General features: G+C 36.5%; 4 protein-coding genes across 6 annotated transcripts in view; all 4 read left to right on the forward strand.

Annotated features, from left to right (window-relative positions):
- Positions 1–14005, forward strand: part of LOC140878304 (protein FAR1-RELATED SEQUENCE 5-like) — a 14643-nt gene extending 638 nt beyond the window's left edge. Inside the window, exons 3-5 of the mRNA XM_073281904.1 lie at positions 186–242; positions 11716–12701; positions 12833–14005. Coding sequence (XP_073138005.1) covers positions 186–242; positions 11716–12701; positions 12833–14005 — 2216 coding nt within the window. The remainder of the gene's footprint in view (positions 1–185; positions 243–11715; positions 12702–12832) is intronic.
- Positions 14006–23516: 9511 nt separating this feature from the next.
- Positions 23517–52139, forward strand: LOC140884098 (exocyst complex component SEC6-like). Of its 3 annotated transcripts, XM_073290765.1 has the most exons (26): positions 23517–23600; positions 23679–23847; positions 24478–24516; positions 24687–24775; positions 24926–25014; positions 25277–25368; positions 25478–25557; positions 31191–31283; positions 31675–31701; positions 31798–31905; positions 32881–32989; positions 33070–33114; positions 33483–33538; positions 35259–35367; positions 36851–36991; positions 37084–37263; positions 38164–38247; positions 38332–38418; positions 42041–42085; positions 42672–42750; positions 46360–46429; positions 46612–46699; positions 46787–46876; positions 51152–51268; positions 51406–51468; positions 51800–52139. In XM_073290765.1, exons 2-26 carry the CDS (start codon positions 23722–23724, stop codon positions 51929–51931), a joined length of 2238 nt encoding a protein of 745 aa, XP_073146866.1. In that variant the 5' UTR covers positions 23517–23600; positions 23679–23721; the 3' UTR covers positions 51932–52139. The 3 variants fall into 3 exon arrangements, with proteins under 3 accessions (XP_073146866.1, XP_073146867.1, XP_073146868.1); XM_073290766.1 differs by lacking the exons at positions 24687–24775; positions 24926–25014 and having other exon boundaries at positions 23529–23847; positions 25279–25368; XM_073290767.1 differs by lacking the exons at positions 23517–23600; positions 23679–23847; positions 24478–24516; positions 24926–25014 and having other exon boundaries at positions 25279–25368.
- A 14530-nt stretch (positions 52140–66669) lies between these two features.
- Positions 66670–70015, forward strand: LOC140878305 (uncharacterized). The gene is made up of 2 exons (XM_073281905.1): positions 66670–66726; positions 69248–70015. The coding sequence occupies exons 1-2, from the start codon at positions 66670–66672 to the stop codon at positions 70013–70015; spliced, it is 825 nt and encodes a 274-aa protein (XP_073138006.1).
- A 181-nt stretch (positions 70016–70196) lies between these two features.
- On the forward strand, positions 70197–70969 carry LOC140878306 (uncharacterized). Its single transcript, XM_073281906.1, has 2 exons — positions 70197–70478; positions 70709–70969. Exons 1-2 carry the CDS (start codon positions 70197–70199, stop codon positions 70967–70969), a joined length of 543 nt encoding a protein of 180 aa, XP_073138007.1.
- The last annotated feature ends 1120 nt before the right edge of the window (positions 70970–72089 follow it).

A 72089-nucleotide genomic window follows, 5' to 3' on the forward strand; every position in this document is an offset into this window, starting at 1 on the left:
GAGTTGGATAATATGCGGTGAGAGGAACTAGTTAACTTAGTCTTTATGTTGATTTCAACAAATATATAGATAGTAGGTAGTTGGTTTCATCAACATAAAAATCTGAAACAGTAAACGATACAAAAGATTTTCATTTTAGTTGTTTCTTGTAATAATATTTGACATATCTCCTGAATTTATTATAGATGAAGAAGTTGATCTGGCAGCTAATAGTGAACAAAATATGGTACCATCTAGTGAAGGTAACTGTTGAATCCGATATTTTGGTGATAACAAACAACAACTCATTGTATAGGAATGTGCTGCCAACCATTGTATTTCAGGAATCTACTACAACTTCTACCGGAAGCTTGTCAACCGCCTTTGCTCTCGACCGGCTGAAGTCACAAGCCTATCGACTGGCTATCAAAACCAGCAGAGGATAAATCCTTCTACCGGAAGCTTGTCAACCGCCTTTGCTCTCGACCGGCTGAAGTCACAAGCCTATCGACTGGCTATCAAAACCAGCAGAGGATAAATCTATCTACCGGAAGCTTGTCAACCGCCTTTGCTCTCGACCGGCTGAAGTCACAAGCCTATCGACTGGTTATTCAAACCAGCAGAGGACAAATATCTCTACAGGTAGAATGCCAATTGCTTATCAGGATATCTCAAGACAAGTACCTGTGACAAGATGTTCCTTGCAAAGATCTTTTTATCAGAAGATTTGTTGACTCCTGCAATCGAGACAACAGGTTGCACCAAAATGGCAAAAACACAGAATGACTACAGATAAAGCATTCGACCGTTTATTCCAGTTTTGGACCCTGGAAGTTGTCTGCAGTGTACGATCTTCATGCAGAATCATCAATGCATTTATGAGCATTAAATGTGCATTCAATGCAGCATCAGAACGTTCAAAATAAAGACGTTGATGATTGACCTATATAAAGGGAAGATTGCTCAAGAAACAAAAATGGACAACGGTGAGAGACAAGCAATTCAGAAAAAAATCTCAATCAACTCAATCACTTGAATAATATCAGAAGTCCTGATCTGATATACTTGAGCACACTTACAAGATCATTCATTTTTGCTGCTCAAATAAACCCTCGCCTACAGTTCACATATCTGATCGTCAAGGATCATCCTAGGGTTTCCAAGCCTATCGACCGCTCTGCAGTTTGAGAAGCTCAATTCAACTATACTCATTGTTGAAGAGACTTGAAGCTACTCTGAAAGCTTCCACCAGTCTGATAAGAACTGAGAATCTTATCTGTGTAAATCTAGGAGTTTTGGATTAGGCATTGGATAAGTCCTAAGTCTGAAGTGGGTGTATTGCAAGACGTTGTAATAACCAAAGTCTTCTAGTGAATTCCTTCCTAAGTGGAAGAAGGGGAGACGTAGAAGGATTAAGCCTTCGAACTTCCATAAATCGTGCCTTAGTCTTTACTGCTATTTATCTTAAATTCTGCTCATACATTGTATTATAAACTTTGCATCACTAAAACCTCTGAACTATTTCCGCAACTTTTTTTTTGTTGTTCAAACCGTTTTAGAAGTTGAGAAAACAGATTAAGTGAACTAAACTTCACTTGATCATTTTGTAAAAGAAGAAAATAAGTTTCAGAGTGTATTCACCCCCCCCTCTACCCTCTGAACCGATCCCAACAAGTGGTATCAGAGCGGGTTCCTTTCTCAACTGCTGATCTGAAGTTTTAAAATCATGACTTCTTTCAACAGAATTCCTATGTTTTCTAAAGAAGAGTATGATGATTGGAAAATTCGCATGCAGGCACATCTTGCAGCACAGGATGATGACATGCTATATGTCATAACAGACGGTCCTATCAAAATTATGAAGGTCAACCCAGCTCTAGCCGATGGTGCAGGACAAATGATTGAGAAACCAAGAGCTGAGTGGACCATTGAGGACAAAAAGAAGGCCAATCTTGACAATGTGGCACGGGACATCCTATACAAAACATTGGATAAGAATATGTTCAGCAAAATCAAGTCATGTTCCACAGCTAAGGAGATTTGGGAGAAGCTCACTCAGCTATGTGAAGGGAATGACCAGACAAAGGAAAACAAGCTCACTTTGGCCATTCAAAAATATGATAACGCCAAAATGAAGCCAGGGGAAACCATGGCTGAATTTGATGAACGGTTCAGTAGTATCATCTGTGATCTTATTGCTTTAGGTAAAACTTATACTAATCGTGAAATTACTGTGAAGGTTATGAGAGCTTTACCCAAAGAATGGGAGATCAAGACAGTGGCCATGAGAGAGTCAAAAGACTTAAGCAAGGTTGAACTGCATGATCTCTTTGCAGATCTCAAAGCCTACGAGTTCGAGCTCAACATGAGGATAGAAGATGAACCATCTACCTCTCAACCAACCAAGGCCTTAACCTCAACCGTGATATGTCCACCGGTCGAGGAAGCTCCAAAGAGATCAGCTGAGCAAATCAGCAATGAAGCCATGACACTCTTTGTCAAGAAATTTGGTAGATTTATGCGTAAAAACAATTCTAAATTTAAAAATTATCATAAATCGGACCATACAAAGGATGGTCCTACTTGTTTTAACTGTGGCAAGTCAGGCCACTTCATTGCAGAATGCACCAAGCCTAAGAGCAATGATCAGAAGCAATTCTCCGAAAGAAGAAGGGGTAAGGAGGATAAAAGGACGTTTAGAAAAGGAAGAGACCAAAGGGTTCTAGTAGCAGACGAAAGCAAAAGCAAGTGGGCTGAGTCTGACTCTGACAACTCCAATACCGGAAGCTCTTCAGATGACAGCGATGATGAAAAAGTGGAATGCCTTATGGCCGACATCGAAGAAGAAGCTGAGGAGGTATTTGACTTTGGCTCACCTGAATTTACTCACAGTGATTTAGTTACTGCTTTACACGAAATGGCTAATGAATACAAAGCATTATCCAAGGAGTTCGAGGAAGTAAAGGCAGAAAGAGCTGACCTAAAAGATAAGTCAAGCGAATCAAGCTGCATGCAGCAAAAAGAGCTTGATGGTCTTAAGGTCAAGCTAAGTCTGCTGGCTACTGAGAATGACACCTTGAAAAGAGTATTCCAAGCTACCTTGATTGAGAATAAAAAACTACTTGAAACCATTAAGGCTTGGAATAAATCTTCTGTAACCATTGACAAGATTCAAGAAATCCAAAGACCGGCACATGATAAAACCGGTCTAGGGTTTGGAACAAATGAACAGTCTATGGAATCCTGTATTCAGTCAAGCCTGGTCAAAGGCAATCTTAACAAAATAAGATTTGTCAGGTCCAGCACGATATATGAACACGATAAGTGCAGCTTTGACAAAAATCAGAAAGTATCTAACGAACGAAGCTCTAAGCATAGAGGGCTGGGATATGTGGATCCCCAGATCTCTAATCAAAGAGGAACTTGGATCAAACCAAAACCTAATGAAAGAAGAAAGGGAAACCAATCTAATTTCAAAAGGCCATGGAATGAGTCTAACTACTCTAAGAAAAGATGGTCAAAGGAGAAGCCTTACCAGTATTTTAATTGCAGGCCAGTTCAAAAGAGGTACAGGCTAACTGATGAAAATCAAAAAGGCAAGCAGCACACAACAACCTCACAAGCACACACATTTACTGCCTATCGACCGCACAGATTTCTGGACACACACACGGGCAAACCTGTAAGGGTGTTCCAGGTATGGGTCCCAAAAGGGCTAATCCGACCTGGACCCTACTAGATATGGGTACCAAAAGTTCTTCACTCTTTGCAGGTACTAAAAGTCCAAACGGGTGAGAAAACCACTTCTATCAAGGACACTACCTGGTATTTAGATAGCGGTTGCTCACGACACATGACAGGGAATCCAGAACTTCTAACAGAAGTGGTGTTGTGCAAAGGACCAAAGATCAGCTTTGGAGACAACTCCAAAGGTAAAACCGTGGGTAAGGGTAAGATTATCCATGGTAACATCATTATTAAAGATGTGTTACTTGTTGACAAACTATGCTATAATTTGATAAGTATTAGTCAACTATGTGACAATGATCATTCGGTCGAGTTTCACAAACACACTTGCCTCATAAAAAATGACAAAGGTGAGACTCTTATGACCGGTGTACGAGACCTAAACACCTACAAGGTAAACTGGTCTTGCTCATATATTTCTTCACCTACTTGTCTTACTGCTCATCATGATAAACATTGGTTGTGGCATAAGCGATTAAATCATCTAAATTTTAAGTCCATTTCTAACTTGAGGAAGCATGATTTGGTTTCTGGTCTGCCTGAAGGAGTTTTTATAAAAGATAAAGTTTGTCCTGCTTGTCAACTAGGAAAGCAGGTGAGAGCAACTTTTAAAAATAAAGGGTGTATGTCTTCTTCCAAATGCTTAGATTTACTTCACATGGACCTATTTGGCCCTATACCAGTAAGAAGCATAGGGGGAATGAGATATTCTCTTGTTATTATAGATGACTTTTCTCGATTTACTTGGGTCATCTTTCTCTCTTCAAAAGATCAAACTGCATCTCACTTGATTAAGCTTTTTAAACGATTGCAAAATGAACAATCTACTGTGATAGATAGAATCAGGAGTGATAGAGGGACTGAATTTTTAAACACCACTCTTATGACTTATCTAGATGATCAGGGAATCAAGCATGAGCTGTCAGCTGCTAGATCCCCACAGCAAAATGGGGTGGCTGAAAGAAGGAACCGTTCTTTAAAAGAAGCAGCCAGAACTATGATTGCTGATTCAAATGTTTCTCAAAGGCTTTGGGCAGAAGCAGTTAACACAGCTTGCTATACTCAAAACAGATCTATGATTAATAAACGATTTAACAAAACTCCATATGAGATCTGGAATGGCACAAAACCTGATATTTCATACTTCAAAATTTTTGGGTGCAAATGCTTTATCCACAACAATGGCAAAAACCATTTGACAGCCTTCGATGCTAAAGCAGACGAAGGAACTTTTATTGGTTACTCAGCCGTTAGCAGAGCTTATCGAGTGTTCAATCAAAGATCACTAACGGTCGAGGAAACCATTCATGTTGTTTTTGATAAATCTACTCTTTGTACAGAACAAACTCAAGGGAGCATAAATGATCTGAGTCATAGACTGGAAAACACAAATCTACAGGAAGAGAGTGACAGTGATCTATATCCTCCAAAGAAGGATGATCCAGTTCCCTCTACCGGGTGTGATCAAACAAGGCCAGAAGTGGATCCACCGGTTGATAACAATCCTCTAGCCAATGATGATCCAGTAAACGAGGACGTTCATCAACCAATTGATGACAACCCTTTAGGGAATTATTTTAGGTGGAACAAAGATCATCCACCTGGGTTGGTCATAGGTGACCCTTCTGCTCCTCGAAAAACACGTGGTCAAATGATTAATGAATTCTTGCACGCAGCTTTCATATCTCAGGTAGAGCCCAAGAAAATAGATGAAGCTCTATCAGATGCCAGCTGGATTGAAGCTATGCAAGAAGAGTTGAATCAATTCACCCACAACAATGTTTGGCATCTAGTTCCTCGACCGAAAAATCAAAATGTGATTGGAACTAGATGGGTGTTTCGTAACAAGCTCGATGAACATGGCACTGTTGTGCGTAACAAAGCTCGACTTGTTGCTCAAGGATTCAGACAAGAAGAAGGCATAGACTTTGAGGAATCCTTCGCGCCAGTTGCAAGACTAGAAGCAATCCGCATCTTTCTTGCTTATGCAGCCTTCAAGAATTTTAAAGTTTATCAAATGGATGTGAAGTCTGCATTCCTCAATGGTCTACTTAAAGAAGAGGTGTACGTTGAACAACCACCAGGTTTTGTCAATCCTACTCATCCTCAATATATCTATAAACTTGACAAAGCTCTCTATGGATTAAAACAAGCACCGCGTGCTTGGTATGACACATTACTAAAATTTTTACTGGAACATGATTTCCAAATTGGAACGGTCGATAAGACCCTGTTTAAATTTGTAAAAGGTGATCATGTGTTACTAGTACAAATTTATGTTGATGACATTATATTTGGGTCAACTAACCCCAAGTTGTGCTCAAAGTTCTCTAAGCTGATGCAGGAGAAGTTTGAAATGAGCATGATGGGCGAGCTAAACTTCTTTCTTGGACTTCAAGTGAAGCAACTTGAAACTGGAATATTCATCAATCAGTCCAAGTATGCCAAGGAATTGGTAAAGAAGTTTGGAATGGAACAATGCTCAACTGTATCTACCCCCATGAGTACATCAATTAAGCTTGATAAAGATGAAGGGGGAATTCCGGTCGAGGTAACCATGTATCGAGGCCTTATTGGCTCACTGCTCTATTTGACTGCCAGTCGACCGGATATCATGTATTCAGTTTGTTTATGTGCTAGATTTCAAGCTGCACCTAAGCAATCTCACTTCATTGCTACCAAACGAATACTTAAATATATTAAAGGAACTACTAATGTGGGTCTTTGGTATCCCAAAGATTCAAATCTCAATATTATTGGCTATTCAGATGCAGATTATGCAGGTTGTAGAATTGATCGCAAAAGTACAAGTGGCACATGTCAATTCCTTGGAGATAGACTAATCTCGTGGTCAAGTAAGAAGCAGACATCAATTGCTACCTCGACCGCCGAAGCAGAATACCTTGCTGCTGGCAGCTGTTGTGCTCAAATACTCTGGATTCAACAGCAGCTTAATGATTATGGAATCCGGTCGAGTGAAGCTCCAATCTACTGTGACAATACAAGTGCCATAGCCATCACTCACAATCCAGTGATGCACTCTAGGACAAAGCACATTGATGTCAGGCATCACTTTATCCGAGATCATGTCTTAAAGAAGGAAATCAGGCTGGAATACATCTCTACCGATCAGCAAGCAGCAGACATATTCACCAAGCCTCTACCGGACGCTAAGTTTTCATATTTTCGAAATATTCTTGGCGTAGTAGATCTGAGTTAGTATGCATGTTTTTAGGGGGAATGATTGCCATTATGCCATTAAAAGCTTAGCTATTACATTGCCATAAATATTGGCATATCATCCGCCTTTAACCAGTCTCTGACAGGCTTCGTACTAGCAGCCTTGTGCTTTGAACCAGATGATATTAATTGGGCGCGGTGATTATATTCTTCAAAACTTTTTGAATTTCAAAAATACTTTTCATGACGTCACCCTATGGCCCATAGATTCCTATATATACTGCTTTATACTCGTATATCAATCTTTCACCTTTGCTAAAAGCTTTCATATTGTATTAAACGTATCATCGAATTACTCTCTAGATTTTGCTTACTCTCTGCTCGAGTTCTTATCTACAGCTATCATGTCGATCCAGAAGACTTGCCTCGCAATCAACTTTGATTCCGTTGTTAAGGCAAACAACGCAGGAATATCTGAGGTCTTCACCATGCTTGAAGCCTCTGGACTGAAGAAATTTCTGGAATGCAGCGCCATCTGCGATTTGCCTGTTTTGAAGGAGTTCTTCGCAACCGCTCAAATCGAGCATGGGACTATCAAATGCTTGATCAAGACAGAGGCCTACTCCTTCAATCAGAAGTTCTTCGCCAGCACATTTGATCTGCCCTCCAGGGGTTTGACAAAATGCACGGATCTTCCAGATGGTAACTGCTCTTATTGGTTGAAGGAGTTCTCAACTACTGATGCTCCGATCAAACTGCCGGCCCAGAAGACATCTCTCAAAGCTCCATTCAGGCTACTGACTAATATCGTGGCCAAGAATCTTCTGGCCAAGGCTGGATCTTACGACAAAGTGACGCTGGAGAAATTTCAATACATGGCTTGTATTGCCTCCAAGATCAACATAAACTGGTCAGACATTCTGTTCAATATTCTATGTGAAATGATCAGGGGCAAAGGGCAATCCGAGGGATTTGCTTTGCAAATCTGCCATATCTTGGGCGTCCTTGGAGTGGACTTTTCCAAGACTGAGCCTCTGCATCCCACCAAATGGCTCAACAAGTCTACGATTCTCAAATTTCTGAACAAGAAAGAGACTGCGGTCGACACCTTGCCCTCGACCGCAAAGGTTATTGCTATCCCTCAACCGCTTTCAACGGTTCCGGTCGTGGCCAAACCAGTCTATACCAAGAAGTCTGCCAAGCGCCAACTGATCATCGAATCTGACTCTGAAGACGAATCACGTGAGAATGTTCCACTGATTCAAGCTTTCAGCAAGTCATCTCCTTCGGTCTCCAAAGCAGCTGTGTCATCCACGCCTGCAGGCGAGAAGAAGAGGCAGCACAAGAAGTTAAAGTCTCTTTCTGGACTTGCTCCTACCCTGCCAACGGTCGAGACTACTACCGCTGTTGCTTCTACTGCTCCTCAGGGTGTGATAATCCGAGAAGGTGCCTCATCAGCTCCTAAGGTCACTCTAGCTGATCCCAAAGACAAAGGGAAAGGTGTGATGATCTACACACCCAAGGCTCAACCAGCAGCTACGGTAGAACTCAATTTGATCATCTCTCACGTGCTCCGTACTGTCAAGCGTCATCTACAACGTTTTGACAGATGGCATCACTCCCGCACTCACTTGACACTCGCTCAAATATTTCCTAAATGGAAATCTCTAAACGTCATTGAGCAGAAGATGCTTCTATTTGCTGATACTGAAGATATCGTGGAGGCTCTGGGAAGAAGACAGCTCATAGACTTGAAGCTTCGAGGAAGCCTGCTATCTCTGCTAATTAATGAGCGTGTCAAGAATTTCAAATCCAAGAGTCCTACCGCTGCCGATGACTTTGTGATTTTGACTGGACTACAGGATAGTCTACGTCAAATCACTCAACTACTTCAGCACTTCCAAGCTCTCAACAATGTCAAAACACCAGCTTCAGCAGCCTGTTTACAAGCTTATGTGCTGGAAGCACAAGTGATGATGAAGACCTTTCTCACTCAAGATCAGGGTGAAGAAGACGTCTATGCTCTCCCTTCTTTAGATGGGATTCTGACCGATCTCATCACTGCTGACCTCTTTCAATCATCTGCTCTAAAATCGAGTGTGGCAGCATCTTCATCAGTCGACCCCTCCTCAACCGCAGTCCAAGCAGTCACTCAACCGGAAGCAGTTGTAATTGCTCACTCCTCTCCAGTGACGACCGCTCACACCTCTCCCAGTCGTCCACAAGATGTTTTAGAAATGGTAGCACAAGAGATACCTGTCACCTCTGTGACAGAGGCTCCTTGCAGTAGTGAAGCAATAGTGCCCCCAACGGAGATATCAAGCACTATTGTATCACCTGCATCTCCAGAACAGCAAGTGACTGATGCTGATCCAGCACTTCAACCGTCTCCATCTACTGAAAAGTTTATGGAAGATCTCATTATGGATAAACTAAGTGCTGATCCTGATACTCCACCGACCATATTGGCTGCAGTCGAAACTATTACATCTCCAACTGTACCATTATTGGAAGGTCCATCGGGTAGCTCTCCAGCCAGTTCACCCGCACCACATCATCGTGAGTCTAGCCCGGTTTCACCAAGAAATGACCCACAAGGGCAAATGCTTCAGACTGATGATTCTTTAATTGAAGCCATGGCCGCAGCTCTAGATCATACCTTGATAAATCGGCTTCATGAGCTCATGCAAACGGTTAGGTCCTTCTCTCAAGACATAACAAACTCATCCTTATCGGTCGATAATTCACGCCAGACGATGATTCGGCATTTCGAGACCGTATCTCGAGACCTTGCTCGTCTGTCCATAGAGATCACTAATCATCATCGCACTCAAATCAACACGCTCTCTACCGTCTCCGAACAAGTTATCCGATCCGAAAACCGCCTTCATAAGCAGTTGAATGATCGGATGGACACTATGCAAGCCACTCTACTTGCTCAAATCGATGCAAAAATAGACACTATGCAAGCCTGCCTTGGCACTCAACTCACTGAGGTCATCCTTCGACTCAACCAAGGTGATGCCAAAAAGGGGGAAGAAGAGCAACGTAGAGCAGCAGAGGCAAGAAGACGTGAAGAAGAGTCCAGAAGAAAAGAAGAAGCCGACAGAAGAAGAAGAGAAGGCGATAGGTCAGGAGGAGCCAGTTGGTTCAAAAGATGAACAACTTATCTCTTCTTTACTTATCGCAGCTGCATTTTTTTTTTTCTGTAGGTGTAATAAAAATGCCTATTGTACTTAATGAAATTCATTCTCTCAATGAAGTTCATTTTAATGCTCTCATATTGTTCTTGGAGCACTTAAGTTTTGTCATCACCAAAAAGGGGGAAATTGTTGAATCCGATATTTTGGTGATAACAAACAACAACTCATTGTATAGGAATGTGCTGCCAACCATTGTATTTCAGGAATCTACTACAACTTCTACCGGAAGCTTGTCAACCGCCTTTGCTCTCGACCGGCTGAAGTCACAAGCCTATCGACTGGCTATCAAAACCAGCAGAGGATAAATCCTTCTACCGGAAGCTTGTCAACCGCCTTTGCTCTCGACCGGCTGAAGTCACAAGCCTATCGACTGGCTATCAAAACCAGCAGAGGATAAATCTATCTACCGGAAGCTTGTCAACTGCCTTTGCTCTCGACCGGCTGAAGTCACAAGCCTATCGACTGGTTATTCAAACCAGCAGAGGACAAATATCTCTACAGGTAGAATGCCAATTGCTTATCAGGATATCTCAAGACAAGTACCTGTGACAAGATGTTCCTTGCAAAGATCTTTTTATCAGAAGATTTGTTGACTCCTGCAATCGAGACAACAGGTTGCACCAAAATGGCAAAAACACAGAATGACTACAGATAAAGCATTCGACCGTTTATTCCAGTTTTGGACCCTGGAAGTTGTCTGCAGTGTACGATCTTCATGCAGAATCATCAATGCATTTATGAGCATTAAATGTGCATTCAATGCAGCATCAGAACGTTCAAAATAAAGACGTTGATGATTGACCTATATAAAGGGAAGATTGCTCAAGAAACAAAAATGGACAACGGTGAGAGACAAGCAATTCAGAAAAAAATCTCAATCAACTCAATCACTTGAATAATATCAGAAGTCCTGATCTGATATACTTGAGCACACTTACAAGATCATTCATTTTTGCTGCTCAAATAAACCCTCGCCTACAGTTCACATATCTGATCGTCAAGGATCATCCTAGGGTTTCCAAGCCTCTCGACCGCTCTGCAGTTTGAGAAGCTCAATTCAACTATACTCATTGTTGAAGAGACTTGAAGCTACTCTGAAAGCTTCCACCAGTCTGATAAGAACTGAGAATCTTATCTGTGTAAATCTAGGAGTTTCGGATTAGGCATTGGATAAGTCCTAAGTCTGAAGTGGGTGTATTGCAAGACGTTGTAATAACCAAAGTCTTCTAGTGAATTCCTTCCTAAGTGGAAGAAGGGGAGACGTAGAAGGATTAAGCCTTCGAACTTCCATAAATCGTGCCTTAGTCTTTACTGCTATTTATCTTAAATTCTGCTCATACATTGTATTATAAACTTTGCATCACTAAAACCTCTGAACTATTTCCGCAACTTTTTTTTTGTTGTTCAAACCGTTTTAGAAGTTGAGAAAACAGATTAAGTGAACTAAACTTCACTTGATCATTTTGTAAAAGAAGAAAATAAGTTTCAGAGTGTATTCACCCCCCCCCCCCCTCTACCCTCTGAACCGATCCCAACAGTAACATTTATAAAACTAATGAGAAATATTTGGTTTTGTTGAAAACGTATTTTTTTTTATTTATGCTAGATATATTTTCTGAAATGATTACAGTTGACAACATATGTTCTGTTGACATAACCGGATCTCTGATTGGTTTGACGAGAAAAACAATTGATGATATGTATCAATTGTACTCTAACCATGCAAGGGCTATTGGTTTTAGTGTTCGCAAGTCAACTAGTAGGTACTCTAGCTATCCAGATGTTGTGGTAGAGAAATATTTTGTCTGTTCTTGTTCTGGATCGAAGAAAATAGAAACTTTAAATCCAGACTCAATTGGTGGATCAGTGGTAAAGAGAGGACAAAGATCTTGTTTGACACGAACAGAATGTAAAGCTTCATTGAGGGTTAAATTGAATGGCGTAGGCCTTTATGAAGTTGTGTCGCATGTGAATATACATAATCATGCATTAACTAGGAAAGAGTGGAGTCACCATCATCGTTCAGAGAGGAGAATTTCAAATGCGAAGGGTAAAGCAATTGAAGATATGCTGTCTTCTGGGATGAGAGCTACTGATTCTTATCGTTATATGGTACATGAAGTTGGGGGAGAGGAAAATGTTGGTCATACTTTGACGGATCACTTGAATTTTGTTAACCGTTGGAAAATGAATGCAATAGAAGGAGGGGATGCACAGAAAGTAATTGAAATGTTACAGCAAGAAGATGCTGAACAGAAAGACTTTTTTTTCAGAGTTAAATTAGATGATGATGGGAGATTGTGTAATCTATTTTGGAGGGACTCGATGATGAAGGAGGATTATGACATATTTGGTGATATCATGGTTTTTGACACAACTTATCGCACTAATAAGTACAATTTGATTTGTGCTCCTTTTGTGGGTGTCAATCATCATTGGAAAAATGTGATGTTTGGTTGTGCATTTTTAGCTGACGAGAAGGTTGAATCATTCCAATGGCTCTTTGAAGTTTTTAAGAAATCGATGGCAGGGAAATGCCCTGTCAGTTTGTTCACTGATCAAGATCAAGCAATTTCAAATGCAATAGAAAAGGTATACAAATTTTGAAATATATATATAATTGTTGAAGTGTATTTTTTTTTTCAATTTTCTTGTTTTCCAAGTATTCACTTTATAGATAACGACTTATGTTAATTTAATAAGTATTTCTTATTTTGATGTAGGTTTTCCCGGAAACAAGACATAGGCTATGCCTTTGGCACCTTTATCAAAATGCTGTCAGTAGGTTTGCAAAGTTGAAAAGTGAAAATTCTTTTAAAGATGCTTTTAAGAAATGCTTGTCAGGTTGTGTTGATGAAACTGAATTTGAAAGCTGTTGGAGATCTATGATTTCAGAGTATAAACTAGAGAATCATCCTTGGTTTAATCGTTTGTATGGATTAAAGGAAAAATGGTGTACTGGATTGAGCAAGGATTTTTTCTCTGCTGGAATTCTATCTTCCCAAAGAAGTGAAAGCACTAACCATGCCATTGGGTTCAGTGCAAAGAAAAACACAAGCTTGACTGAATTTTATGGTATTTTCAAGGAAACGTTAAAGCACTGGAGAAGCAAAGAACAAAAAGATGAATTCCAATGTTCAAGATCAATGCCTGAATCAGCCCTACCATTGACTGGGATTTTGAAGCATGCTTTTGAGGTATACACATTGACAATTTTTAGATATTTTGAGGCTGAATTTTTTAAATCAATCTCGAGTTCTTCTATTATTGTTCTACTTGAAGACAGAATGATGGTTTATGATGTTTCATCATACGACAATGCCGGGTTGTCTCATCGTGTCATATTTGATTGTTTTAGTAATCTAATCACGTGCTCTTGCAAGAAGTTCGAAGAGTGTGGCTTTTTGTGCTATCATTGCTTAAGGGTCCTTCATATAAATTCGATATTTACCATACCAGAGTATTATATTAAGAAAAGATGGACAAAGTTTGCTAAATCAGAAATTTGGGACAAGTTCAGTAGTACAACTGGGAGGTTAGAGAAGGTTGATGATTGCTTCCTTTGGCGTCATGAAATGACACGCAAGTTTTATAATTTGGTGTTGCAATGTCAAGAAAATGAGGAGGCACGGATGATTGTTGAAGAAGGATATAATAGAGATTCACAAGCTGTTAATACGTTGATTACTACATTGACTTCTACAGAGCAATCAGATACTTCCATTTATTTAAATTCTTCTCATATTGTTCAAGATCCTACTCGTTCTGTTACAAAAGGAAGAAGTCAAAGGATAAAAGGACACTTTCAAAAAAACAAGAAGAAGAAAACTGTTGCATCAAATTCAATTACAGCAAAGGAATTTGGTTCCAAGACTCCAAATATTCGTTTATTATAGTGAGATTTTTATTTTTTATTTACTTTCATAGATATTATGAATTTTTTTTTTGGATTGTGAATGTTAATTTTTCTTTATCAATATTGCAGGGAGTATGAGAAGTTCTTGAGATTTGTCAACTAAGAGGTGATTATTCCATTGATTTTTGCATGTGGACTCTTTATATATTCTGCTTTCTTTTGTCTAATGTTACAACACCTTTGGATGTTCTTGTAGTTGAAATGTCTTCTCTGGTTTTATCTTTATGTTTACAATAAATTGATATGATGCTTAAAATTTGGATCTTGTGCAAAAATTCAAATTTTTGATGTGTTCACCTTTTACTGGTGGTTCAACCCCCTGTTCTCTCAAAACCTGACTGCTCTCCATTACCAGATTTTTGAGGTTGATCAGCCTGCTCTTTGATATATAGCTCTGCTTCCCTTACATTGTAAGATATCGGTTTGTTAGAACCCAAATGATGGTTCAATTAAGAAAATTAATAGTTATATTTTTTGAATATTGAACTCTCATCTCTTCATGCATCTCATTTTTGTACATGAACTATAATTGGGTGCTTGGTGACTCTACCACTACATTCTTTGTATTTGTTTTTCACTATTTATTTCTTACAAGTTTCAGCACAAGAAACGCGCTAGTAAGAGTCCAAAAGTATGCAGTCCAAACAAGAGCCCCCATCAAGAGTCATAGCAGTACAAGCTAATATAATTGGTTCCAGAAGTGCAGCTAAATTGATACAGTGTATTCATTGGAGAACTAAATAGATAGATTATGTCAACTGATATATCATGTGGCAAATTGGAGTCTTCTTTCGAGTTTTTGCTAATGAGATCGTTTTAGCATTTAGTTAGACTGGATGAAGAAAGAAATATATTAAATCCCTTGACATATATTTTTGGCTATTTTCCGTGATTTTAAGGATTGTTTGTGTGCATATATATGGTCATTACTTAACTTCCACAAAATTATGTATTCCCAGAACTCTCTCTAGCATTTTTCTGTCAAACAATTAAAGGGAGAATTATAACTAAATAACTAATACATTTTATTTAAAAACTAATACTTTTGACTAAATAACTAATACTTTTTTTATATAAAAAATAAAAAATTTAAATAATTCTTAAGAGAACTTTACAATTTAAGAACTGGGACCATATTACAATGCAACATATAGTTTTGAATAAAATCGATACATGCATGTAAAATCACCCTTTGTCAAATTTGGTATGATATGTCAAAATCTCTCTTTAAAAAGGCAAACTAATACTTTTTTACTACTAACGTAATACATTTGGCAAGAAAAGTAATACTTGTTTGAATGAAAAGAAAAACACATTTGAATTAAAATCAAAGTTTGAGTACTAAAATACTTCAAACACAAGAATTGCATCAACCGCTTTGCGTTACACCAAGTCTTCGAGTTTAACATGGCAAATATTGGCGCCAACTCTTTCTAAAATAGGCTTCCCAAAGTTCATTAATACATTTAGACGATGATGATCAAAAGGCATAATGAGAAAATGTAACGATAATTTGATAAACATGATTTTCAAGTACCAAGTACGGTTTTTCAGAAATAACATAGCAAACAATAAGTTCAAAAAATAGAATTTAATTGGGCACTGAGCTCCGTAAAAAGATACTCGTTTTTTTCAAAAAATTTTAATCTCAAACATATGGTGTTTGGATAGAAACACGACATACTTTTCACTGTAACCTAAACTCTGAACAATAAAATTGGAAAGACAATTAGAAGATCAGGCTGTCATTACATAGCAACACTTGGAAAGAGTTGCTATACAAAGCTTACAAGATAGACTTAAATTAATTATCATTCGCTGTTAAATTCGACATAAATCTAAAGTTTTGGAAATGAAATCTGTTCCACAAGGAAGGAGCTTAATCAAAATATTCATGAAAACAAATAACTCCATTAATTCTAGAGGGAATTTTCTTTATATGGCTCCGGTTTATGGAAGAACAAACAACACTAGTACTAGTGCCTCCCAGTCCCAGATGATGAGTAGTAGCAGTAGCTTTCATCTTCAATCATACGATCTTGAATCCAAACACAATATTCCCAGTGTCAAAACTGAAGCTGCTGGAACTAATTTTCAAATAATTCATCCTCTAACAATATTTAACTATCCCTCCATCATCAATACACCTCTTCATCAACAAACTAATACTTCTGAGACTCATGAAGTTGATGCAATTAAATCCCAGATTATTGCTCATCCTCAGTATTCTAATCTTTTGGAAGCCTATATGGATTGTGGAAAGAAACAAACTAGTTCATTTCTTTTGTTTCTTCTTCCTCCTATTTTCTGCTTCATCTCTCTTCAATTCTGAAATTTTGGCTTTAAGTTCAGGCTTGTTTTTGTAAAAATCGAACACTTTGCTTAGCACCTCCAGCCTCAAATTATTCACTTTGCTAAGCACAATGGTTGCACATATTTCAGCTCTAATTACTCTTCTTACAGCAGCCTAGAGTCAATAAAACAAGAAACAATTAATTATAACTCAGGATTTATAAAGAGAAATTTATTATACAATCTCATTCAAAATTCCATACCTTTGACAAATCTGGAGATGAGTATACTATACCCTCAAAACACTTCATATGATGCATCAAGTATACACCACTATCAACGTCTCTCTTTCTTGTTTGCCAACTTAAGCCAACATTTTCAAACTCATATAGAAAAACTTCGTCAGCTTTCACATGATTTTTTTCTTTCAAAAACTTGGACATTTGATCATGCTACAAATTAGAAACATATAAGACAATGAAAATGTAAAAGAGATATTTTAGATTTATTACATTATATTAGATACTTTACCACTATTTGGGCAGCATGAAAGAAAGCATTTTTATCATCCTTGTACTTCCTGTTATCCAAATATTGAATTTTTCCTTTGTCCAAGTTGACAGCGACAACAGTAAAGTGATCATCTAAATGGATTGGCACAAAAATCTATGTTTCCAAAAAATAAGATAACTTACAATTAGTGAAACATTATTATTTAAATATAATAAATTTCAAATAAAATTTTATTCTTTTTACCATGTCCACAAAGCTCAAATCACCACCATGTTCATTCAACCACAAACTCCAAATATTTCTCATAGCAGCTTCATTGGTTTGCAAATCAGAATCATCATGGAGAAGCTTATGTAAATAAGTCTATTGGAAAGCAAAAAAAAACTATAAGATTAACAAATAAAATATTAAAATCAATAATCAAATTACAAATATTAAAAACTTACAGAATGTGCGAGGTTGAAACAAAAACGCATATGCTGCGTGTTTTTTCTTTTTTCTTCTTGATTGATTAAGAGACACCATGCATCAATGATAGAAACATATACGTTTGAAAGACTCAATGAAATGATGTCCTTCCTTCGAATAGGACACATAAGATGATGCTGAAACAAAATCTCCCTAATTGTAGCAGAAAAAAGAAAATCAAATCATCAAAAGGGAGACAAACTGAATTCAGATATAAAAATATAATATGAATTATGGTTCATAAACACTTACTCTTGATTCAAAGCTTCATCAACAAAGAAACAGTAATCGATGATCTCTTTGTGTTTTTGATCCATATCAAAGACAATGTCCTTGTTTGCCTTCATGAAGTCCGACACATATCCCATTTCTTCATCAAGCTGCCAATACTCATTTGATAAAATAGCTTCACTTACTTCATGCTTAGACAAGTCATGATTAGACCTCTCTTCATTATTTTCTGCAAGGACATTTCTTTGTTCCGGTGTCAAAAGATCAAAAGAAGGAAACTCTTCAGCCAACTTTTTCATAACCAAAAAGTTATCAACCACATCATCTATATACTTCTGAATTTTAGGCTCACAAAAGAACTTCTGACTCTCCGATAAATCAGGAGAAGATGCAGCACGTTTCTCTTCCATTTTTTTCTTCATTTTCAACAAACTTTTCATGTGATGATTGGACACTACTGAGATGTCCCTCTTAAACAACAACAATGTTTCATGTACATCCTAAAATTATGAGATAAATTAAAAAAATATAATGATTAGTGACTTGACACATGGTAAAAATAAATACTATTGAAGAATATAGACATAGTAACTTACATCTTCTGCCGTCTTCTGTATATCTGAATCAGTAAGTTCGCTATCAGGCAGCCTATATTTAATAAACCTTGAAGATTCATGCACTGCATCAAAACTTACTTCATTATTTTCTACACTTTGATTTTCTTCTTCTTCATATTTTTCTCCCACCCTTGTCCTATCATTCAAGCCAACTGGATAGATCCCGACAACCCATTCCCCTTGTCCATAATCCCCAGCTTCTGTCTCTTCTCTAATTCTTGTTCGGATCCTCTCAGATGTCCAATGTTGAATCAAAGGTGGCATACATGGTTCAGCAATGCCATGCCACTTCAGCCTATGAAAGTATATAATTTGCAACAACAACACACACCCACTAACATTCTTCACCTTTAAATTGGAATTATATTTTTTCACAGCTTTACAAAGCTTGTTTAAGACATAACTACACCAATCATACTTTGATATTTTATCAACTTCAACTAACGATTTTAAAGTACTAAGATCAATCAAACGATTTGAAGTTGGAGTTAAAAATGATGACAAACTATAAATAACAAATAGTATTTTGAAATCATTTCCTCCATCTATCAACTTTGTGAGAAAAAGTTCCTTCAAAGAACCCAATGTTGACTTGTAGTCAATATCATAGTCATTTTTTAGTTTTTTCAACAAACAAAGAGTAGTTTCATCACATACCAACTTTAACTCATTCCCATCATTTCTTGGCAGTAGAAACACATCCCTGACATCATCTGAAGTTATGACAAAGCTTTTGTTGTTGTTAACTGTAAACATTTGACTTGCTCCATTGAAGTTTTTCACCAACCATCTCAACATCGTATTTGGTAAAGATGTAACACGCAGATGGAGCAAGCCACCAAAACCAATGCTTCTAACTGCCTGCTTTTGTTGTTCATTCAATTGTTCCACAAGTCTACACAGACCTTGTGGTCTACATTGGGTAACGAATCCTCTAACTTCACTACAAAAAATAAAATATATATGTATATATGAAATAACGCCAAAATTAAATTTAATTGCATGTTACATTAACATCAAAAAAAAAAATTAAAACATGATGATTTAATCTAAACACTCATTTGCAGCAGCATGGGCATATACTTGGGGATCAGGGCTTCTGCATTGGATTCAATTCACAAAGCTTAACAGAATAACAATCAAAGGTCAAGGTATTATAGATGGACAGGACTCTGTCTGGTGGCACAGTGGCCAATCGAGGTCAAGGTATTTTAATTAAAATGCAGAACACAGGGAGAATGCCAAGCACCAGACCAACAGTAACTAATACTTTTGATCACAAAAGTAACACTTTTCACAGAAAAAATAATACGAAATTATATACGAAAAGACTAAGCACGTAATACATTTTGTAAATAACTAATAATTTCCACAACACAACTAAATACTTTTCATGGGAAAAGTAATACATTTGATAAGAAAAGTAATATTTTTTTTTGTCGAATTAGCACACTTTAGAAAAAAAAAATTTTAACAGAAAAAACTAATACTTTTGATCACAAAAGTAACACTTTTCATAGAAAAATTAATACGAAATTATATAAGAAAATACTAAGCACGTAATACATTTTCACATTTTGTAAAAATAACTATTTTCCACAACACAACTAAATATTTTTCATTGAAAATGTAATACTTTTCATGGGAAAAGTAATACCTTTGATAAGAAAAGTAATAATTTTTTTTTTCTTTCAAATTAGCACACTTTAGAAAAAATAATTTTTAACAGAAACAACTAATACTTTTGATCACAAAAGTAACACTTTTCACAGAAAAAATAATACGAAATTATATAAGAAAAGACTAAGCACGTTATAGATTTTGTCAAAATAACTAATACTATCCACAACACAACTTATACTTTTCATTGAAAATGTAATACTTTTCATGGGAAAAGTAATACCTTTGATAAGAAAAGTAATACTTTTTTTTGTCGAATTAGCACACTTAAAAAGAAAGAATTTTAAACAGAAAACACTAATACTTTTGATCACAAAAGTAACACATTTAACAGAAAAACTAATACAAAATTATATAAGAAAAAACTAACCATATTTCCTTGTTCGTCTCTTTTTCTGCTTCAACATTGTAAATATGTTTTTCTATATGTTTCTCCTTTCCCTTCTTAAATTTTTCAGCAGCCTTCCCAGAAGTTCTCTCAATAATCTGTGGGGAAATAGCCCTTTTCTTTCGAGCAGAAAAACTACACCTGACAAATAATGCATTTTTCAAATTGTTTCCAGGATAACAGCAAACAATTTTTATCCAATTATTCAATTAACTGAAAAAGATACAAATTATTTATTCCAAATATCATCACAAAACATTTATCCATCCCAAAGAACTTGTTATTCATTTTCATCATGCATAGGGATCATGGCAATACAAACATATCGCCATTCAAAAAATGAATTATGAGGATCCAATCTGCAGTAGCTAATACTTTTCAAAAAAATTATAATACTTTTGAAAGGGAAACAAATACTTTTTTTGTCAAATTAGCACACTTTAGTAAAAAGAGTGTTTAACAGAAAAAACTAATACTTTTAATCACAAAAGTAACACACTTCACAGAAAAACTAATATGAAATTATATAAGAAAAGACTAACCATATTTCCTTGTTCGTCTCTTTTTCTGCTTCAACATTGTCAAGCTGTTCTTCTATATGTTTCTCCTTTCCCTTCTTAATTTTTTCAGCAGGCTTGCCAGAAGTTCCGTCAATAATCTGCAGCGAAATAGCCCTCTGCTTTTGAGCTTTCTTTTTCTCTCTCATACTTGCAGCAGCCTAGGAAATTTTCAATCATTTTTAACAGTAAAAAAAAGAATAATAATAATGACCAGCCAAAAAGAATAGAGGATTTAAAGTATCTGACTATGACATATCTAAACACTAGGAAGTGCTACTACCTTCATAATCATAGAAGGAAATAAGGAATTGAATATCGAAATTGATTTTTGAGTTCGCTGACACATTAAAAAATCAAATTTAAAATTCTAAACACTTCAACAAAATGTGAAGATTTCAATGTAAAGAACTACTCCAAGAGTGGCATTGAACGAACCACTTCAATCTTTATGCTCAACTTCAATCTTTAAAATTCTAAACACTTCACGGATTAGATCCGTGAAACAGTTGCACAGGAGTGTTACTCCCTCAAACTAAGATACCTTAGAAGGATGAGGTTGGTGATTTGTTCGGGAAATTCAGTAAGAGGGGCACCTTGCAAGTCTAAGACTCGTAGCAACTCGCAATCTCGAAAATTGTTACCAAGGTGAACGGCCGGTATGGTACCACACCTGAACAAAAACATGAGAAGTGGGTGTTAGAAATCGTTTCCATTATCATATATCGTCCGCAACAATAAAGGGAGAATGTTAAAACACCTGAACAAGAAAATGAACAGATAGGCGTCTGATGACGTGAGTTTCTTCGTCTACACTCGTATTTTCTCGTGGGAAAATCGATGCAAAGACCTCTTCTTTGCACTTGTGAACGATAAATGTCAGCACGAGGCTTAGCACACGACAGTTTCTAGGCCGACCATCGAAATCCCAGTTGGAAACATGAACCAAGTTCCTGTGAATCAGTTGGCGGAGATAATCCTCTGCCACCTCCTCTGCAGTGCTGCTATCTGTTCCTGTCACGAATCGTTCGGCCACCCAAAGGCGTATGAGCCTACCACGTTCAACGGACTAATCCTCTGGGAAAAGTCCCAAGTACAAGAAACAACTCTTAACATCGCTAGAGAGTTCTAAATAATTGAGGATTGATGTCATGAAAACACATACCTCGACTTTGAATCAGTGGATCTGAGAGGCTTTCGAGTCCCAAGTCCTCAATGTCGAATTTTAAAATTAAGAACCCTAATTTTGTACGAAAATTAGTGATGAAACTAGAAATCTTGCGCGTGGAAGATTTAAACATGATAGTGAAGAAAAATTGAAATGAAAGAGAGATTAAGTTGCGAGAGGAAAAAAATTGAGAACGAAGATTACCTTTCTTCTCTTCAAGCAAGGCGGCGGAATTCGGGAAGTGACGCGGAGTGAAAATCCCTAATATTCTGAAGATCCGAATAGACTTACGGGTTATTTGAATTATAAATGGACTGACCCGTTTCACGGATTAGATCCGTGAAACAGTTGCACAGGAGTGTTACCCTTGAAAGAGATTCTAAGAAACACTTATCATCTTTTTCTTAACAAAATTTTAAAAATTTAGAAGCTCTTCCAAACACTACCTTATTCTCATGATCTCATACACAAATATATATGGATAATTTCATCGTACATTTAGCTTACGAACATTACACCAATGATGTATTTTTGATGAAGATTTATTAATACATGTGGGGTTCACTGAAAAAATAATAGACTCCACATGTATTAATAAATTTCAATCCTTAAATCTGCATGGAGGCTGTTCGATAGGATCTCACCTACCATACATATTTTTTTATATAAGAAAAATAATTAAAAGGTATTATTTTCTACTATATTTGTAAATAAAAAGATATTTTGATTTTCGGAAGTAAAGAGTGCGTTTGCAAGAAGCTAAAAGAGAAAAAAAAAAATTTTTTTTTTTTTGTTTTTGTATATATAAAAAGTGCTTTTATTGTTTCAAATGTGGTTGGATAAATGTACAGTGCTTTTTTAAAAACATATATTTAAGCCAAAATAAGTGTTTTTTTTTTAAAATCCATATTTATATCTTTTCAATTTTTTTTATAACTCAATTAAAAAAAGTAATTTCAATTTATTTATCCAAACACAAAATTATTAAAGCTTTTACTACGGGTGTTTAAACTTTGGATAAAAAAAGGAAATCCAAACACCAAACCAAACCGAAACCGAAATTTAAAATTAAGATATAAATGTTTAACCACAATTTATTTGATTCGATTTCGGATTATATATCTCAAAACCGAACCGACAGAAAAAACCAAAATTTTATTAAATTAATAATTTTATTTATATGCTTATTTATAATATATATTTTATGAGAAGTTATCTAGTGAATAAAGAATAATTTTTAATAATTTTTAGTTGATTGTTGTTTATTTAAATCATTTAAACTTTAAATTTAAAGGTTTCAAAAAAAAATCGTTTAAAAGATAACATATTTATTTCAAAATATATTTATAATATTAATTAAAATAATTATATCATAACCTAAATAACCGACAGAAATATCAAAATCGTTCTGGTAGAAAATCGAAGCAAACCAAAAAAAAGTTCGAATATCGGATTATATATTTTTATAACCGAAAAAAACAAAATAAAAAACTTAAAACCGAATAGAACCGAACTTGGAAAAATAATTTTAAATGCCAACTTATACACTTTTAAAGCAAAATGCTTCTATTACCAAACGGAGCCACAAAAATGATGAAAAATTAATCGTTTCATTTGGGGCAAATTCGAGTAAAATTATAAGTTTATAATTACGATCAATGGTAACTGTTTAGCAAAACAATTTCTCTTATGCAAAGTGAATTTATTGGTTTATGCTTCGATCTATTGCAATATATCAGTTAATAATCGACAAAATTGAAGCGGAGCACTGCAGAGAGTGTAATGGCGGATGATCTAGGAGTGGAAGCGAAGGATGCGGCTGTGAGGGAGGTGGTCAGGCTTATGCCGCTGCCGGAGCACTTGCACTCCATTGCATCCATTAAAGCTGATTACATTGCTTGTCAACAGGTTATTTCCACAAAGCCCCCCGCACCACCCCCCACACACCCACACACACATTTTTTTTTTAATAAAAAAAATAGGTTCTTAATTGAAATTCGTTTTCCTCTTTTCGCCTAGAATTTGTAGTTTATTTTACCTGTAGTTCTGCCCGATTAATCTTGAGGCGATGCTGGTTACTGGTCATTTTGACAATATATTTTATTTGATCAATCATCAAGAGGTTCATCTAATAGTAAAGACGCTGAAAAAACTGTTTAAGGATTATTAACGATTCTCATATGTAAATAGAGTACTATATGTTTGATTTCTTATTAGATTGATATGAACGTCATCGTTGTGTTGGTGGAGACACAGCTTTCTGTGTGTGACATGGTCTTAAATTTTCTTTTTCCTTTTGACTTCCAAAACTGCGTCCAGCACATTCTGCACCTGTTCCCTAAGGGTGCTGAATACTTAAATTGTCTCAGGTTTATCTATACTTTTTCTGTTGCTTTATTGAATTTGGAATATATTTTCATCTCTTATTTTTCAATATTTCTCCACTGAATTTTTCTTCTGAGTATACTGGGTTTTACTGTTTAAACATGTATGGCATAGTTCTACTGTTATCAACTTTTCATTTATGTTTGGTATCAGGCAAATGATGCACAACTCAGTACTATGGTTGCTGAACAGGTATATCTGAATCCTGACCTCTCAAACTTTGTATTGCCACTACTAATGAAAATGTTATATTTTATTTCGGCCTGATATGAGCTTGTTTGCCTGTGGTTATGGAGCATGAAATTGCATTTGCTGAGGCTCTTCATTATTTAACTTCTTATACATCGAATCTTGGAATTCAGGTAGAGCACGCACAATCGGGTCTAGAATCTTTTTCATCGTCCCACAAGACAATAAACCAGCTCAGAGAAAACTTTGTTGGTATCGACAAGTATGATATGATGAAGTATTCATGATTAATGATTTACTGTAGCCCAAAAATAAACTTCTCCTGCAGAAAGGAATAGGAGGAAAAACAATCTTTCTAATGCGACTGTTTTGTTGTTTCATGCTTATGCAAGGCTTTTTTCATTGCTTACAGGTTGTGTCAAGAATGTCAGACACTGATTGAAAATCATGATAAAATAAAGCTCCTTAGTAATGCAAGAAATAACCTCAACACAACACTTAAGTTGAGTATTCAGCATAGATTCTTAACTTTGCCTTTTCTTTGGTGGGTTGACGCACTGCATTAACAAATCTCTAAGACTCATGCGAATAGGTCAATTCAAACTGCTTCCACTGTTGCAAACTGCGCCAAAAGGAGCTTTGACTATAATTAGACTTTGGATGGTTTTGGATCGCATCTTTTGGGTTTTGTGTCAGATTGTCAGGTTTTGGTCTTCTTTGGATCAAATACACCTTTTACTAAATGAATTCATTGTCTGCATACAGGATGTGGAAGGTATGATGTCAATATCTGTTGAAGCTTCTGCAGCGCGCGATTCTTTGAGTGATGACAAAGAACTTATTAACACATATGAGGTTGAAATTCTTGTGCGAATTCATGAGTTTTAGTAACTGAATGAATATTTCATTTCAGAAGTTAAAATATTAGACCATGTGTTTATTTACAATTTTCGTATCAACGCAGAGATTAACAGCTCTGGATGGTAAACGGAGGTTTGCATTAGCGGCTGCAGGATCTCATAAAGAAGAGGTTGGTAGGTTAAGGTCAGAAACTATGCCTTTATATCATTGTTGTCATGTTGTCGGGGGTCAAAATATGTTTTGGTGACTACTATTCATAGGATCGAGTATCAAGTAGAGAAAATTACTTAAATATCATGTGTCCATAGCAGCTGCAGCCCTTCCAAGCAAAGTTGAATTGCAAGATCGCATTAGCATTATATATTCATTAAGCTGCGTACTTGCTATATTATTTCTCTACGCTCAAGTTTTAGCACTTAATCTCTTTTTAAGTGTGGAGAAAGAGAAACAAAATAAGTTTTTTGTACAGTATTATCAGAGAATATTTTATTATTATTGTGTATATTATAATTAAAGATAGAGTGATGTTTAATTGCAAACTAGTTAGTGGAAGAAGTCAGGTTCAAGAAGAGAAGTGGTTGGGTTTTTATGGTAGAGTTTGAGAAGGCCTTCGACCATGTCGACGGGAGGTTTTTGGATTCCGTGCTTTTTAAGAAAGGTTTTGGATAGGGATGGCAACGGGACGGGTTTCGCCAAACCCGGGACCCGCATCGCCAAGGGGAAATTGGACCCGAACCCGGACGCGTCCCGCCCCTTTTGTAGACCCGCCCCGCCCCGCATAAAAAACCCGGTTGGACCCGCCAACCCTCAAATATTTAGTTTTTTTTTAAAATTAATTAATTATCATTTTTGATATATATTATATCTAAATACATACATATTTATTATATGTAATATATATAATATATGTATAAGTCCATATTTAATTATATATTATATGTATATATATACAATATATATTTTATATAATATATAAAATAAGTATTATATATATAATTACAGTGTATGTATTTAATATAATATATTATATTTGCATATAATATATATATATATATCTACACAATATACATTATATATAATATATATATATATATATATGTACAGTATACAATATAATATATATTACACAATATACATTATATTGAATATATATATATGTATATATATATATAATATACATATTTAAATTTATATATATATATATGCGGGGCGGGTCTACCCAAACCCGGGACCCGCCCCGGATCCGTTGGCCTGGACCCGACCCGCCCACCCCGTAACCCATTTGACCGGGTTTGAACCCGCCCCAGAGCCATCCCTAGTTTTGGAGATCGTTGGGGAAGGTGGATTAAGGGTTGTTTGGTACTTGTTAATGGTAAGCCCAGGAGCAAATTCCTAGGAGAAGGAGGTTTGAGGCAGGGAGATCCGATATCACCATTTCTTTTTAAATTGGTGGTAGACGTGTTGGGCAGATTGGTTGAGAAGGCAAAAACGATGGATCTTTATAGAGGTCTAACAGTTGGTACAAACAGGGTTAAAGGTTCACATATTCAATTTGCAGATGATACATTGTTCTTTGCAAGGGATGAACAGCATTTGCGATTTTTGATCGAGATTGTGGAGTCGTTTAGTGATATGTTTGGGCTGAAGATCCATGTGCAGAAGAAACTAGTGAGCTAGAAGAAATTTTGTCTTTCCAGAGTAAGGAGATTGACACTCATTTCAGCGGTTTTTTGAACGCTTTACCATCGTATTACATGTCATTGTTTAGGGTCCCAAGAGGGGTAGCAGACGCAATGGAGAATATTATGAGAGACTTCTTTTGGGACGGTCTCAATGGGGGTTTAGGAGTTGACACACTATTTTTTGTCAAAAAAGAGGGTCACTTGCAGTTCTTGGTAGATGTTGTCAGAGCATTTTGCAACATGTTAGGTTTAAGAATAAATTTGGAGAAAGAGTGTTGTGTTGGGTATCAATTGCGAAGAGGAAGGAGTGGAAGAATTAGCTCGGAAAATTGGGTGCAACAGGGAGAATTGACCCTTTAAATATTTGGGAGTACCTTTAGGAGGAAATCCATTAAAAATCTCGTTTTGGGAATCGATTTTGACTAAGTTATCCAAGAAGTTGGCAAGTTGGAAGAAAGCATTTCTGTCAAAAGGGGGGAGGTTACCTTTGATCGCTGCAGTTTTGACGCTATGCCGACATACTTCTTGACTCTATTTTGGGTACCCAAGGGCATAGCGGAGGCGATGGAGAAGGTGATGAGGGATTTCCTTTGGGATGGGGCTGATGGCGACAAACATTGTCATTTGGTTGCTTGGGAGCAGGTGTGCAAGCCCAAAGATAGAGGGGTTGGGAACATTTGTTTGAGGAATAGGGCATTGTTGGGGAAGTGGTGGTGGAGGTTTTATGTCGAGGACGAACCGGTGTGGAAAAGGATCATATTGAGTAAATACGGGTTACACGAGAATGGGTGGGATGCGGGTTTAGCATGGAATGTCATGTTCAGGTGTCCATGGAAATTTATTTCTCGATCTTACTTGGCTTTTCACTGATTAGTGAGGATAGTGGTTAAAAGGGGTTCCAAGGTCAGGTTTTGGGAAGATAGGTGGGGGTGGGATTCTTCCTTTCGAGATTTGTATCGGTCTACAATTTGCCTATTTCTTATTTTGCTACGTTCGAGAATCCTTCCTCTTCCCTCTCATGGGACTTGAATTGTCGAAGAATTTTGAGGGATGATGAATTAGATGAGTTAAACGCTTTGCTAGGCGAATTAGATAGGGTGAGGTTGATTGAAGGGGTAGACGATATCAAAGTGTGGGATGTGGATCCTTCAGGTATCTTTTCAGTCAAATCCTTCTTCGAGTCATTCTTTTCGAGCAGCAGTTTTTCTTTTTTTCCTTCTTCTACGTTATCTGGAAGGTTGCGGTTCCAACAAAGGTCCAAGTTTTTTCGTGGACCGCGGTGGTGGGCAAGGTGCCGACTTCGGAGACACAAAGAACAATGAATCATCCGCGAACTGAATGTGCGAAATCTCAACCTTATCTTTATCTACTTCCCAACCTTTAATGAGCTCCAAAGTCTTTGCCTTATCGATCATCCTTCTTGTCTCATCTACAACCAAATTAAACAAAGAAGGAGAGCGTGAGTCTCTTTGTCTAATTCCTTTTCCCTCTTGAATTTGCCCCTTGGTCTGCCATTGATTATAATCGAAAAAGGCACGGTAGAAAGACACCATTTAATCCATCTCCTCCAAAACCCTTATTCCTTGTCACAAAATCCAATAATTTCCATTTGACATTGTCGATTTGACATTGTCGTAAGCCTGCTCAAAATTCACCATAGACTTTTGTTGTTAGCGAATCACTTGTCCGCCTATTGTAATTAATAGCTTTTCCGTAATGAATATGATATTGTTTCTTTAAAAAAAAATCCACCTTGAACACCCCGCCACTCTTTTTAATCCTAAATTCCTCCACCAACTCAATTGCTATCAAACAACAATAATGAATTTGCCTTCCTTGGATTTAAGCACTCTGAGAGCTTGCTATGGTTATAGGCAGTACCTTCTTTAATCTCGAAGCCAGTGCTTTTGCGATGATTTTGTAAAGACTAGTAAAATTAGACTAATAGGGTGAACGTCTTTTATCTAAAATACACCTTGTTTTTTGGGTATCAAACATAAATAAGTTTCATTGGCGATGCCATTGATAATACTCCCTGGAAGAATTCATCACAAATCTTCTTCAAATCCCCTTTCACAATCTCCCAACGATCTTGGTAAACTGCCAAAGTAAATCCATTTGGTCCCGGTGACTTCCCCCATAGTCAAAGACTGCTCCTTAAAAAAAGGAATCTCAAGCTCTATCATTGCCTCATCATGATTGAGCTCCACTCTATACATCCTATATCCCATCCCTCACTTTCAGCTTTGATAAACAAATTTCGGGAATATAGAAAAGAGCCTCAAACTACTCTCCATCCGACGTAATCGAGCCATCGTCCTTAACCAATTTATCGATGATGGTTATGTTTCTCCGTTGGTTAAGTAACGAATGGAGAATTTTGAATTGCAATCCCCCCTTATTCAAACATTTAACTTTAGCCTTTGACCATCCAATTAGTTCTTTCTACGAAATAGCCCTTCTAACTCACCTCTGGCCTCTTTTCTTCGGTCGTTAAAAGTGTTAACCCCTGACCCTTGTTCTCCTTCTCATCCAGCTCTTGAATCTTCCTCTCTGACTCCGTACATCTCGAACCAACCTTCCCAAAAATCTCTTCATTGTGCTTCCTACGATCCGATTGTATTTCCTTAAGTTTCCTCATGAAATTTGTAACCTTCTCATCCCTGAACAACAATGCCATTCCTTTAGCTCAAGAACTCTTTCTTGAAACACTTGTGATTTAGCCGTACGTTTTCGAATATGAAATGAGTCGGCCCCCCACACCTTTCGAAGGTGGTTGTCCTAATTGTGTACGTGGATGACATGATTCTAACAATGACTGATGAAATTGAAATAACAAGACTGAAAAAATGTTTGCATCAGAGTTTGAGGTCAAGGACTAGCGATATTTCTTGGGAACGAAAATTGCCAGTTTGAGAAAGGGAAAATATGTCTCACAGAGAATGTATATTCTGGATTTGCTTGAAAAAACTAGGATGAGTGGTTGCAAACCTAGTGATACTCCAGTAGACCCAAACTTGAAATTGGGAAATGTGATTGAAGGAACCCTAGTTGATACAGGGCGATATCAACAATTGGTGGGAAAGTTAATTTATCTCTCACATACAACCAAATATTGCCTTCGTTGCGAGTATGGTGAGCCAATTCATGCGGTCTCCATATGAGAAGCACTTGGAAGTTGTCTACAAAATCTTGAGATACTTCAAAGAACACTCCTGGGAAAGGATTATTATTCAAGAGGGGTGATCATAGGAGTATAGACTATGGAGGGATTTGCAAATTGCAGATGCTGATTGGGTTGGATCAACTACATACAGAAGATCAACTTCAGGGCACTATATTTTTTTTGTGGGGAAACTAGTACTAGAAGAGTAAGAAACAAAATGTTGTGGCGAGGAGCAGTGCTGAATCAAAAGTGAGGGCTATGGCGAATGGAGTGTGTGATTACTATGGCTTAAGATTGTTCTTGAACAATTGAAGCTAGAAGTAGAAATTCTTATGAAATTGTTATGGGACAAGAAGTCAGCTATTAGCATTGCAAATCATACAGTCCAGCATGATAGAGCCAAGCATATTGAGATTGATACACTTTATCAAGGAAAAGTTAGAAAGTGGGGTGATATGTATGCCTTAGGTTATGTTAGAGCAACAAGTTGCAGATGGCTTAACTAAAGGGAACTTTCGACCAAAGTTTGAAGAATTCACAAGAAAGTTCGGCATGATCAATATCTTTGCACCAACTTGAGGGGTGTATGGAGAAAGTGAAACAAAATAAGTTATTTGTAAGGTATTATTAGAGAATGTTTAATTCCTATTGTGTAGATAATAATTAAAGATAGGTGATATTCTGTCACCTAAAATAGGATGCTAGTTGTGTATATAACAAGGCACTTTGTAATATTATTTTTTATTGATAGAAGAAAAAATATTATTCATACCACTTGTAATGTGTTTTCCTCTCGTGTGCATATTTTTCTTGTATTTGGTTTGTTCACATTAAGATTTGTTGTTTCCTCTTCATTACTCACAGAACTATAGTGTAGCCCTTCTGTTCGGAGTCAGCTTTTTATTTCAAGTATTTAAATGGATGAGAAATCTACCTTTTGATGATGGACTAAGAATAATGTTGCACAGAGAATACTTTGAAGATGTGGATCGCACATGGGACACATTTGAGAAGACATTATGGGGTCATATTTTCAACTTCTTCAAACTTGCTAAAGATAGGTATGATGTTTCGTCTACCGAGTTTCCAGGCCATTTTTTTATTTATTTGAAAAAGTTCCCTTGTCGAAATATTAAGAATTTAGATGTAGTCATTTATTTTGATGCAACAAAAAGGGAAAGCCTGCATTGATTGTTTGAAATAATAGTTGGATGTGTGAACAGTGGCTTGCGATTGTCGAGGTGAAAAGTAGTGGAAACCTAGAGATCCAATACGAAAGCTTGTTATTCGTTTCGAATTTCTAAGATTTAACTTGTATATTCCAAACCTAGAGATCCAATTCCAAACCTGGGATCTACCCATTTCTTCCAATTCATTGTTTAGGCTGGCATATGTTCTTTGCGTGTATTCTCCTCTGCACTCTGCTAATTGTCACAATTATTTCTTTTGCAGCCCGCAAACCCTTGTTCATGCTTTGAGGTAGGTCAAATTTTAATTGGTACACTGCCTTATGAGTTTCGTGTATAATCAATAGTGTACGATGCATTCATTTAATTTACCCATTGAAATCGAAAGGGTTGTTGAGATGCAAGAAATCTTGGATCAACAAATTGCTGAAGAAGCAGCTGAGGCAGAAGGAGGTGGTGCAATGGCATCCATAGCTAATCCTCGTCGAAGTACCAAGTATTTACTTGTCTGATTAATGCATTAGCCTTTGACCTGATTGTACCTGTCCATACTTATTTTTTTGATAGGAAACGATAATATTACTATATAAATAAAGAGAGTGAAATTTACAACTTGCGAACCAGTGGTCCACTTCTAGAAGAGAACCACCAATAAGCTAACCCAAAACTAAACTCCAATCCCTATACAAATCTGAAATCGCAAAAGATTGAAAATCTGTAATCTTATGAATCCAAGTAGGTACTTTTAATTTTATCTTGTCCCATAGCTCTCCCAAAGATTCTTCTTCGTCTTCAAAAATCCTCTTGTTTCTTTCTAGCCACTCTGACCAACAAACACAATGCACTATTACTTCTCAAAATACTTTACCCCTTTTAACCAACAAGCCTCCAAAGTTTGCAGCAAATAGATCCTTTGTAGATTTCGGTATCACCCATGATAAACCCATTTCCTTCAAAACAAAGAACCACAGAGAACTCGTAAAAGGACAATGAATAAGCATATGGTCATGATTCTCTTCCCCTTGCTTACACAGCCAACACCAATTTGGACATAGAAGACAATTCGGGATCCTTTTTTGAATGATTTCACAAGTCGGTAATCTTCCCATCATAGCAGTCCATGAAAACACCTGAACCTTAGAAGGAATTGGAGCTTTCTAGATTGTTCGGAAAAGAGGAAAATGAGGAAACAAAGCAAATGGAGCTTTCCATACTTATTAATCTTAAAAGAAAACATTTTGAATCAAATTTGCATAAACTTACAAATGGTTTAAATTTTCTTTCAGAAAATCTACAAATACAATTGTTTCCTGATAACTGTTAGCGCATCAGAAGAGAGAAAAATGAGGACTGTATTTATTCTCAATGAATGCTATACCAGTCTGATAACTAGCTCTCATATATATACATAGTTCAGCCATAGCTAATGGGTTCAGAGAAAGTATAAAATATTAAAAATGATATTCCGCAGAAACCTTATGCAACAGAAGCTAAAGTTTCCGGGGAAAGGGTACAAGGATAAATGCTATGAGGAAATTAGGAAGTCAGTCGAAGCACGGTTCAACAAATTGCTGACAGAGGTTCACCTCTTCTGAGTTTCCATTATATGCTACTAGACTAGAGTGATCTCGTTGTTGGCATTGATTGATATGCATTTCAGCTTGTATTTGAAGACCTAAAAGGAGCTTTAGAGATGGCCCGAACGGTATGAATTTGTTATATTTACTAGAACTTGTACATTAGCTGCTTAACCAAAATAGATCTCCCCACCCCCACCCCCACCCCCAAAACGCACACATTAACTTTTCTATCTCGCACTTGGCTCGTCTCCTATAAAATTCTACCATGTGCAGTTTCTAACTTTCTTGTGTTCTTATTTTGAAAAAGAAAACCTTATGTTCTTTATAAAATGGTTACTCCATATTTGCTGGTTTTGAAATCCACAAATTTTACCTGTATTAGGTACATGATGGTGTGTGTTTTTTCGTGTCGTGATAGCATTAAGTTCATTCTGTGAGCTTCTAATTATTTAGTGAATAGGATAAATAAGGACCATTATTTGCATGATGTCAGATTGGCGAGGAGCTTGGTGATGTATACGATTATGTGGCTCCTTGCTTTCCTCCAAGGTATGCAATCCGAAAAATTGCAATTTTTTTATGTATAGAAATTAGTACAAGTAAATAACAGCAGTAAACAATGATAAAAAAATTCCAAAATCTGAAATTGCGCAGCCGGGTGCGCTGAAGTCATGTATGTTTTTTTCTTTGTGGAAGTCTGCCTAGCACGGAGGCACTAATGAAGAGGTGGAGGGGCGCTGGGCAGGGCGCGGGTGCACTTGGACAAGGCGCAGGGGCGCCTGTTGTTTGAATTTCTCGACTTTCATTTTTTTTTTTTGCTGAAAATGGCCTAGCACGGGTGCACTATAGGTAGTGTGCGTGCGCCTGGCAGTCAAACTTTCTTCCTTTTCTTTTTCTTTTTGTTCTTGCTCAAGTCTCGGTCTTCCTTTGGTCTCTTCATGTTTTTTTCCCTTTTTTTTCATCACATTTCACAACTTTTTATCAACTTAAAATGGTTGTTACTTGAAATCCAGCAAACCACACAAACAAAGACAAGAGACGTATACATCGCTCGAGAAACAATAAAAAGTCAAGTTAAATAATATAAAGTAGAAATGCAAAACTTGCACTTATCTTGGGGCGTTTCAAAAAGGTGGGAGAAGTAGCGTATAAATTGGGATTACAGCAGGTTCTAAGGTGCACCCTGTATTCCATTGTTTCGTGTTTGAAGAAAGCTAGAGGCAAGCACGTTGGGTAGATCAAGTTACCTATTAAAATGGAAGTTGATTTAGCTATTGATTATGATCCTGAACAAATTGTGGAGATGAGGTATAAAAAGAGAGCAAATGAGCAAGTACAACAGGTTTTAGTGAAGTTGAAAGGTAATTCTTTTGAGGAAGAAACGTGGGAGGATTCAGCTACCTTGGCAACTCAATTTCTGCCTTTCAGCCTTGAGGACAAGGCTATTTACGAGGCTGTGTTGGTGTGTTAGTTGTGTCCCACATCGGTTGGGTAAAAATCCTGAGATTTTAATATATAGACAAGGACAACCCTCCTCTCTTGAGCTAGCTTTTAGAGTGAATTAAGTCTAAGTTCATTTTTTAACATGGTATCAGAGACCAGACCCACCGTTATGTGTTGGACTGCCCATAATTGGGCCACCCATTAATGTCTCCACGCTCCAGTCGTTTTATTCCTGGGTGTGAGAGGGGTGTGTTGTTGTATTAGTTGTGTTCCACGTCGATTGAATAATTATCCTGAGAGTTAATGTACATACATGGACAACCCATCCCCCTTAACTAGCTTTTGGGGTGAGTTAAGTACATGTCCATTTCTTAACAGAGAGTATTGTTAGAACTGAGAATGAATTGAGCTACGAAAATAACAAAAACCCCATTATAACTAATGTATACTCTAGAAGGGGTAGAAAGAATATGGATAGGGTGGAAATATAAGGAGATGAGTGAGAAGTTTGTCAACATTCTACCTTTTCGTGATTTTTACTAGCTTTTGCTAGGCAGATGGCACTGTGTGTATAGATAGAGCTTGTCTGGGAGTTTTCCAATCATTTTAGGAATATTCCAGTCTATTACATAGAAATTATCATCCAATCTTATTAATTCAGTGTGCTTGTTCTTAATCCTCAATTGCCCCTAACAATGTCTGTTGTGCTATTGATGCTTATTAGAGCCTCCGCAGTGAGGTGTTTGAATTTCTTTTTTATTCCTCCATATTGCAATTCCACAGGTGTTAACTTCACTTTATTGTTTGAATCTATATTTTGTTCCAGATATGAAATATTCCAGCTCATGGTGAATCTGTATACTGAGAGGTTTATTCAATGGCTGAGACTGCTCAGCGATAAAGCTGATGATCTTACAAATATAGAAATTTTAAAGGTATTTACATAAGAAGCTGCAGCTATGATCGAAACACTGCCGCAGTAAAAATTTCCTAATTCCTGAACTTGCCACTCTAAATAAATAGCTAGCGCTTTGTGACGGTAGACTTGAATTTTGGTCATTTTGTAATTAATTGTGCCAAAGCTTTACCATAAAAAATTGTTCTTTCTTATGAATAGTAATATTTTCAACCTATTTCTTACATACACGTGTGCAATAGAGGGGTGGCTACCAAATATTTTTTTTGATAAGAAACGAAAATTTATTAATATGTAAATTTACTATTTACAAAAAGCGGGCAAGAAATCCAATGCAGACAAAAGGGTAGGTAAACAAAAGCCTTGTTACATCAACATATAAACTTCCAATCCTTCAAAATATCTGAGATTGAGAAATTTCTAAACTCTGAGCTCTTCTTTATCCAAGTAGTTGTTTGAATCTTGATCTTATTCCAGGACTCATCCACACCAAACCCAATTCCCCCAATGCTCTGGCCCACAAAGAGGTCGTAAAAGGACAAAATAGGAGAATGTGACTCTGAGTTTCCGTCTCTTTCCTCCATAGAACATACCAATTCGGGGAAAGAGTAGAAGAGTGCCACCTTTTTTGCATCAAATCACAAGTCGGTAACTTACCAAACACCGCAGTCCAGTGGAATACTTGAATCTTCGGTGGGATCAGAACTTTCCAAATGGATTGAAAAAGAGGAAATGAAGGTAACCTATTAAGCAGAAAGAAAGATTCGTAAAACAATTTAACCGAGAAAAGACCAGAAGAATCCCCACCCCACACTCTGATATTGTCCACTCCTACAGTCAGCCTGAACCTCTCTAAAACCCCCAAGAGAGCGCTCAACTCATCAACTTTTACATCCCTCATTAACCTACGGAAATACAAATTCCAATATAAAGAGGAAGAAGAGGACGAAACAACTGACTGAGCGAAATGATAAATCTGCATATTATGAGCAGTTGTGATACCCATATAATGTAATGTAAAACTCTGGGGATACATCAAAACTGCATTCAAATGCCATGTACTCTTTTCAATGCAGTTGCTCCGCACGTATTAAGAAAGCTATTTCGGACTAAATCTTATTTGGTGAAAAAACCTTGAAAATAACATTCAAGTTGTATCCATGCATCCACATGGTATTTACCGTGTAAGACAAACAGTAGACGTGATGAATTTGTATCTACTATACCACATGATTCATTTTGAATATCCCTGCATCTTGATGTTTGCTCAAATTTGGTAAAATAGGTTGCCAGATAGTCATTCTTTAGTGCATCTAGATCTTTGCTCAAATTTGGTAAATAGGTTGCCAGATGGTCATTCTTTCTAGCATCCAGAATTTAATTCTGCATAGACAGCCTTTTGTTATTTCGGTGTTCCTTCTTGTTGATCATTCCTAATCTACTGTTGCTTCTTGCTTTATTTTTCTGCATCCTCTTTGCTGATAATATAACTTTGATATCAGGTAACTGGCTGGGTTATTGAATACCAAGATAATCTGATCGGTCTTGGTGTTGATGACTCGCTGGCTCAAGTATGTTCTGAAAGTGCTGCAATGGAACCACTTATGAACGTTTATGTTGAAAGAATGCAAGCGACGACCAGGGTATTAATATAAGCATATAGTCTATTGTTATCTGATACTAGGTCCCCTTTTCTGTTCAATAAATCAGTCGAAGTGCACTTTCCATTGTGTAGAAATGGTACTTGAATATACTTGAGGCAGACAAAGTTCAGCCGCCGAAGAAAACAGATGAAGGAAAGCTGTACACCCCTTCAGCTGTTGATTTGTTTCGCATCCTTGGAGAGCAAGTGCAAATTGTAAGAGAAAATAGCACCCATGTCATGTTGTACAGAATTTCGTTGGCTACTATTCAGGTAGTTGCAGCTGGAGTAATTTACATTAGAAATTTAGAATATTTTATCAGTCTTAATTTTACCTGCTTCTGCCATCACTTTCAGTAAGTTGTCATAATTGATTCACCTTCTAATACATTTCAGAAGAGAGTGCGTCACTTGTGTTCGCGATTGCCTTTCATGTTTTAATTCCCGAAGCTGTTTTCCTGAAGTGCATATTTTTGCTAATATTAGATTCTGTCTCTTTGCCTTTGGGTGTCAAACCTAACACGTCCTGATTAGTTGTTCAATGTTACATTTTAGCAATATCACTGGTAAATATCAGAAAAGCACTTAATATATGTCATCAAACCATATTGTGGAACAACCTAACTGCTGAAAACATTTTGTACAGAGGATTTTATGAAATACATTACACATGCATTCACTTGTTTCTTAAATCCATTAACCTTTCCTTCAACCTCTCATACTAGGTCAAACAGAAATTTTTGTTATCCAATATAAACATAGGTATGGATCACAATAAAAAATGCATTTCCAGCATTGTAATTTTGTGGTTTGAGAAAGTAAAAGAAGTGTTCGAAGTACTAAATGAGCATTGACAAATTCCAATTTCACAATTTTTCCTCGAATAAAGAGAATTTTTAACTGAAAAAGAAAAAAACAATTTATCTGAAGTTAGATTCCAAACATACAGATAAAACTAAGATTTTAAAACTATAAAATTCTATTGCTAATGAACTTTCTTAATTGTAGTCATCATCATATAACCTCAAACTTAATTAACTGCTCGCTATTTGATAGCGTTGGTAAACTATCAGAGATAATGTTTTTTGAAGGAAAATTATGTGTTGGAACAATCCATTCATTTAAAGAAAATGAATTATCACGTTCATTATTTTATACTTCTTTCTATTTTAGGTAATGATTGATTTTCAAGCTGCTGAAAAAAAGAGACTGGAGGAACCTGCTTCTGAAATTGGTCTGGAAGCTTTGTGTGCAATGGTATGTTCTGACACCGTGTTGGTATGTGATTAGCACTCATCTTTGTTGGGTAATTGTCTTGCTTATGAAGTCTGATGATGACAGATTAATAACAATCTTCGATGCTATGACCTTGCCATGGAGCTAAGTTCTAGCACACTTGAAGCTCTCCCACAGTGTTATGACGAGCAGGTAACCATATTACCTGGAAAAAGAAGTCGCTGCTGCCCTCCATTTTTGTCAGAGAGCTTGATTTTGTTGAAGAGGGCAGGAGATGCTTAGTTACTTTGTCTTTGCTTTGTAGCACTAATATCCATCTCTCTTATTTGTGGATGCATGTTTCAAGGCTTCCGATTGCTTATATGAAAAACATACTAACCACGTGCTGTATTCCAGTAAGTGTTTATTTGTGGGATATTCCCTCACTCGAAAAGGCTACAAGTGTTGTTCACCGGAAAAGAGAAAGTACTTTGTTTCTCGAGATGTCACGTTCTTTGAAACACAATCTTATTTCAGTAAACGGGGTTTGGATGCCATAGGTTCAGCTCAAGATGTTTCCTTCAACCCATCCACCCATCTTTCTCCTGATTTTACCACTCTTTCTAGGTCACCTACCACATCTGCTCCAGCTAATCCTCACTTGTCTACTTCTGATTCTGCACCTTTACCTGAATCTCCCTTACACTCCGTGAGTAGCCCTCACTCCAGATCCATGAGAGGTCTCCGGTAAGGGGAGGAATCCTTCAATCGTTTCCTTTCCATTATTCCCGAAAGTTACATCAAACAGAGGTAACAGAACCAAAAACACAAGACTGCCAAGCTGCCAACTCGGACTCTGGAACCAAAATTACCTTAGACACTCAACCTATGCATGATCTTGATCTGCCAGTGGCCTTGCACAAGGGGATACGGTCATGTACCAAGCATCCAGTAGCCAAGTTTGTTGCGTACGAACATTTATCAGCCTCTGTTCAAAAACTAGTCTATAATATCTCAAAGGCTGAAGTACCGAGTACAATACATGAAGCATGTGCAGACCCGAGTGGAAAGAAGCTGTCTTAGAAGAGTTATAAGCACTTGACAGAAATGGAACTTGGGAGATTGTTCAGAGACCTAAAGAAAAAGTTCCCATGGGGTGTAAGTGGGTCTTTACGATTAAATATAACGCAGATGGATTGATTGAACGAGACAAGGCAAGGCTGGTTGCAAAAGGATACACACAAACCTACGGCATCGACTATCAAGAGACGTTTGCTCCTGTTGCAAAAATTAACTCGGTCAGGGTGTTGTTATCTTTGGGGCAGCAAATCTGGATTGGCCCCGTGAAGAACGCTTTTTAAATGGAGACCTTGAGGAAGAAGCATACATGGAGTTACCTCCGGGTTTCGATCAAGAGAAAAAAAAAGGTTTGGTGTGTAGGCTGAAGAAGTCATTGTATGGCCTCAAGCAATCTCCACGAGCTTGGTTTGAGAGGTTTGCCAAAGCAGTCCAACGACTTGGTTATACACAGGCCCATACAGACCACGCCTTATTCTATAGACACTAAGAAGGAAAAAAATGATTATCATTGTCTATGTCGATGGCGTCTTTGTCACAGGTGATGGTTATCATGAGGTGAGACAGATTAAAGGAAAACTTTCAGGTGAGTCGAACTGAAGGACTTGGGAAATCTAAGGTATTTCCTTGGGATGGAAGTGGTGAGAAATAAAATTGGAATTTCGGTATCTCAAAGAAATTATGTGATAGACTTGCTGAAAGAAACTGGGATGCTAGGGTGTAAACCAATTGATACGCCAATGGATCCAAATGTAAAACTGAGAGAAACTAAAGGTAGAAGTCTAGTTGAGAAAGGAAGATACCAACGTCTAGTGGGAAAACTGATTTACCTTTCTTACACAAGACCTGATATTGCTTTCTCGGTCAGCCGTGTGAGTCATTTCATGCATGCCCCTCTAAAAGAACACATGGATGCCGCCTATCGAATTCTAAGATGCCTAAAGGAACTCCTGGAAAAGGACTATTTTTTAAGAAAACAGAAGGGAGAAGCGTTGCTATTTTCTCCGATGCTGATTGGGCAGGATCTATAGATGACAGACGATCCACCTCTGGGTATTGCTCTTTTGTTTGGGAAAACCTAGTGACTTGGAAAAGCGAAAAATGACCGGTGGTAGCCAGAGGTAGTGCTGAAGCCGAGCTGAGGTCAGTTGCGCACGGCATACGTGAAGTATTGTGGTTGAAAAAATTGCTTGAAGAGCTTAAGATGTCTACGGGGCTGCCCATAAAGCTGTTTTGTGACAAACTGCAATCAATATTTCCCACAACCCAGTACATCATGAAAGAACTAAACAAGTTGAAGTAGAGCGCCACTTTATAAAGGAACAATCTGTGTGGTTTATGTACCAAGTACCAACAGCCGAGCAAACAGCAGATATTCTGACAAAAAGGACTGTTGAAGCCAGTGTTCAAAAAATTTGTGCACAAGCTAGGAATGTACAACCTGTACCATCCAGCTTGAGGGGGAGTGCTGAAGATATAGTTAGGATAAATATACATTTGAAGTAAATTAGATCCTAATATGATTTATGGTATCTGATTAGAGTCCTAGATGTAATGCGAGTCCTAGATTATTGAATATTGCAGGCTGTAGAGTTAATAAAATATTAGGAGTTGGTTAGTTGTAAAAGCAAGGGGGAAGATTGCCGACTTGTGAATTGATTCAAAAGAGGTTTCCGAATTGTCTTCTAAGCCCTAATTGGTGTGTGCTGTGTAAGCAAGGGGGAGAGAGTCAGGATCATTTGCTTGTTCATTGTCCATACACAAGCTCCTTATCGTGGTTAGTGTTGAAGGAAACGGTATTGTCGTGGGTGACACCTATGACTATGAAGGATCTGTTCGCTGCAGATTTAGGGGGCGTACTGGGAAAAAGGGGGAAAATTCTTTGGGTGGTTATAGTGCATTGTGTTTGCAGGATCGTTTGGTTGGAAAGAAACAGGAGGATCTTTGAAGATGTAGAAGATTCGGTTGGAGAGCTATGGGACAAGATAAAATTAATGTTGAATATTCTTTTTCCTTAATTCCTAGTATTCTCAATCTTTGTAATATGGGTAAATTATATTTTAAAGTAGGAATATATTATTTCCTTAATTTAACTTATTCAGATTTATAAATTAGGTTGTATCTTTCATTCATCATTCAATGAGAATAGTATTTTTCTCTACAATACATTCTTTCTAGATTTTCTACAATTAAGAGATTGGGCTTTTGCCTTTTGTTGATAGGTGTAGGATCTTGATAAACTTGTTGTCAAGGGCGGATTACTTGTCCGCATTTTGTATTACATAACTTCATTATATTTAGTGCAATATTGTTTCTTATAAAAGAAAAAAAACTTGGATACATAATATATCAGAGTTTCAATCTTTTGCGATTTCAGATTTGTATAGGGATTGGAGTTTGGTTTGGAGTTAGCATAATTGTTGATCTATTTTAGAGTACTTTGTGGACCACTGGTCCACCTCTTGTACACTACCTCATTGTTCCTGGTAGATATGGACAGATGGTAAGTTGTATAGTACATGCCTCAACTTGTCACCTCGGGAAATTCTCATGCCTTAGAAGTTTTCTATATAATCCGTCACAAGAATAATCTTGTTCTGATCAGTTTTTTGGAGAATGGTCAAGTAGAACACCTTGTTTATTACCGAATCACTTTTTAGGTGAATAAGGCATTAATTTAATTATCTTTATGCCTGGATTTATTATACGTTTACAGAAGAATATTAATCTTTCTGAAAATGTTCCTTTATCAAAATAGGTTAATTTTGAGGATGTCTGCAAAGGCTTTCTGGAGGTTGCAAAGGTATATTGATATCCCTTTAACTTTCGATTATGCACTTCGTCAATAAACCTTTATTTGTTTCTATCCTACATGATATTTTCATCATATACTGTATCTCCCTTGTCACTGACTATATGCTCTTATTTGCCGCAATTCTTTTTGTCTGTGTTTTTCCTTTTACTGTGAAGCATGACTCACTAAGACCAGCTATTTGGATTTTAAGCATTGTCACAAAACTTCAATGTGGTTCAATTTCGGAAAGTGTTTTACTTCAATGTTTGTCACGTGGTTGGTTGGATGCATCTTTTCCTTTCTTTTCTTGTTGTTGTGGTTGTGGTTTGCCCTACAAGAAGTAGATTTTTTTGGTTCAAGCGGCTCAGTGCATTGAGTCATTCAAAAGCTGTCATCATTACTTAGTCATTCCTTGAATCTCTCTAGCTTTCCTTCAAAGATTTCCTGTTTCACCACATGATCATGAACAAATTGTTGGATCACACTTACACTAGACTAAGCTATATGTCAATGTTTTCTGTTTTGGTCTTTTGGAGTGAAAAATTTTAATCTCGACTGAATTGTTTGATAAAGCTATACTTGTCTAATAATTCAGGAAGCTGTTTATCAAACCGTAATTGTCGTTTTTGAGGATCCTGGAGTTCAAGAATTATTCGTAAAGCTGTATCAAAGAGGTAAATCAACTTTTCTGACTTCCACTAAATCGTTGAAATGTTTTCCCTATCATGTCGGACTGCTACAGAAAGGTAACCCCTCTAGATTACTGTTCATAATATCTTCAGAACTTGCAAGTTAATAGACCGTCAAGTGGCATAACAAATAAGTTTTTAGTTATTATTACTTCACATGCTCAATTACTAAAAAAATTAATTTTTTTAAACAACTCAAATTTGAATGATAATATATGACTATTTTTTTTTATATAAGAAACGATAATAATATTATATAGATAAGAGGGATAATTAGTTAATCACAAGATAATATATGACCAAATTAACAATATAAAACTTTGAAGGTGACAATCAGAGATCTATTTGTGGTTTTTTATGAAAGAGAAAATAGGCTGTTTTATTTTCCTTAAACTGAAAAAGTGAAAATACAAGGAACTTTTTAAAACTCTACGTCTAACTAGAAATCTGAAACTAAGGAATACAATATATATTGATTATCCTAATCCTAAGAATTAAAATAAAAATGCATAAAGATAAAATCCTATCTAATCTTAATTAGTTGATAATCATTCAGTATTTAATATTCAACACTCCCCCTCAAGTTGGGTCATATAGGTTCAACATGCCCAACTTGGAACACAATTCCTCAAAAGTAAGCCGGTGAAGGGCCTTTGTCAAAATGTCCACAACTTGTAATTGAGTAGGAATGTAACTCAGCTTAACAATTCCCTTTTCAACCTTCTCACTGATAAAGTGTCGATCCACTTCAATATGTTTGGTCCGATCATGATGAACTGGATTCTTGGATATGCTGATGGCTGCATGGATATCACACATAAGTTCCACAGGGTGATTACCTGCTATCTTCAACTTGTTAAGAAGTCTCTTGATCCACATTCCTCCACAAATTCCATGAGCTAAAGATCGAAATTCAGCTTCCGCACTACTACGAGCTACAACTGATTGTTTCTTGCTTTGCCATGTCACCAAATTTCCCCATACAAATGAACAGTATCCCGAAGTAGAATGCCTATCTGTTGGAGACCCAACCCAATCAGCATCACAGTAAATTTTAACTGTTTTGATGGACTCTTTTCTAAAGAGTAGTCCTTTTCCAGGAGTACTTTTTAGATATCTTAACACCGTATGCAGCTCCCATGTGTTTTCAGTAGGGTTGTTTATGAATTGACTAATAACGCTCACAAAAAATCCGATATCTGGCCGCGTATCCGACAGGTATATAAGTTTGCCTATTAGCCTTTGATATCTCCCTTTGTCATCTGGAGGACTATCTATATTTGTTCCCACCTTGATGTTTGGATCCATGGGTGCGTCAACTGGTTTGCATCCCAACATACCAGTTTCCTTCAGAAGGTCTAGAACATATTTTCGTTGTGAGATTGAGATTTCTTCTGATGATCTTGCTACTTCCATTCCCAAAAAAATATCTAAGGTGTTCGAGGTCTTTCATTTCGAATTCTTTCTAGAGTTGAAGCTTTCACATGTGACATTTCTTCCTCGTGATTCCTTGTAAGAACAGTGTAGTCCACATAAACAATGAGTATTGTAGTCTTTCCTTTCCCCAATTGCTTTACAAATAAAGTGTGATCAGCTTGACATTGGGTGTATCCATCCCCCTTCAAGACATTGGCAAATCGGAAAAACCAGGCCCTAGGTGATTGTTTGAGACCATAAAGTGACTTTTGTAATATGCACACTTTATTGTTTGTGACTGCTGATGCAAAACCAGAAAGAATGTCCATGCATACTTCTTCTTCAATATCTTCATTAAGGAATGTGTTTTTCACATCAAGTTGATGCACTAGCCAATCTAAGTTGTCAGCAATTGATAAGAGGACTCGAACGGTGTTGAGTCTCGCTACTGGAACAAAAATTTATTGTTAGTCAATACCATATGATTGTGTGTACCCTTTGGCTTCAAGTCGTGCTTTGAACCTTTCTATACTTCTATCAGACTTGTGTTTGACCGTGAAAATCCATTTGCAACCAACTGTTTTCTTTCCTGGTGGAAGATATCCTAATCCTAAGAATTAAAATACAAATGCATAAAGATAAAATCCTATCTAATCTTAATTAGTTGATAATCATCCAGTATTCAACACTATATAATCAAATAGTAAGCAGAAAACAACTGTGATGCAATCCAACATCTTACTGTATGATATTAAATATGATTTTATTAGTAAATAAATCTAAAATCATTACTTTCAGAGCGAAGTTTCATATTGCGTTCGTTAACTTATTTCTGTAGCAATACAAGTACATTTCAGTTTACAACTTTTTATATCTTCGTGAATGTTTAGTCAAACATAAGTGAATTGACAGCTCATCTTATGGTTTTTAAACTTGAAGCTACACAATGAAATCAAATTCTATATTTGCTAGATCTTAATTTATGTTATTTGATAGTTTTGAAACTTTAGTAGCATATTTCCTCTCGATTTTTCAAGATTAAGCAATAAAATTATGCAAATAATTTGTGAAATTATTGTACACAATGTACTTAGATTATTAAATAGTTAATTGTACCAAACTTCACATACTAATGAAGTACAAAAATAAACTTTTACATATTTTCGACCTCAAACATGCCCTGGTACTAAATGAGAAAAGAAATCAGTTAATACAGAAAATATGGAAACCATGCTTAAATTTGCTGCACAAGACTAAAATTGAAAGAATAAAGAATTAAAAAAATCTGCATCTTCTTGGCTCAATACAGCTATGTGCCAAAAATTTGCAACTTTCCTTGCCTCTTGTGGAATCCTTCTTGGCCAATCCCATAATTATTTTGTCAACTCCCACTTCCAGTGCCTTTTGTCCATGTTTTTCATCTGTTGTCAACTTATGGTACTATTTCACCTAAACTATGCAGCAACCATGTAATGGGAAACATAATTGCTTGGTGCAGTTTCCCCATGTCACTTATGCCAGGAACTTACCTGTCGAACCAATTTTTTTTCGAATGTTGATTCCTCAAAATTAGATTGAATTGCACGGAAAAAGGTAGAATTCTAAAATTTAAACTAATCTTCGTCATTTTCTGTTCCCCTCTTCTTGATCCTGAGTTTTAAATTATTTCTAATCTAGTCTGGACTCTGGATCAATCCTAACAGTTCCATGTATGCAAGACATCTGATTTATTTTTATAGCACTTCTTAAAAAATGCATAATCAATCTCAGAAAGGCAATTATATACTATTCATCAGAACTTATTCCTTGTTAGAAATGCATTCCAAGTTTCCTATCATAGGCTTGTCTTTCGGTGAACAGAATGGTACCATTATCAATCTCTTGATTCACATTTTACTTTTTAGACACGGAAGATCAACGGTTTCTAATAATAGTTTCCTTCTGCTTACAATTATCTAAATGTAAATACTTACCTGTTATGGTTGTATCGAAACTTTCTGGCTACTTCCTTTTCTAAAAAATGCAAAACTATTGATGGTATACCAATATGTGAATCATATGATGTTGAATGGAATATATAAAGGCAACCAAAGGAATCATACTTGAATTTCGTCAAATATATGATTTTAGTGCGCCTTGGATGATCATGAAGAGCTGAGCATTTGTTTCATGTTCCAGATTGGTTGGAAGGACAAGTCACCGAGTACCTAGTTAAAACATTTGATGATTATTTTACAGACGTCAAGATGTAAGTTATTTCAATCAACTTGCATAAATCTTATAAGTGGTTCTGAACAATTCAAATCTAGTTTGATTTCGCTGATTCCAGATGAAAGTTGTATTAAAAAAAAATTCCATATGAAAGTCATGGGTTTTTAGAATTTATGCAATGATGTTAGTCTTTTTCAATTGTTTAATTGCTGTTTGAAGGTACATTGAAGAAAGATCATTTAGGCGATTTGTTGAGGCTTGCGTGGAAGAAACTGTTGTTGTTTATGTTGACTATCTTCTAGTACAGGTGCTTAACATGAAATACTGCAACTGAATTCCCATTAGATGCATGTACCTCATCTTGTTTACATTGATGATGCTGTTTCCTTTCAAGAAAAATTATATCAAGGAAGAGACGATAGAGAGGATGAAACTAGACGAAGAGCTTCTCATGGACTTCTTCCGGGAGTATATAAGTGTTTCGGTAATCACTTTTGCGCTTTAATGGTACTTGAACTGGTAACTTCCAAAACCTAATATTCCCTCTCCCACAGTCCCACTCAATAAATAAATGACAAGAGAGCCATGTACGTTTAATACATTACCACTCTTTTGTTGGCATTACATCCACCTTTATCGTTAAGTTCCCACTCAATAAATAACTCATGATAGAAATGTACCTTTAATGCATTACTACTCTTTTTGTTGGCATTGACTCCACTTTTATCATCTAGTTCATCCATTTCCTTTGGAATTGAGGCTGGTACGATGATGATATATGCTTGTGCACAACTTGTAAAGTTACTATATGGTATGAGTGATTAAAGAATTATAGATTTCTAATCATGAAACATCCTTTGTTTGGTTCAAGAATTACCTCCTCCCAATCTGAAATCATTCATCTCATTCGATGAGAGAAGTAAAAAGGAAATAAGATAGGATGTGGAGAGGAAAGAAACGTAGGAGAAATAGATTAGTGACGGCAACTTGCAGATTACATGGTTGCAAATGTGAGTCAATATTGAAGTTGAAATTTTCCCAACATCTTAGGGATATCTTTACTCTTTAAGGATCCAAAGCTTGGCGTTACTAAACTTTTTTTTTTATATAGGAAACTCGAATATTATATATAAAATTGCGGAAGATAATTACTAGTGTCAACCAAAGGTCAACACTCCACAAAAAGCTAACAGCTCAAAAAGAAATAATGTTCCAATCCCTATACACGTCTGACACTGAAAAAGATTAAAAATCCATAGCTGATTGAAGCCACCAAGGAACCCTAAACTTAATCTTGTCCCAGCAATCAACAACCGAGTCTTCTATATCTTCAAAAATCCTCTTGTTTCTCTCCAACCACACTGACCAACAATTGCAATGAGCTACCGTATTCCATAAAGTCCTCCCTTTCCTTCCCAAAACACGTCCTAGGTCCAGCTCAAACAGATCTCGAATATTTTTGGCACAACCCAGACTATTTTCAAATCAACCAAAGCGTTACTCCAAAGCGAGTGGACAAAAGGACAATGTAAAAGCAGATGATCTTGAGTCTCCAAGTGCTGCTTACATAAAACACACCAGCTGGGACCGAGAGAACAAGAGGGATTCCTTCTTTGCATCACCTCAAAAGTCGGTAGTTTACCAAGAGCAGCAGTCCATGAGAACACTTTAACTTTAGAAGGAATTGGCATCTTCAAAATGACATGAAAAAGCGGAAAAGGTGTAGGAATTTACAGAACACGATAGATTGGAGAGAAAATATTATTTCCTATTTTTCTGTTCATACAAACTTAACAATTGATACACTTTAAATAGACAGAAACAACTCGGAATAATATCCCACCAAATCTGTGAGATATTTTATTTCTTTCAAATAAAATCAAATCATATCTTGAACAAATCTTTCCAAAATAAACTTCTGGCACTCCCCCCTCATGTTGGTGCGAATATATCTGTCATACCCAACTTGCTGACTTGTTCTTAAAATACTTGTCTTAACAGCCCCTTGGTTAGGACATCAGCTAACTGCAAGGTACTCGGAACAAAAGGAGTACAAATTATGCCTTCTTCAATCTTCTCTTTCATGAAGTGGTTGTCAATCTCATCGTGTTTGGTCCTTTCATGTGACACGGGATAATGGACAATACTAATAGCTGCTTTGTTATCACAATATAACTTTATGAGAAAGTTCATTGTTTTAGTTCCTCCATAACCCTTTTTAACCATAACACCTCACATACTCCTTGATCCACTGACCGAAACTCAGCCCGTGCACTGCTTTGAGCAACTACATTCTGTTTTTACTTCTCCAAGTTACCAAATTCCCCCATACAAATGTGCAGTACCTTGATCGATCTTCGATCAATAATTGATCCTGCCCAATCTGCGTCAGTGTATACTTCAATCTCTATCTTCTCATTTTTTTTAAAGAATATGCCCTTCCCAGGAGTTCTTTTTAGATATCTTAGAATTCGGTACACGGCTTCAAGATGTTCGGTATAAGGTGAGTGCATAAATTGGCTTACCAAACTCACCACGACGGCAATGTCAGGCCGTGTGTGAGCTAGATAAATCAGCTTTCCAACTAATCTTTAATATCTCCCAGTATGAACTGGAATGTCATCTTTGATGTCTCCTAGCTTAGCATTTGCTTCCAAAGGAGTATTTGATGGTTTGCAACCACTCATTCCAGTTTCTTTCAGAAGATCTAGCACATATTTCGTCGATATATTAGGCCTGATTTGATTTGATTAAATATGTTGTGATTTTATTTGTTTAAAATAAATTTAGGAGGTAATTATTAGGATTAAAATATTTCCTTATTTTGTGAGATTTGGTCTCGTACTCTTTCTTCTATTTAACCGTGTATTGAGATATGGTTTGATATATGAAAAAACAGAGATTTCAGTTCTTCTTCTTCATTTTCTCTCGGTGCATTATTTACATGGTATCAGAGACCGGCTCTCGGTCATGAATTTCGAAGCCGCTATGGTCGGCGTAGACTCAAAATCGTCTGGGTCAACCACCGGTGACAGCGCACCATCCTTGGAAGGAGGAAACTGACCAAATCCAAATATTTCCATGTCTGATTCCCTCCAAATCACCATACACAGATTTAATGGGAAAAATTACCTTGAATGGGCTCAATCCGTGCACTTGGTAATAGATGGTAAAGGGAAGCTCGGACATTTGAATGGAGAAATAAAGCCACCAGCTTCAAATGATCCGTAATACAAACAATGGTGCTCGGAAAATTCTTTGGTGACTGCCTGGCTTATTAACTCGATGGACCCGGTCCAGAGTCAATACCACTTGTTTGAAGGGCCCGAACACCACCATTAGTAGCTTTATAGCTGCTGCCTGACTTTTTGTTATAATTTGCTGGTTTACCATGGATATTCCAGCATGTCTCCACCGTGTGCCACGGCTTGTGGCACCTTTCACACCAGATTTTTGGCTTATCTCCAGATTTGTGGTTTCAAACAATAATATTAGCAATGCTACACAATATCAAGCAGTGTTCTAAAAGGCACCGTCTAGGCGCTAAGTTGTCACCCACAGCCCGATTTTTTCCAAAGGTGTCGCCTCTGGGCTTTTCCGCATAAAATGGCCGCCCAAGGAGCGACTGGCTGCCTAGGTAGTTCGAAATCCTCCTAGGGCTTCATGGCGCCGCCTAAGTGGATTAATATTATACATATCGTATAGATTAATATTTCCATATCACCTCTTCCCTATGTAAATATAACTTCACGAAGAAGAATTTGTATCGGACGAAGAGAAAGAAGATATCATGGATTGAATTTGGATCGAATATACAGGAAGTGTTGGAGAAATATAGAGATGAATAAGAACATTTTAGGGATTTAGTCTTAAAAAAAATCGCCCAGATGTCTAAGCTCTAGGCGGTCCTATAAGAATTAATCAATGTCACAATAAACAAATCATATGAGATTTCAATTTACCAATTATATTTTGAGTAAAAAGTCACACATCCAAGCAATATCAACAAGAAATATAAACTTGATTATAAAAATGAAAATGTAAAACATTAAAAACACATCAAACCTAGTCTTTCCCAAAAATGCATGCTCATAAGTAATTGTCTTGATGCAATACTTCACAAAAATTTAATAGAAAATTAGAATTTTATGTTTTTTAAAAAATAAATAGCGGGCCAGACTCACCCACTCCAACCGGCAACCCAAACAGGCCGACCCGTTTTGGCCTACCTTCAAATGGGTCAATAAAATCGTAACCGAACCCGCCTACTTTCTATGGCAGAGCAGGCTGGCCTAATCGGCCTAGCTTGTTCGACAGGTTTGTCGAGTTCTACAAGTTAAAAATTGTTGTATTGTCCATATTCTTATTTACTTGTATATTTATTTATCCTCATATTATAGATCCTTATTATGTCATCACAGGAGTTAAACGGTGCCTTATTAGGTAGTTTGTCTCGATTACTTTAGGATCTAGGCTGGGATGATGACGATATATGCTTGAGTACCATTTGTGTGTGAATTTACTTATCCTTGTAGATTCATTGAATTAACGACCATGATGATCTTCCATATATACTGGGGGTTGTCATTTGTCAAGAGTTCAATGATTTATGCATTCAGTTCTACGAACCACTTAATATGTTTTTTACTTCATGTTGTTGTAAAGTAAAAGCATGTGACATCCATAGGGCCGAGTTTATTGATTATGTGTCTCTATGGAGGCTTTCCTATACATCTTACATATTTGTCATATATTACAGAAAGTTGAAAATAGAGTGCGGGTACTTTGTGATTTGAGAGAACTTGCTTCATCGGAGAGCCCAGATTCATTCATACTTGCATATACAAATATTATCGAACATCAACCAGACTGTCCTGTGAGTGCTAATGTATCTTTAATTATCAATTAGTCGAACCTCTATAGAAATTTGTCCTTTTTTTGTTATGAATTGATTGGAAAGTAGAAAGATTGTTTATCGATTTTATTGTTTACTTTATTCTTTCATGTATACAGCCTGAAGTGGTAGAAAAAATTGTGGGCTTACGAGAAGGAATACCTAGGAAAGATGCCAAAGAGGTAAAGCATTATCTGCACATGTTCTCCTAGATAGTTAAGTTGGAGCGTAATTTCTTCTTGAATTGTCTTTTCCAATACAGTTAATTGTACCGTTTGAATATATTTGTGCATCGACCAGTTTAAAGACCATGGTCAAGGAGAATAAAGTGTAACCGATTCTGAGATTGTTGTGTTGATTGTGCACTTAACTCACTGCATTTTTTGTGTCGTAACTACCGAATATTATATAATTATCCAAAAGTTAACGCCTTGGAGTTTAGGTAACTTGGTTTTTCACGTAATTATATATTAGTTCTTTAGGTCCATGACAATCTCTCACCTTGATATACAGGTTATTCAAGAATGTAGAGAAATTTATGAAAATACTCTGATTAATGGCAATCCTCCGAAGGGCGGTTTTGTTTTCCCAAAAGTGAAGTGCTTAACGACGGCAAAAACTTCTCTATGGCGAAAGTTGACCTAGTCGGAGAACTGGTAGTGAGAAGTGAGAACCATACTTATCGGATTTCCTAATATTTCCCGGTTTTATTTGATTCATTGCGGTGGTATCGTTTTATATTTACATGCACGCAATGGGCATACGTAAATTATATTTTGACTTGACATATTTTGTACTTATTTATAATTTATGTCTGAGATATAAATATATAATGAGATTAGAGTATTTCCTATTTAAAGATCTAATTATTATGCTTTGTTTTATTTAAAAGATAATGGCATTTATGGGTAAAGGGTATCTTGGTAAAAAAATTTGGTATGTCATGAGAAATCAAAAGCAGATACTATTTATGTTGACATTAAATTAATAGCTTGCCATTGAAGCACATAGGCTGCATAGGTTGCATGTGTAACATATTAATATTATGGATAATGCTAAAGGTACAATAAATATCGTGTACAACGATATTTACAACAATTATATCATGATATTTGCTATTTTATCGCGAGATTTTGTATTAAATTTATCGTGAGATTTTGATATATTTAATTTTTGCATTGTGTTGTAAGATTTGTTGTACAAAAATCGTTGTACATGTGGCATTATTCTAATATTATTATGATATGTATGCACGATTACTTTAAATTAAACTATTTTTAAAATTTTGATATCCGGGACAAATGATAATTTATATTTATTTTGTTCGATACGATTGTTCCTCTTCATTATGAGATCGGGTTGGGCCGTTGGGGTAGGTGTTCTTTTTCTCAAAGTGAATGTAAGGCCCGAAATAACGTGGAGTGGTTAAAAATATACATATAACGTGGTGTGAAGGGTATTTTAGATTAACTAAAAAGTTATTATTTTTTTTATGAGGTGCGAATTTGCAGTCTTTACTTTTCAGTGTCATTGGGTAAATTTTTGGGCTAACGTAATAGTCTGCAAATTACATTAGCCACATAAATTGCATTGGGTGAGTCTTGTGCGACAGGTTCATCCGAGAATGTATTGATAAGAAGAATCGAACTCCTGATCGTTTATCAAGAGTTTACCTACTCCACCAACTCGAATACATCGACGGAGAATTGAAAAGTTTATCTTGATTTTATCTCATGTGGTTATTTTCGTTAATGAGATCTTAACCTTTGGGTAGTACCCAAATCATTCATCCGAAGTTCTACATCTCAAAACATATGCATGATTAATGTTATAATGCTTACATGTCAAATCATGGGTTGTTAGATCTTCTATTAAGGTAATACGTACCCTTAAAGTAGGTTGAACTAAACCGGTTTTCTTGTGTGTTAAAGCTATAGTACGAATGTACGATAGAGAATATTTCACCCCACTTGTATAGGCATTGCCTCAATAATATATCTAATGGTGGAAATTTATTAATATATATGGGGTACACTGAAAAAATAATGGACTCACATATATTGATAAATCTCTACCTTCAGATCTTCCTTGGAACAGTATTTGTATAGGTAGGATCTCATTTATCGTAAGAAAGATAATAATATCATGCATTTCTCACACGGTAGGTATAATTTTGGTATTTTAGTTTTGGTCTTTAATTTAGGCATGTTATTTAGGCTAATGCAGGGACGGATCTAAAGTGTGATGTCTCCCCAAAATTTTTATTCTTAGATTGCGTTTACTTGCTATGATAAGTGTATGATTATATTAATAATTTTATCAATCTCATGTTTACTTGTTTTTTGAGAGTCTGTATTAACTCATAAAGTTCATCCTTAGTTACCTAATTTAAAATTTAAACTTTGATAATTTATCACAAATAAATGGTGGGATAAATAATCATTGTTAACTAATTATGTTTCCAATTGAAAAAAATTACATTAATATCATTTACTTCAAAAATAATAATATATGAAAATTAAATTTAAAAAAATTATAAACATGAATATAACTTTCAAATACTTGAAGATATATTTAATACATTTAATTTTATTTTAATATATGAAAAATCCATTTAAAATCTATAAAATATGGATAAAAATTCTCATAATTTAAGATATGATTAATACATTTCATTGGATTTTATCATTATTCGTATAAAAAAATTTTAGAACTCAATTTATTAATTTTTTATTTTAAAAAATAAATAATATGTATACTCAATAATTTTAGTCAATTAAAATAATTTACATGTGGATTAATAATAATGTATTCAATAAAAATCACAATCTCAATTTTACAAATACAAATGTATTAATAATAATGTATTCAATAAAAATCACAATCTCAATTTTACAAATACAAACTAAAAATAAGATTATATGTTATAAGCAAAGGGAAAAATTTTAGCTCGTTACTTAATTATAATATCAATTACAAAATTATTTCATCAAATTAAACATGTGATTGTTTATCTATCATTATTCAACATCCTATAAAATTAGTTTAATAGTCTTAGGTTGCGTTTACTTGACTTGATAACCATGGATGCTTATTAATCCAATCACATCAATTGTTTACTTACAAAAAAATTTTATTTTTTCTCAAATCTCAAGGCTCGTCATTATTCCAGATTTCATGGGATTTCTAATACTTAATTATATATGGTATAACAAATCCTTAACAATATTTATGGAAAAAATCCACATAAATCCTAATATACCATCCTTTAATTTCTTTGTTTTCCTCCCAATTTCTCATTTTTTTTATAACTCATTTTATCAATTTTTTAAAAATATATATATTTTTATACTCAATAATTTTGATAAGTGAAAATGACTCACTTGAACAATAATAATTTACAATATTCAACAATAATCTCACCCAAATTATATGAATACAAAATTAAACCTAAGATTATTTATCATATGTGGAGGGTAAAATTGTAATTCGTCCCTCAATCATTATTTTAATCCCAAAATTAATAACTCAAAGTAAACATATTATTGTTTATCCATCATTATTCCACGTCCTTGAAAATCATTTTTATAGTTCTGATATGATTCATCCACATGTATTCTCATCCCACTAAGTAAACGCAGCTTATTTATCTATATATTACTAATCTCACTAAGTATACACAATCTTCGTATGTATATATATATATAAAGACTAGTAAAATGATATAAATTTTTCCCGTGGCTGGTAAACTACCTGTGTACAGAAAAAAAAAAAAGTTACGTTCGATTTTGACTACCTTCAATTTTTATTTTTGAATTTTTTACTTCTTGAGCTAAGTAGTCCTACTATTGAACTCAAATTTGTCCATCGTCGAGTTGACTAAATGGGGTTAGTCGCTTATTTGATTCTTTTGTTTTCGTTTCTTTTTTCTGTATTTTGTCTATTTACCTACGATTTTTTTTTTTAGAAAAAACATTGCTACTTTGATCATAGTGTATGCATTTGAGGTATTGATTGATTGTTTACCTATTTTGTTGGACGAGTGGTGTGTGAGCTTGACTGTAAATTTGCGGAATTGACATAACATTGTTTAATTAAATTGGAAGAGATTTTACGGAATTTATAGATAGTCTTTTTCTCTTCTAATCTGTTTTCACTAATGCTTTTTAGATATGTTGGATTACTTATTCATGTTTGATGAAATTCATTTTGAGATTGAAATAGATTTATAAATGAGGATTAATTAAATAAATGAGGTTGTTTTGGGGCTGATTTTAACTCATATGAAGTGATGTGATGTGTTTTGATTCACATGATAAGAGTGCAAACTTTAGAGCAACGGAGGATAAACAAGATCACATTCATGCAATGACTTGGAGAGGATATAATCGTTCGACTTATATCAACTCATATTGTGGTAAGTATAATTTTATGCATTTTTTTGAAGTCATAAACAATAAATTTTTATTCTTTTTTATTTGCAGAAGGCCACAAGAAAAAATGGACAACATAAATTCAGTGGACAAGCTAACTTCGTGGAAAAGCTCGAGCTAGAGTCTACAAAATGTGCTTTGGAGTTGCATGGATTGATAGTCTAATAATGGTCACGTGTAGCTAGTTTGTGAGGGATTTGTCTTTAATTTGTTTATGGTGTTGACTTCTATGTTGGTATGATGAACAAAAAAGCGCATGGTTATCTAAATATGTAGTTGTGTGATTGATATAGATACTAGTGATCTATGTTGTTATGTGTAGCTAGTTTGTTGAGATATTTTGTATTGTGTTATGGGTACGTAGTATGATGAAGAAACTCGTATATTATCTCTGCGAATAAAATAGACTTGAAATTGTGCTCGGTTTGTTGTAAAGACTTGGTTTTTTTCGTTTTTATGAATGAAATTGAAAGTTTTTGTTTAGTTATTTTCATTTCTTCGTTTAGTCTATTGAAATTTTTGTTTTATTCACATCATATGAGGCTATCTATGATCAAATACCATGTGTTGTATACATTTTTTTGCGGCGTGTGAACGTGTCCTGTTAATAAACTTTTCATAGCATGCATTCGTGTGCTACCAATAATTCATTTCACAACGTGCGAGGGTATGCTGTCAATAGTTTTTCGAGGCATGCATTGCAAGCTGTTGATACCTCTTTCTGCGACAGACAATGCATGTTGTTGATATGTTACTTTCCACAGTGTGTATCGCGCGCTGCGGATGTTACTTTCCGCAGCTTTCATGACACTTTCCGCAGCGCTCAATGCGCATTGTAAATAACTTCTACTATCAACAGCTTTGAGTTTTGCAGCATGCAGTGCGCGCTGCGGAAATCCAATTTGCATGCTACGAAAAGCAGTTTTTGTTGTAGTGTTTGTAACATGAGTCGGGACGATTCTTCTCACGAATATAGATCTGTAAAAATATCTGACAGGAGACCAACCCGTTTGTTAAATGCATCCCACTTGACCTTTTTTATTTTTTTGACAAAATTATTCTCATCCATCACTTTTCTTTCTCTTTTCTTGATTTATATTTCCATTGATTTTCTTTATTATAAATGTTGATTTTCGGGGGAAAAAACCCTTAAATACAATATGTCTATGTTAAAAAAAAATCATATTTTCAAAGTTAATTCATCAACTTTTATATACTAGCAAAAGACACTTGCGATGCACGTGACAACATCTTTTATTGTCGATAAGTGTTGTTAAATAAATGAGTTGAGATGAGAAGAGAAGAGAAGAGATTAACGTGCAGTTAGTTAATGATTTTCATAGTATTTTAGTGAATAATAAAATTCAATATAATATATACAACATATATTAAAAAATGAGTGCGAACAATCTTTGTTCAAAGATTTTACGTGCTACAAATCTAATTGAATATATAGTTGTTGAAAATCATGGTTGTTAAATATTATAATTTTGTATAAATTAGACATTGAGAAAACTATAGAATTTGATGTCATGGCATATTTAATAAAATAAAATTTAAAAAAAAATATAATAATAAAATATAGTGTTGAAAAATTATTTTACCTCCATTGATTTTGAGAATAAAATAATATACATAATGCAATCTAAATTGTAAGGAATAAATGGTTGCACATAAACACAGATTTAGATGTTGTCACAATATATTGACAACATCTTCAATAACATAGTAACATGCAGCGGAAAATAATAAAAGCGTGAATAAAATAAATAAGCAACTAAGTAAATAGACTCAGATATTTAAGCAAGAGTATAAAATACTCTTGCAACGCCTCAGGGCAAAACTTTCACTAAAAATGAATCAAAGAGTTTTACAAACCCTAAAACTAGTGAATTATTGTAAAATTCAATTTTCTCTAAAACATGTGAGAAAATAAATAACAAAGCATCTCCTAAAAATTCTATATGACATAGAATAAAGAAATCGAAACAAGGAGATGAATCCTTGATGCTAAAACTTGTGAGCAGAACACTCTTCGATCTATGATCTTCAAGTATTCTTCAAGGCTTTAAGGCAAAACACGACCAGATCGAGCTTCAAAGAATCTTCGGAATTCTCTCTCGTTGCACGCTCAAAGGCTAGCTCTCTCAGAAATCTTTTTTTGTTGTCTCTTTATAAGTGCAGGGACAGAGCCACGTTGTCTCTTGGGGGGCCCTGCCCACCCCCACCAAAACAATATTAGTATATATATATTGGCTTTGTTAATTGATCATGGGCCGTGCCCCCCTTTCCCAAAAGTACAAATATTTTTTTTTAGTACTTAATACATTTTTTAGTTGGTTTCTCAAATAAAATAATATAATTATTTTTTAAGTGGCTATCCTATCGTCCTGATTATTTCTCTTCGACTCTTCTGAGAAATTCCGACTTCTGAGTGGCTGACCAACACACAACACGACAACACCCAATAAGGTAATTTCGTAAATACTTTCAACTTTTATTTTGTGTATTTTATTTCTTCATATTGTGTATTTTAAGTCCTTTTTTTCCTCAAAAAATTAGGTTTTGGTTTTTTGAGAGCATATATTTCTTAATTCTTCTCTTTATTTTTTTTCTTGTTTTAAATCTTTGTTTTATTTAAATATGAGACTGTTGAATCCGATATTTTGGTGATAACAAACAACAACTCATTGTATAGGAATGTGCTGCCAACGATTGTATTTCAGGAATCTACTACAACTTCTACCGGAAGCTTGTCAACCGCCTTTGCTCTCGACCGGCTGAAGTCACAAGCCTATCGACTGGCTATCAAAACCAGCAGAGGATAAATCTATCTACCGGAAGCTTGTCAACCGCCTTTGTCTCTCGACCGATTGAAGTCACAAGCTTATCGACTGGTTATTCAAACCAGCAGAGGACAAATATCTCTACAGGTAGAATGCCAATTGCTTATTAGGATATCTCAAGACAAGTACCTGTGACAAGATGTTCCTTGCAAAGATCTTTTATTGAAAGCAGAACCGGCGTATCAGAAGATTTGTTGACTCCTGCAATCGAGACAACAGGTTGCACCAAAATGGCAAAAACACAGAATGACTACAGATAAAGCATTCGACCGTTTATTCCAGTTTTGGACCCTGGAAGTTGTCTGCAGTGTACGATCTTCATGCGGAATCATCAATGCATTTATGAGCATTAAATGTGCATTCAATGCAGCATCAGAACGTTCAAAATAAAGACGTTGATGATTGACCTATATAAAGGGAAGATTGCTCAAGAAACAAAAGCAGTGACAACGGTGAGAGACAAGCAATTCAGAAAAATCTCAATCAACTCAATCACTTGAATAATATCAGAAGTCCTGATCTGATATACTTGAGCACACTTACAAGATCATTCATTTTGCTGCTCAAATAAACCCTCGCCTACAGTTCACATATCTGATCGTCAAGGATCATCCTAGGGTTTCCAAGCCTCTCGACCGCTCTGCAGTTTGAGAAGCTCAACTCAACTATACTCAGTGTTGAAGAGACTTGAAGCTGCTCTGAAAGCTTCCACCAGTCTGATAAGAACTGAGAATCTTATCTGTGTAAATCTAGGAGTTTCGGATTAGGCATTGGATAAGTCCTAAGTCTGAAGTGGGTGTATTACAAGACGTTGTAATAACCAAAGTCTTCTAGTGAATTCCTTCCTAAGTGGAAGAAGGGGAGACGTAGAAGGATTAAGCCTTCGAACTTCCATAAAATCGCGCTTTAACCTTTACTGCCATTTATCTTACATCCTGCTCATACATTGCATTATAAACTTTGCATCACTAAAACCTCTGAACTATTTTCGCACTATTTAAGTTGTTCAAAACGTTTTAGAAGTTGAGGAAACCGATTAAGTGAACTAAACCTCGCTTGATCATTTTGAAGAAAAAGAAGAAAAGTTTCAGAGTGTATTCACCCCCCCCTCTACCCTCTGAACCGATCCCAACAAGTGGTATCAGAGCGGGTTCCTTTCTCAACTGCTGATCTAAAGTTTTAAAATCATGACTTCTTTCAACAGAATTCCTATGTTTTCTAAAGAAGAGTATGATGATTGGAAAATTCGCATGCAGGCACATCTTGCAGCACAGGATGATGACATGCTATATGTCATAACAGACGGTCCTATCAAAATTATGAAGGTCAACCCAGCTCTAGCCGATGGTGCAGGACAAATGATTGAGAAACCAAGAGCTGAGTGGACCACTGAGGACAAAAAGAAGGCCAATCTTGACAATGTGGCCCGGGACATCCTATACAAAACACTGGACAAGAATATGTTCAGCAAAATCAAGTCATGTCCCACAGCAAAGGAGATTTGGGAGAAGCTCACTCAGCTGTGTGAAGGGAATGACCAGACAAAGGAAAACAAGCTCACCTTGGCCATTCAAAAATATGACAACGCCAAAATGAAGCCAGGGGAAACCATGGCTGAATTTGATGAACGGTTCAGTAGTATCATTTGTGATCTTATTGCTTTAGGTAAAACTTATACTAACCGTGAAATTGCTGTGAAGGTTATGAGAGCTCTGCCCAAAGAATGGGAGATCAAGACAGTGGCCATGAGAGAGTCGAAAGACTTGAGCAAGGTTGAACTGCATGATCTCTTTGCAGATCTTAAAGCCTACGAGTTCGAGCTCAACATGAGAACAGAAGATGAACCATCTACCTCTCAACCAACCAAGGCCTTAACCTCAACCGTGATACGTCCACCGGTCGAGGAAGCTCCAAAGAGATCAGCTGAGCAAATCAGCAATGAAGCCATGACACTCTTTGTCAAGAAATTTGGTAAATTTATGCGTAAAAACAATTCTAAATTTAAAAATTATCATAAATCGGACCATACAAACGATGGTCCTACTTGTTTTAACTGTGGCAAGCCAGGCCACTTCATTGCAGAGTGCACCAAGCCTAAGAGCAATGATCAGAAGCAATTTTCTGAAAGAAGAAGGGGCAAGGAGGACAAGAGGACCCTTAGAAAAGGAAGAGACCAAAGGGTTCTAGTAGCAGACGAAAGCAAAAGCAAGTGGGCTGAGTCTGACTCCGACAACTCCAATACCGGAAGCTCTTCAGATGACAGCGATGATGAAAAGGTGAAATGCCTTATGGCTGACATCGAAGAAGAAGCTGAGGAGGTATTTGACTTTGGCTCACCTGAATTTACTCACAGTGATTTGGTTACTGCTTTACACGAAATGGCTAATGAATACAAAGCATTATCCAAGGAGTTCGAGGAAGTAAAGGCAGAAAGAGCTGACCTAAAAGATAAGTCAAGCGAATCAAGCTGCATGCAGCAAAAAGAGCTTGATGGTCTTAAGGTCAAGCTAAGTCTGCTGGCTACTGAGAACGACACCTTGAAAAGAGTATTCCAAGCTACCTTGATTGAGAATAAAAAACTACTTGAAACCATTAAGGCTTGGAATAAATCTTCTGTAACCATTGACAAGATTCAAGAAATCCAAAGACCGGTACATGATAAGACCGGTCTAGGGTTTGGAACAAATGAACAGTCTATGGAGTCCTGTATTCAGTCAAGCCTGGACAAAGGCAATCTTAACAAAATAAGATTTGTCAGGTCCAGCACGATATATGAACACGATAAGTGCAGCTTTGACAAAAATCAGAAAGTATCTAACGAACGAAGCTCTAAGCATAGAGGGCATAAGCGATTAAATCATCTAAATTTTAAGTCCATTTTTAACTTGAGGAAGCATGATTTGGTTTCTGGACTGCCCGAAGGAGATTTTATAAAAGACAAAGTTTGTCCTGCTTGTCAACTAGGAAAGCAGGTGAGAGCAACTTTTAAAAATAAAGGGTGTATGTCTTCTTCCAAATGTTTAGACTTACTTCACATGGACCTATTTGGTCCTATACCAGTAAGAAGCTTAGGGGGAATGAGATATGCTCTTGTTGTTATAGATGACTTTTCTCGATTTACTTGGGTCATCTTTCTCTCTTCAAAAGATCAAACTGCACCTCACCTGATTAAGCTTTTTAAACGCTTGCAAAATGAACAATCTACTGTGATAGATAGGATCAGGAGTGATAGAGGGACTGAATTTTTAAACACCACTCTTATGACTTATCTAGATGATCAGGGAATCAAGCATGAGCTGTCAGCTGCTAGATCCCCACAGCAAAATGGGGTGGCTGAAAGAAGGAACCGTACTTTAAAAGAAGCAGCCAGAACTATGATTGCTGATTCAAATGTTTCTCAAAGGCTTTGGGCAGAAGCAGTTAACACAGCTTGCTATACTCAAAACAGATCTATGATTAATAAACGATTTAACAAAACTCCATATGAGATCTGGAATGGCACAAAACCTGATATTTCATACTTCAAAATTTTTGGGTGCAAATGCTTTATCCACAACAATGGCAAAAACCATTTGACAGCCTTCGATGCCAAAGCAGACGAAGGAACTTTTATTGGTTACTCAGCCGTTAGCAGAGCTTATCGAGTGTTCAATCAAAGATCACTAACGGTCGAGGAAACCATTCATGTTGTTTTTGATGAATCTACTCTTTGTACAGAACAAACTCAAGGGAGCATAAATGATCTGAGTCACAGATTGGAAAACACAAATCTACAGGAAGAGAGTGACAGTGATCTATATCCTCCAAAGAAGGATGATCCAGCTCCCTCTACCGTTTGTGATCAAACAAGGCCAGAAGTGGATCCACCGGTTGATAACGATCCTCCTGCCAATGATGATCCAGTAAACGAGGACGTTCATCAACCAATTGATGACAACCCTTTAGGGAATTATTTTAGGTGGAACAAAGATCATCCACCTGGGTTGGTCATAGGTGACCCTTCTGCTCCTCGAAAAACACGTGGTCAAATGATTAATGAATTCTTGCATGCAGCTTTCATATCTCAGGTAGAGCCCAAGAAGATAGATGAAGCCCTATCAGATGCCAGCTGGATCGAGGCAATGCAAGAAGAACTGAATCAATTCACCCGCAACAATGTTTGGCATCTAGTTCCTCGACCGGAAAATCAAAATGTGATTGGAACTAGATGGGTGTTTCGTAACAAGCTCGATGAACATGGCACTGTTGTGCGTAACAAAGCTCGACTTGTTGCTCAAGGATTCAGACAAAAAGAAGGCATAGACTTTGAGGAATCTTTCGCGCCAGTTGCAAGACTAGAAGCAATCCGCATCTTTCTTGCCTATGCAGCTTTTAAGGATTTTAAATTTTATCAAATGGATGTCAAGTCTGCATTCCTCAATGGTCTACTTCAAGAAGAGGTGTACGTTGAACAACCACCAGGTTTTGTCAATCCTACTCATCCTCAATATATCTATAAACTTGACAAAGCTCTTTATGGATTAAAACAAGCACCACGTGCTTGGTATGACACTTTACTAAAATTTTTACTGGAACATGATTTCCAAATTGGAACGGTCGATAAGACCCTGTTTAAATTTGTAAAAGGTGATCATGTGTTACTAGTACAAATTTATGTTGATGACATTATATTTGGGTCAACTAACCCCAAGTTGTGCTCAAAGTTCTCTAAGCTGATGCAGGAGAAGTTTGAAATGAGCATGATGGGCGAGCTAAACTTCTTTCTTGGACTTCAAGTGAAGCAACTTGAAACTGGAATATTCATCAATCAGTCCAAGTATGCCAAGGAATTGGTAAAGAAGTAACCATGTATCGAGGCCTTATTGGCTCATTGCTTTATTTGACTGCCAGTCGACCGGATATTATGTATTCAGTCTGTCTATGTGCTAGATTTCAAGCAGCACCTAAGCAATCTCATTTCATTGCTGCCAATCGAATCATTAAATATATTAAGGGAACTACTAATGTGGGTCTTTGGTATCCCAAAGATTCAAATCTTAATCTTATTGGCTATTCAGATGCAGATTATGCAGGGTGTAGAATTGATCGCAAAAGTACAAGCGGCACATGTCAATTCCTTGGAGATAGACTGATTTCGTGGTCAAGTAGGAAGCAGACATCAATTGCTACCTCGACCGCCGAGGCAGAATACCTTGCTGCTGGCAGCTGTTGTGCTCAAATACTCTGGATTCAACAGCAGCTTAAGGATTATGGAATCCGGTCGAGTGAAGCTCCAATCTACTGTGACAATACAAGTGCCATAGCCATCACTCACAATCCAGTGATGCACTCTAGGACAAAGCACATTGATGTCAGGCATCACTTTATCCGAGATCATGTCTTAAAAAAGGAAATCAAGCTGGAATACATCTCTACCGATCAGCAAGCAGCAGACATATTCACCAAGCCTCTACCGGACGCTAAGTTTTCATATTTTCGAAATATTCTTGGCTTAGTAGATCTGAGTTAGTATGCATGTTTTTAGGGGGAATGATTGCCATTATGCCATTAAAAGCTTAGCTATTACATTGCCATAAATATTGGCATATCATCCGCCTTTAACCAGTCTCTGACAGGCTTCGTACTAGCAGCCTTGTGCTTTGAACCAGATGATATTAATTGGGCGCGGTGATTATATTCTTCAAAACTTTTTGAATTTCAAAAATACTTTTCATGACGTCACCCTATGGCCCATAGGTTCCTATATATACCTCTTTACACTCGTATATCAACCTTTCACATTTGCTAAAGCCTTCATATTGCTCTAAACGCTCCATCGAATTATCCTCTAGATTTTGCTTACTTTCTGCTCTAGTTTCTATCTACAGCTATCATGTCGATCCAGAAGACCTGCCTGGCAATCAACTTTGACTCCGTGGTTAAGGAAAACAATGCAGGAATTACAGAAGTCTTCACCATGCTTGAAGTCTCTGGACTGAAGAAATTTCTGGAATGCAGTGCCATCTGCGATTTGCCTGTTTTGAAGGAGTTCTTCGCCACCGCTCAAATCGAGCATGGGACTATCAAATGCGTGATCAAGACAGAGGCCTACTCTTTCAATCAGAAGTTCTTCGCCAGCACATTTGATCTGCCCTCCAGGGGTTTGACAAAATGCACGGATCTTCCAGATGGTAACTGCTCTTATTGGTTGAAGGAGTTCTCAACTACTGATGCTCCGATCAAACTGCCGGCCCAGAAGACATCTCTCAAAGCTCCATTCAGGCTCTTGACCAACATCGTGGCCAAGAATCTTCTGGCCAAGGCTGGATCTTACGACAAAGTGACGCTGGAGAAATTTCAATACATGGCTTGTATTGCCTCCAAGATCAACATAAACTGGTCAGACATTCTGTTCAATATTCTATGTGAAATGATCAGGGGCAAAGGGCAATCCGAGGGATTTGCTTTGCAAATCTGCCATATCTTGGGCGTTCTTGGAGTGGACTTTTCCAAGACTGAGCCTCTGCATCCCACCAAATGGCTCAACAAGTCTACGATTCTCAAATTTCTGAACAAGAAAGAGACTGCAGTCGACACCTTGCCCTCGACCGCAAAGGTTATTGCTATCCCTCAACCGCTTTCAACGGTTCCGGTCGTGGCCAAACCAGTCTATACCAAGAAGTCTGCCAAGCGCCAACTGATCATCGAATCTGACTCTGAAGACGAATCACGTGAGAATGTTCCACTGATTCAAGCTTTCAGCAAGTCATCTCCTTCGGTCTCCAAAGCAGCTGTGTCATCCACGCCTGCAGGCGAGAAGAAGAAGCAGCACAAGAAGTTAAAGTCTCTTTCTGGACTTGCTCCTACCCTGCCAACGGTCGAGACTACTACCGCTGTTGTTTCTACTGCTCCTCAGGGTGTGATAATCCGAGAAGGTGCCTCATCAGCTCCTAAGGTCACTCTAGCTGATCCCAAAGACAAAGGGAAAGGTGTGATGATCTACACACCCAAGGCACAACCAGCAGCTACGGTAGAACTCAATTTGATCATCTCTCACGTGCTCCGTACTGTCAAGCGTCATCTACAACGTTTTGACAAATGGCATCACTCCCGCACTCACTTGACACTCGCTCAAATATTTTCTAAATGGAAATCTCTAAACGTCATTGAGCAGAAGATGCTTCTATTTGCTGATACTGAAGATATCATGGAGGCTCTGGGAAGAAGACAGCTCATAGACTTGAAGCTTCGAGGAAGCCTGCTATCTCTGCTAATTAATGAGCGTGTCAAGAATTTCAAATCCAAGAGTCCTACCGCTGCCGATGACTTTGTGATTTTGACTGGACTACAGGATAGTCTACGTCAAATCACTCAACTACTTCAGCACTTCCAAACTCTCAACAATGTCAAAACACCAGCTTCAGCAGCCTGTTTACAAGCTTATGTGCTGGAAGCACAAGTGATGATGAAGACCTTTCTCACTCAAGATCAGGGTGAATAAGACGTCTATGCTCTCCCTTCTTCAGATGGGATTCTGACCGATCTCATCACTGCTGACCTCTTTCAATCATCCGCTCTAAAATCGAGTGTGGCAGCATCTTCATCAATCGACCCCTCCTCAACCGCAGTCCAAGCAGTCACTCAACCGGAAGCAGTTGTAATTGCTCACTCCTCTCCAGTGACGACCGCTCTCACCTCTCCAAGTCATCCACAAGATGTTTCAGAAGTGGTTGCACAAGAGATACCTGTCACCTCTGTGACAGAGGCTCCTTGCAGTAGTGCAGCAATAGTGCCCCCAATAGAGATACCAAGCACTATTGTATCACCTGCATCTCCAGTACAGCAAGTGACTGATGCTGATCAAGCACATCAACCGTCTCCATCCACTGAAAAGTTTATGGAAGATCTCATTATGGATGAACCAAGTGCTGATCCTGATACTCCACCAACCATATTGGCTGCAGTCGAGACTATTACATCTCCAACTGTACCATTATTGGAGGGTCCATCATCTAGCTCTCCAGCCAGATCACCATCACCACATCATCGTGAGTCTAGCCCGGTTTCACCAAGAAATGACCAACAAGGGCAAATGCTTCAGACTGATGAGTCTTTGATTGACGCCATGGCCGCAGCTCTAGATCATACCTTGATTAATAGGCTACATGAGCTCACGCAAACGGTTAGGTCCTTCTCTCAAGACATCACTAACTCCTCCTTCTCCGTTGATAATTCACGCCAGACGATGATTCGGCATTTCGAGACCGTGTCTCGAGACCTTGCTCGTATGACCACAGAGATCACTAATCATCATCACACTCAAATCAACACGCTCTCTACCGTATCCGAACAAGTTATCCGATCCGAAAACCGCCTTCATAAGCAGTTGAATGATCGGATGGACACTATGCAAGCCACTCTACTTGCTCAAATCGATGCAAAAATAGACACTATGCAAGCCTGCCTTGGCACTCAACTCACTGAGGTCATCCTTCGACTCAACCAAGGTGATGCCAAAAAGGGGGAAGAAGAGCAACGTAGAGCAGCAGAGGCAAGAAGACGTGAAGAAGAGTCCAGAAGAAAAGAAGAAGCCGACAGAAGAAGAAGAGAAGGCGATAGGTCAGGAGGAGCCAGTTGGTTCAAAAGATGAACAACTTATCTCTTCTTTACTTATCGCAGCTTTTTTTTTGTTGTTTTTCTCTGTAGGTGTAATAAAAATGCCTATTGTACTTAATGAAATTCATTATCTCAATGAAGTTCATTTTAATGCTTTCATATTGTTCTTGGAGCACTTAAGTTTTGTCATCACCAAAAAGGGGGAAATTGTTGAATCCGATATTTTGGTGATAACAAACAACAACTCATTGTATAGGAATGTGCTGCCAACGATTGTATTTCAGGAATCTACTACAACTTCTACCGGAAGCTTGTCAACCGCCTTTGCTCTCGACCGGCTGAAGTCACAAGCCTATCGACTGGCTATCAAAACCAGCAGAGGATAAATCTATCTACCGGAAGCTTGTCAACCGCCTTTGTCTCTCGACCGATTGAAGTCACAAGCTTATCGACTGGTTATTCAAACCAGCAGAGGACAAATATCTCTACAGGTAGAATGCCAATTGCTTATTAGGATATCTCAAGACAAGTACCTGTGACAAGATGTTCCTTGCAAAGATCTTTTATTGAAAGCAGAACCGGCGTATCAGAAGATTTGTTGACTCCTGCAATCGAGACAACAGGTTGCACCAAAATGGCAAAAACACAGAATGACTACAGATAAAGCATTCAACCGTTTATTCCAGTTTTGGACCCTGGAAGTTGTCTGCAGTGTACGATCTTCATGCGGAATCATCAATGCATTTATGAGCATTAAATGTGCATTCAATGCAGCATCAGAACGTTCAAAATAAAGACGTTGATGATTGACCTATATGAAGGGAAGATTGCTCAAGAAACAAAAGCAGTGACAACGGTGAGAGACAAGCAATTCAGAAAAATCTCAATCAACTCAATCACTTGAATAATATCAGAAGTCCTGATCTGATATACTTGAGCACACTTACAAGATCATTCATTTTGCTGCTCAAATAAACCCTCGCCTACAGTTCACATATCTGATCGTCAAGGATCATCCTAGGGTTTCCAAGCCTCTCGACCGCTCTGCAGTTTGAGAAGCTCAACTCAACTATACTCAGTGTTGAAGAGACTTGAAGCTGCTCTGAAAGCTTCCACCAGTCTGATAAGAACTGAGAATCTTATCTGTGTAAATCTAGGAGTTTCGGATTAGGCATTGGATAAGTCCTAAGTCTGAAGTGGGTGTATTACAAGACGTTGTAATAACCAAAGTCTTCTAGTGAATTCCTTCCTAAGTGGAAGAAGGGGAGACGTAGAAGGATTAAGCCTTCGAACTTCCATAAAATCGCGCTTTAACCTTTACTGTCATTTATCTTACATCCTGCTCATACATTGCATTATAAACTTTGCATCACTAAAACCTCTGAACTATTTCTGCACTATTTAAGTTGTTCAAAACGTTTTAGAAGTTGAGGAAACCGATTAAGTGAACTAAACCTCGCTTGATCATTTTGAAGAAAAAGAAGAAAAGTTTCAGAGTGTATTCACCCCCCCCCCCCTCTACCCTCTGAACCGATCCCAACAGAGACTAAACATTTGATATCAATATTAGAAATACTAAAATTTCTTGTAGAAAATGAAATTAACATTGTTAATTTTTGTACGCTTCTTTGATTATTTTTGTTTGAATGTTTCTATCTATTGAATAATTGGTCGAAAATATTTGTAGCTAACAATGTATTTTACTATATTCATGAATCATAATGTAATTTAATTGATAAAGATAGACTAGATAGTGTTAAATAAACTAGCAAAAAATTGAAACAACAATGTTTTTTTAATTAAAATATGTTATTAGCTATTGATTTTGTTTAATTCATTTGTAAATTAAAATATATGATCAGATTATACAATGTTAATTTTTAGGTACTAAACTGAACTATCATAGGAATGGAAAAAATTTGTTGTTTAGAAGCATAAATTTTTTCCATTTCACTCTACTTTTCTGGTTTGCTTTGTTTTTTTTTTTAATTTCTAATATGGACAAATTAATTCTTGCATTGTTTGTTGTTTTTATTAATAGATTAGTTTATAGATTATTACTTAAACTTGGTCAATCTTTTTTGTAGATGAAAAAACCACAAACAATTGATGCATTCTTCAAAAGAAAGAACGATGAGATTCAAGCATCTCAATCAAATATAGCTATAGATATTGATCATTTGAATTCTGAAAGTCGCCCTGCAAAATCTTTAAGAGTTGAAATCAACGAGAGATTTTATATCCAATCATTAGTACGTGATCCAGGATTGCCACCGCAAATATGGGAGTACCCCATTGAAAAGAGTGATGAAGTTAGAAGAGTTTATATTAACGCTGGTCCATATCAATGTATGCTTTCACAATATCCGAAGTCTGGAGGAAAACATCCTCGTAGTTTTCAGGCATCGTGGTTTAAGTTATTCACATCTTGGTTGGAATATTCTTTTACTGCAGATGCTGCATTTTGTTTACCATGCTATGTATTTCATGCTCAAGATAAACCTTTTGGATTATATGCATTTACTATTAATGGATTTAATTCATGGAAGAAGGTAAGAGATGGGAAAAATTGTGCATTTTTGGCACATATTGGAACAGATCTCACTTCACCTCATCGAAATGCTAAGAAATCATGTGAAGATCTCATGAACCAACAAATACATATTGTACAAAATTTTGAGAAATTCACATCTCAAGAAGTTGCAGAAAACAGACTTCGCTTGAAAGCTTCAATTGAGACAACTAGATGGCTTGCATTTCAAGGATGTTCTTTCAGAGGTCATGATGAGTCTATATTATCAACGAATCGAGGTAGTTTTTTTAGAACTATTGAGTTTCATAGCATCTTACAATGACAAAATAGCAGAAGTTTTGGCCAAAGCTCCACGAAATGCATCATATATATCACCAACAACACAAAAACAAAATTTTCAAGTCTTGGCAGCTAGAGTCAAGAATTCCATTTGAGAAGAAATTTGTGATGCCAAATTTTGTATCATTGTTGATGAAGCTCGAGATAAATCTAAAAAATAGCAAATGTCAATTGTCTTGAGGTTTGTTGACAAAGATGGCTATGTGCAAGAGCGCTTCTTTGGACTTGTTCATGTTAAAGATACAATTGCATCAACATTGAAAGTCCTATCTCACCATACTCTTGATGTTCAAAATATTCGAGGGCAAGGTTATGATGGTGCAAGTAACATGCGTGGTGAATGGAATAGATTGCAAGCTTTAATTTTAGGTGAATGCCCTTATGCTTACTATGTTCATTGTTTTGAACATCGTTTGCAATTGGCACTAGTTGCTGCATCGAAGGAAGTTATCTCTGTCCATCATTTTTTTCCAAGTTAAGCTCTATTATCAATATTTTTGGTGCATCATGTAAGCGTAATGACCAATTAAAAGCCACTCATGCCTCAAATATTGCTTATTTGCTTAATATTAATGAGCTTGAAAGTGGGAAATGACTTAATCAAATTAGTTCTTTACAAAGGGCTGGTGATACTCGTTGGAGTTCTCATTTGAAATCTATATCTAGTTTGATAAAGATGTTTAGTGCAACATGTGAAGTTTTATTGAATATCATTGAGGATGGAACTACACTTGCTCAACGTGGAGATGCTGATGCAGCATATGAGGTCTTGACTTCTTTTGAATTTGTCTTTATTTTGCATCTTATGAGGAAGATTTTGGACATTTCTAATTTGCTTTGTCAAGCTTTGCAACTTAAGTTTCAAGATATTTTGAATGCAATGCATCTCGTTTCATCTACTAAGTTGCTCATTCAGAAATTGAGGGATGATGGATGAGATGAATTGGTTGCAAACGTGAAATCCTTATGTCAAGCAGTCAATATAACGATGTCAGATTTTAATGCTCAATATATTGCAAGAAGAGGAAGAGCTCGCCATCAACAAGAAGAAATTATAGTAAAGCATTGTTACAAATTTGATATTTTTAATGCAGTGATAGACTCTCAATTACAAGAATTGAACTGCAAATTCAATGACAACACAGTGAAGTTGATTATTCTTAGCTCGGCATTAGATCCAAGGGAGATGCACAATTCATTCAAAATTGATGATATTTGCATATTGGTACAAAATTTTTATCCAAAAGACTTTGCAGAACATGAGATGCTACAATTAAGAATCCAATTTGAGCATTTTGATCATGTTGACAACTTCCTGATTTTAGAGCATTGGAAACTATTTCTGATTTATGTCAATGGTTGGTGAAAACTAGAAAGTCAGAAATTTACCCACTTGTGTTTAGATTCGTAACACTTATTCTCACGCTTCCAGTTTCTATGGCTACCACAGAACGATCTTTTTCTGCTATGAATATAGTCAAGACTACGCTTCGTAATAAGATGGAAGATGAATTTCTTAATGAATGTTTGCTAGTATATATTGAGAAGAAAATTGCTAAAAAGTTCAGTATAGATTCACTTGTTGATGATTTTCGTGATATACAAGAGAGACGTTCTAAATTTTAATAGATTCGAAGAATAAGTTGTATTTTGAATATTATATGATGGAAATATAATATATTTAAATTTTAGTATTATATAATAATTTTTATTTTTCTTCTTTGTCGACCCCCTCTTATGTGGTCCTGGCTCCGCCTCTGTATAAGTGCAAAGAATCCTCCTTAGATTGTATCTAAAGAGCATGAGATTCTTATCTCTATAATGCGTTGATCTTGTTTCCATATTTCAAATATTGAATCTACAAAGATAAGAGACAAATCATTAAGTTATGAGATTATGATAAGATCAATAAAATCTCAAATCTCATAACTAAGAAAATAAAGTAATTGAATTAACAAAAGAATCTTAAGCAATTTGAGACTTCGAATCCAAAAAAGGTAAAAGACTTAAATAAATTTTTTTAAACTTCAAGGGATTTTTAGGAAATAAATATTCCC

The sequence above is a fragment of the Henckelia pumila genome, chromosome 2 (assembly GCF_033568475.1).
Source record: "Henckelia pumila isolate YLH828 chromosome 2, ASM3356847v2, whole genome shotgun sequence".
In the NCBI taxonomy this organism is placed as follows: Eukaryota; Viridiplantae; Streptophyta; class Magnoliopsida; order Lamiales; family Gesneriaceae; genus Henckelia; species Henckelia pumila.

Bases quoted from the DNA above. Each gene is read 5' to 3' on its own strand.
- LOC140878305 (XM_073281905.1), top strand. From the start codon at position 66,670: ATGGCCGCAGCTCTAGATCATACCTTGATTAATAGGCTACATGAGCTC. The intron at 66,727-69,247 runs GTTAGGTCCTTC...TCTTTTTTGTAG, and splicing joins TACATGAGCTCACGCAAACG to ATGAAAAAACCACAAACAAT.
- LOC140884098 (XM_073290765.1), top strand. From the start codon at position 23,722: ATGGCGGATGATCTAGGAGTGGAAGCGAAGGATGCGGCTGTGAGGGAG. The intron at 31,284-31,674 runs GTATGATGTTTC...TTTCTTTTGCAG, and splicing joins TTCAAACTTGCTAAAGATAG to CCCGCAAACCCTTGTTCATG. The intron at 33,115-33,482 runs GTATGAATTTGT...GCATGATGTCAG, and splicing joins CTTTAGAGATGGCCCGAACG to ATTGGCGAGGAGCTTGGTGA.
- LOC140878306 (XM_073281906.1), top strand. From the start codon at position 70,197: ATGTCAATTGTCTTGAGGTTTGTTGACAAAGATGGCTATGTGCAAGAG. The intron at 70,479-70,708 runs GTTATCTCTGTC...AGTTTGATAAAG, and splicing joins TAGTTGCTGCATCGAAGGAA to ATGTTTAGTGCAACATGTGA.